Source organism: Phycodurus eques, chromosome 3, assembly GCF_024500275.1.
Source record: "Phycodurus eques isolate BA_2022a chromosome 3, UOR_Pequ_1.1, whole genome shotgun sequence".
Lineage (NCBI taxonomy): Eukaryota > Metazoa > Chordata > Actinopteri > Syngnathiformes > Syngnathidae > Phycodurus > Phycodurus eques.
The window spans coordinates 2,171,433-2,243,521 of NC_084527.1; the positions used below are offsets into that span (position 1 = coordinate 2,171,433).

At 42.4% G+C, this 72,089-nt stretch overlaps 1 protein-coding gene across 1 annotated transcript; it reads right to left on the reverse strand.

Annotated features, from left to right (window-relative positions):
• Positions 1-1,127: 1,127 nt before the first annotated feature.
• LOC133400500 (multivesicular body subunit 12B-like) lies at positions 1,128-41,174 on the reverse strand. The gene is made up of 9 exons (XM_061673263.1): positions 41,082-41,174; positions 30,259-30,354; positions 27,722-27,812; positions 26,628-26,757; positions 25,628-25,738; positions 19,517-19,575; positions 8,935-8,990; positions 5,340-5,399; positions 1,128-1,825 (listed from the first exon to the last, which is right to left on the reverse strand). Exons 1-9 carry the CDS (start codon positions 41,172-41,174, stop codon positions 1,784-1,786), a joined length of 738 nt encoding a protein of 245 aa, XP_061529247.1. The 3' UTR covers positions 1,128-1,783.
• Positions 41,175-72,089: the final 30,915 nt, after the last annotated feature.

A 72,089-nucleotide genomic window follows, 5' to 3' on the forward strand; every position in this document is an offset into this window, starting at 1 on the left:
TGCTTTTGAAAAGAAAATCCTTTGTTGAGGTCCATCCTGCCTTTCCTCCCTGCTTCCCTCTGCCGGGTTCCTCATCTTTTTTCCACCATCACCACACAACTGACATTGGGGTGCTGGGATTCATTTTAGAAAACGGGCTACAAATGCCTACGCTCGCATTTGCGTCTTCAATGACCCTAACGCGGATGTTTTCGGAAGATCGCGAGTAAACCGAAGCACAGGGAGAACATGCAAGCGCTGCACATATGGGAAGGCCCGAGCCTGGATTCAAAACCCAACCTCAGTACTGTGAGGAAGATGACTATAATATTGTCATACACTGAAAATAATATTTTCAACCATTTTCAACTTTGAATCGTTTAATGATTCAATGTTAGGTTTCCTCAAGCATAGGTGCATATGCTCATAATATACAGTGCCGATGTTTTGGCATCACTGAATATCCAAAAATAAACAAATCTCATTTGTTTGTGAAGCACATTTTTACCTGCTTTTAAAAAGATATTTGACATGACGTTTATATTTGGTAACAGTGTTACTGCTTGTCTCTATTAACAGTTGATCACTTTCTGTGCGAATGGGAAAAGGAATGCCGGGCATCAGCGCTGACGTGAAAATGCACGTGAATGATCTTCTTGAAGCGCTGACTCAGTTAACGTGTCACTGCAGTGGAGTTTGGGGGTCAGGGGTCAAGGCTCGCCGGTTGTGCACGCTGCATGATGAACTGCGTGATGGAAATCCATTTCTGCGAGAAGATGCACATCAGAGACATCTGTCTGTTTGTTGTGGGTTTTGTGGTCCCTCAGTGGAAACCAAGGGATGTCAAATGCCAACGTTCCCGCCAAATTAAAATTGCACGTCTCAATTTGATAATAATTGCATTTATTTTTAGCATTTCACAAGATTCTCATTAAAAAAAACAACAACAACATGGAAGTGTTTTACAAAATCCTCTTGTCCAATATAATTGAATCAGAACATTTTGCATTGCATTGTACAAAGCAGTGACATGCGGTGAGGTTCCCGATTGGTGAGGCACTGACCACGTCACGTGACTGTCAGTCACGTGACAGTCTGGAGCTCTTTGACGCTAAACTCAACACTGTTGTGGCAGCGTACATACCAGACTCCACTGTGCACTTTTAGCGGCTTTTCTGGTCGATGGGAAAGACAAAATGTCACACGCTTTTCGTGAAATATATTAGACAGTGTGTTAAACGTCAGCAAGTGCAGTGCTATAAATGTTTTCTGCCCTTTTGTACAATCTTCCTGTGGGCGAGGTGGGCGACCATATTTCATTCAGTTGGTAATCCTGAACCATCCTAATGTTTCTCTTGGTTTATTATGCATCTTTAGTCTCAATGTTCTCGTTATGTCTTTTCCTGTCACATAATGGGTACATGTCAGCGGAGTTACATTTCAAAATAGTATTTTTAACAGTTGAGGACCGCTGGCTTAACGCTGTGACAATGATGAAATCATTGAAATTATTGGATTGAAAAAGAAAATCAACCTAAAGCACGGACCGTAGAACTAAAATGGAACACTTTCATGTAATCAGAAGGTTTTTTTTATTTTTTTTTACTATTCACATGCAGTGGAAAGGAAAGACCACCAGGGGGCAGTGAGGCTCTCTCTCTCTCTCACTTGCGTACCCGGACCGCACGTCACTGGTACAAAGCCATGCTTTCGCCCCCCAAAACCTCATCAATCCGCTGTTGTTTTCTGCCATGGCTTTTGTCCACCCGTGTGGTCCAGCACATTGAAGGAATTCAGAGGAACGTTATGCAACAATGCTTCGCTCTGTGCTGAAGTTGTAGTGAAACTGCGGCAGGAGGGGGAAAAAAAACACAATTAGTGAACACATATTGCGCAAAGAGAACACGTGCTTGAATGCGCGTCTACACTCAAATCCGAACTCGCCAAACACATCACACAAGACTCTTTACAGCTTTTTAAAAGCAGACAAATATATGTCTTGCCTATTTTAATACCATGAGCATTTATGTCAGATATGTTTCAGGTAAATATAGGTAATAATGTACGAGGACTAACAGGACTTCGGTCTGAAGTGAGAATTGGAGGGAAACCTTTTATACTGCCCTCTCCTGGTGTGCCTACGTCACTCCAGTCTGTGCAGCGTGACTCACGAATCAATTGGCACGTTATACATAAAAAAAAAAAAAAGAAAAAGTCTCTCTGGGCTCCAGCAAACAAAATTGTTATCAAAAGTATATACGGCATACGCAAATAATCATGATCTCAATTTAGTCGCATGCTCATAGGAGTCTTCATCACTGATAATAATCATCAGGAAATAATAATAATTCTGGTGAATGATTGGCAACAGGTGGATACACACGTTTAGTGTACATTCTGGGTACATTTCGCACTTCTGCCCGTCACTGTACGTTGCTGTCATAAATAGACGACAAACGACAAATTATTTGTAGTAAATAAATATGATTTGTTATTTTTTTGGGGACCATTAAATTGAAATTGGATAATTTCCTACGCCACACCAGATGATCTCTCATGCCATGGCACAACGGAGTCGCTAATATAGAAAGAACACAAACCACACGAAATTGTAAATTGTAATCGTATGCCATTGTTTGAACGTTGTGACAATTTCCCAAACAGTTGCATTACTTTAACGAAACACTAGAGGGAGCTGAAACATTACTGGAGTAAATGTTCCAGCTCTCCAACAAAAGCCGGCGTGCAAACTATCTTTGTATTGCATGTTGTCTCCATCAAAACACCTCCAATTGTGATTTGCATCAACTCGACGGAACCCCGAAACCTGTCACGTGTCACAACCCCGTTAGCGGGGACACTCAGGGCCCCACCACACAATAAATTCACTTTCAGCAGCTGGCCACGCAGCAAATGAATCATTCCAGTCCGTATATGTAGGCATATGTATGGATGTATGGATGTATGTAGCCCATGTATTGAAAAGCGGGTGAGTGTGCGTGTGCGGATGATGGATGAGGGGACGGGGCGTTATCGGGGCGAGCATGTATCAATGTCTGCCAGTTTTACACACAGGCTGACAGGACAGTGACACACTCGAACACGGGCGGCAGTCGCCCAGACGAGCCCGGCTTCATTTCCTGTTCCTGCTCCACTGCCAAAAATATGTGACATGTTGTCTTCATTAATTCCACCTCTATTTGGAGCTCTCGCTCTCACACCACGCGCACGCTGTGTACCTCGGTGCCTCTCTGCAACCAAGCGCGCATACGTCGGGAAGAAACGCAAGGGAACACGCACGCTAACTCCCAAAGCAATGCTGACGAGCCATCATGCACGGGTGCTAATGAAAGTGCCCGGCATGTGTGCGCACACGCTTCATCCTCCATCCTCACGCACTCCCTAAACTCAAATCATCAAGCCGGCCGCCGCCAACATCTTTCAGCACGGCAAACCACACAAAGACGTCACTTTAAATCGTGTACTAATTAACACTTAAAAAGACACAAATTAGATATGCGTGGCTAAAAGCAATTATAATATCCGCAAGTTTTGCGAGTCATCTGGGAAATGCAAAGAATGCCTAATTGCTGGAACCAACATCATTGCAGGCGCCGCTTAAGTGATGCCTGTTAGGAAATGGTCTTCTCTCCAATTGCGTCGTCTACATCGAGTCGCGGAGCACGTAACTTGCAAGCGGCCATGTTTTCAGCGGGGTTGGAAACCGGGCAATTCGCTCAAAACGACGTGACGTTTGGTTTTAAGGGCATCCTACGCACTCACTCGCGGGAACTTCTGGACAACAATTCAAAACGGAACATTCCGAAATCAGTCGTAGCAGTGGTTCAATCAAATGCTGTATGGTTTTTTTTTCTGAAAGACTCCAAAGGTCGCCAACTCGCTTTTTTTTCGACACCAGAAAACAAGTACAGAGTTGACCTGAGTGGAAATGAAGCAAATGGACATTACCATTTGATAATTAACACAATTACCTCCACCAAGAGCTTTCCTTGGTGCTGTTTTTCTCAAAGCGGGATTATGCGAAACAATATTAAGCCCATTTTTACCAAACTTGTTGGACAGCTGGAGGGAAATGGGTCAGGGGATATACTGCTAAATGTTGATCCTATTGTTACATTGAGAGCATTTTCCAATATGTTTCTCATTTTTCCCTCCCTCTGAGCAGTGGATGCATGTTAATGAAGAAAATAAAGGAGATTTGAAGAATTGTTTGGCCTGGGTGGAGGTCTGCGCTCGATTCCAGTTTTCTGCTGAAAAGCAGCACTTGTGTTATGTTTGTAAACGTCTCACTAATTATATTTCTCTCCCGCTTGTGTAGATATCATCCTGGGATAATAAGAAGAGGAGAGAGAAGTAAAAATAACACAATTGTGAGGGATGCTTCCACTTGGAAACTAATTATCAAGCTAAGCTGCGACTTCATCCTCATCAGCCCGGCCGCGCCATTAATCTTGTGCTGTCGTCCACTTGACTAAATCCAGCGTGTTACACTATCTCACATTTACTTCATCAGCTCCAGCGCGGCTGTAATTAATGATTTCTCATGCCCTTCCCTTCCCCGGCTCAGCTCACCATGTGGCCGCCTGCTAATCACACCCGCTGAAAAGAAAAAGGAAGAGGCGAGGGAGCGGAGAGGAGAGAGCAGCCGGCATGAGCGACCGGGTCGAGCGCACAAACACGCACGCACGCACGCACGCACGCGACGTTGACAGTGAGCTTCAATCAGGTGACCGTATGACAGCACGGCGACGGCGTGATTGGGATGGTTTGTGACAGAAGACAGAGGCAGAGTGCAGAACAGACACCTGGTTTGATGAGGGAGTGTTTGCGCCGCAACACATCTCAAATCCAACAGCACCTGTTCTTTTCCAGTGCTCTGTCACTTTCTGGCAGTTCAGATACCACGGAACCGTGCTAATGAGAGCGAGGGGAGGGGCGGATTGCCCCTCCGTTTAAAGCACACCCATATAGCGTGCAACACACACACACGCGGGTCTTAATTCCCGCAGGCTACAGTGTAGCGAGGAAATTGAGCATGTTCTCTGCGCGAGCTCATCTTTTCCCGGGTGCCGATTAGAAGACCCAAACCTCGAGAACCTCCGACATTCCGAGAGCTCTGCTGGATTGAACTGTTTTGGAGAAGAATCGGGGAATAAAAGTCAAGGGCTTTGGAACAGGAGACAAAGCTTTTGAAGAGGCAATGGCTGCCCATCCGGGGCATGCTTTTATTCAACCGGGGCTTAGTGGAGCCAACAGGGTCTCGCTGTCTCAGACACTTAATTACAAGCCCGAGATTGTTTGCTTTGCATTCCGGGCCAGCGGCGGCAGCCTCTACTCACTTCCTCCTCGATCTCTGCCAGGGATTTGATCGTAATGCCCATTAAATTGACTTGCTGCATCTGAAATCAAAAGCGTGGAGAGGAGGGAGAAGGGAAGAGGGAAAGGAGAAAAAAAAACACACAAGGAACATGGCGGTTAGGCTCATGGCTAAGTAAGCATGCTTAAAATCTTTAATCCTCTCGCTCTGTGTCAATACGAACCGGCTACGGTGACAACCGCTGCCAGCCAGCCAAATGGATCGCATTGAGCCAGCGCTGCCCGAGTGCATGCATTCATCACTCGGGGTGAGGGAAAGGAAAGGATAGCAGATAAAGGGATGCGAAACGAGAGAAGTGGAGGACAACGGGATGCGGATGAGAAGAATTGAAAGGACAGTGGAGGAATGGGGGAGGGAAGAAGGAAGTCAAGAAGAGAGGAAACTATCGGGGCAAAAAACAAAAGCTTCGGTGAGCAGGAGAAGGCAGGAATGGAAAGGCTGGGAAGTGGAGTGGAGTGGAGCGATAAACGGGGGGAGAGAGGGAAGAAGTTCAGTCAAAAAGATGGAAGAAGTGAAAGAACAGAGCTTCACACTGAGCGGACAAAATGGAATCAGATCCATCGTTTCGGGAGACGTCATAGTCCAGCGTGACCCCCCGTCGCCAGAAGGTGTATGGGCTCTAGTTTGGTAGATTGCGCAACGTGCGCAAATGGTGGCAGATCTTGACTTATTTATTTCTTTATTTAATGAGGACAACGCACATGAATCAACACGTCAGCAAAAAAGCATTCATGGAAATATGCCGGAGTTAGCACAGTGGCTAAATGTCATCCGTTGTCCGAAAGTGGATGTCATAAAACACACAGGCCACAGTAAAAACACAATACACCACGACAAATGGACAGAACGTACAACCCCGGTTCCGATGAAGTTGGGACGTTGTGTTAAACATAAATAGAAACAGAATACAATGATTTGCAAATCATCTTCGACCTATATTTAATTGAATACACAACAAAGACAAGATATTTAATGTTCAAACTGATAAACTTGATTCTTTTGAGCAAATAACCATGAACTTCTAATTTTATGGCTGCAACACGTTCCAAAAAAGCTGGGACAGGTGGCGAAAACGTTGAGGAATGCTCATCAAACACCTGTTTGGAACATCCCACAGGTGAACAGGCTCATTGGGAACAGGTGGGTGCCATGATTGGGTAGAAAAGGAGCTGCCCTGAATTGCTCAGTCACTCACAAGCAAAGATGGGGCGAGGTTCACCTCTTTGTGAACAAGTGTGTGAGAAAATAGTCGAACAGTTTAAGGACAATCTTCCTCAACGTAGAATTGCTAGGAATTTAGGGATTTCATCATCTACGGTCCATAATATCATCAAAAGGTTCAGAGAATCTGGAGAAATCACTGCATGGAAGCGGCAAGGCCGAAAACCAACAATGAATGCCCGTGACCTTCGATCCCTCAGACGGCATTGCATCACAAACCGACATCAATGTGTAAAGGATATCATCACATGGGCTAAGGAACACTTCAGTAAACCAATGTCAGTAAATACAGTTCGGCGCTACGTCCGTAAGTGCAACCTAAAACTCTACTAAGCCGTTTATCAACCCAGAAACGCCGGCGGCTTCTCTGGGCCTGAGCTCATCTAAGATGGACCGATGCAAACTGGAAAAGTGTTCTGTGGTCCGACGAGTCCACATTTCCAATTGTTTTTGGAAATTGTGGATGTCGTGTCTTCCGGGTCAAAGCGGAAAAGAACCATTCGGACTGTTATGGACGCAAAGTTCAAAAGCCAGCATCTGTGATGGTATGGGGCTGCGTTAGTGCCAATGGCATGGGTAACTGACACAACTGTGATGGCACCATTCATGCTGAAAGGTACATACAGGTTTTGGAGACACACATGCTGCCATCCAAGCGATGTCTTTTCACGGACGCCCCTGCTTATTTCAGCAAGACTACGCCAAACCACATTCGGCACGTGTTACAACAGCGTGGCGTCGTAGTAAAAGAGTGTGGGTACTGGACTGGCCTGCCTGCGGTCCAGACCTGTCTCCCATTGAAAATGTGTAGTGCATTATGAAGCGTAAAATACAACAACGGAGACCCCTGACTGTTGAACAGCCGAAGCTGTACATCGAGAAAGAATGGGAAAGAATTCCACCCACAAAGCTTCAACAATTAGTGTCCTCAGTTCCCAAACGTTTATTGAATGTTGTTCAAAGAAAAGGTGATGTAACACAGTGGTAAACATGACCCCGTCCCAGCTTTTTGGGAACGTGTTGCAGCCATCAAATTCTAAGTTAAAGAAAGTTATTTGCTAAAAACCATCAAGTTTTTCAGTTTGAACATTAAATATCTTGTCTTTGTAGTGTATTCAATTAAATATAGGCCGAACATAATTTGAAAATCATTGGATTCAGTTTTCTTTATGTTTAACACAATGTGCCAACTTCATAGGAATTGGGGTAGAAATAATACATAAAAATAGGTTACGCTTCACATAAAAGGTTAAAATTCATGCATAAAACAGAAAAGAAGAATTGTTTAGTTTACCCATGAGAGCAGGTCAGGTTTGCTTTGTTTGAAGGTGGCCTCATTGGACTTCTGTGGAGGCGCAAGGCTCGCTGGCGTGTTTGCAAATTTGGCAGACCGGTCTGCGCCAAGATGCGACGCAGCGAGGGTGTCTCTTTTGGCATCTGCCCCATGCATGTGACAAATTGGTGACTGAATGCCGGTCTAAACGTACGCCTACTCACACCACATCCAACTTTTGGCGCAAGATAGATGGCTGGTTTAACACGATTTTGATGAATTTGATCGAGGTGCAGACAGACAAATACGCGAGCTCCACGGACGTGTGTCAGACTTATTTCATTCATAAATACAGGAGGCACACGGGCACGACTGATCGTCGGTGGGGCACAATGTCCAAGTGCCCACTTCACGACGCAGATCGTGATCTGTGATCTCCCCCCGAAGTCCACTTTACATCATCCGCCCGTGGAAGTCTGCTTGCAGTTCCTTATAAACGTACTTTGCACGCTTCAACGAACGAAAGAAGACGACTTGGAGTCGGCTGTGTTCACGCCCACACGACGCAAACCTCGTTTCAATTACGTCACCTTGGCGCCCGCCTACGAAATTACCACCACCTGGTCTAACCGCCTTCTTGCAATTGTACGCCAAGCGCAGGGCTGGATTTGCGCTAGTCATGAAAATAGAGCCCGATATCTGTATTGTGTTTGTATGGAATGGACACAGTTGCATGATCGCAAATGAACGCCTGAGTTCAGCCAAGAGCGTCGTGACCGCGACTAAACTAGCAGCTCGCTCTTAGTGACCTCTCGTGACCCGGTGGTTCAATGTTTACAGAAAATGGTTAAATGGATTTCAAGATAGATAATGTTGTTTTCAAACTTTATTTCAGCTGTAATATCCAAATTCCAAATCAGTGCAAAAAAATACAAAGCTGTACAACATTCAGCGTTATCACGACATACGCCTCCGGACCGCTGACGTTGCCTTGGCTACGGCTGTGGATATGATATCCTTAACATACACTGGAATGATTTTGAAGCTTTCGGTGTGATTTTACCTCTTTGGGTGAATCATAAAATCGCTGAGTGATCTCAAAGGGTACATCATCCATGGCTGTAAAAAAAAAAAAAAGAAAAAAGAAGATTTTTGAAATGTGACTTTTTCTACCAAAAATCACAATTTTGTCTTGACTTTGAGAGTTTGAACAAAACTACATGTGGCATAAAGAAGCAACAAAGCTATCGACATCCCCACGCTCCCGACAGCTCCCCTCCCAGCCATCTCCGGAGACAAGATGAAAGCCTTTTCTTATTCTTTGCTTCTCTCCTCCAACTCAGCCCTTCCCAACACTCTTCCACTTTAATTACTCTTGATTATTCCTGATTTTGTCTTGTCAGAAATATGTTCACCTCACAAACAAAGCCACACTTACACCCGGCACAGAAAAATTGAAAGATGAAAGACAAAACGTTCGCCGGATATCAAATTTGCATGAAAATAAGCCACAGGGTTCAGCCCACAAAAAAGGTAGATTGAAATGAGGACTTGCCAAAAGCATGGCAGTATAATTAGCATTTGACCAAACAAACGAGCTTCAACAGAGCTATAATTAAGCAGGCCTGTAATTAAGTGTATGCCCTTTATCATAATGATCGTGGTTAAAATGGTGCGATGGCTGCCAGTCGATTATTAATGGTGCATCGTGCACTGGAATCAAGGTGTCACCGGTGTCAGGCTAGAGTGCAGCTCTTTATTTTAAAAAACAACAACATTAGGGCATAAATTAACACGAGGTGACAAGAGATACAAAGCCTCTCGTTTCCAGGCTGAAGGGAAAACTGCAGCTGCTTGGCCTCGTTAAAAAAAAAGAAAACTCTGGAGCTCCGACACTTGCTGCAATGCGCTTCGACGCAGGCCCGAATATCAGCGGGCCGAGTTCCCTCCCAACTGGTGTTCTTCAGGCGGCTGCCGCTGGGAAAGAAATTTACAAGTATAAACTGAAGCAGATTTACGGTTTTGGAGCTTGCCGTCGTTTTTAGGAAATTCGAAAATCTGCCTCCCTTTGTCACTCACTTGAATGGCTTTCTTTGCTTCCTTGGTCATGGAACAATACGATCCTTGTAATCCAAGAATGATCCGAGACTGCGCGGCCGCGGGTAAGCTTGTTTCTAATTTTGGCTCCACCGCAGGACTAAAATAACAATCGAGAATAGCCAGTAGAGAGCAGATCTGGTAATGATAATATTCCAAGTACAGTGTGGAAAATGGCAGAGCTCTTTGTGAACTTCTTCTTCTACTACTACAGTAATAAAATACAATAAAATCAAAATTCCATAGTTAACTGAAACAGTCATAAGTATATTGTCGAGTTGCACATTTATGGATCGGCAACAAATTGTGTAGGTTGTCTTCCACAACATTCACACAATCAAAGGGGGAAGAAAATGTAAAAATAACATTAGATGTTTTCACTAACGAAATGCACGAGGAAGAACATTACTTCCTTGGTGGAGGTAAAAACGACAAAGCGTAAACAAGTCCACTGTGGTTTCCAACTGCTTTCTACAATCACAGACTGTTCAAGGCCTGCTTTGATGGCCACGTTGTTTCAAAAGTGAGGTTATCTGGAGGAGGGTGATTGGGACGGCCATCATGGATTTCCTTTCCATCGGGGGTGGATCACTTTGAACTGTTTTTGATAGCTTATTTCAACGACTCGGCGCCGACACGGCCCCCCCGTACATGGCGGTGTTTCGCGCCGGTCCGTGTTTACACCCCTCGACACGGTGACGGCAAGGATCCAAGTGTTGGACGAAACATTTTTACATAGCGGTAACATAAGCAATTTGTTCAAAGACCTGAAGAGAAGATCCCACATCCCGAGAGTCCAGTGAGCTCGAAAGAAGACAAGCTGCACTGCCGTCTCCTTCACCAGCAAAATGTTTGCAAAAAGGCGACGTGTGGACAAGGTATCTATACAGACAGAACTGTTACCTTCGTCCTTAATCCTTAAAGATTGTGAACAAAATGAAATTTTAACACAACACACTTCAGATGAAGTAGATATTTGCTGTATATCACGTTGTCCGCTGTTTAAAACAGACATTGGTTTTCGTAATGTTAATTGAATATTTCTTTAAAGTAGTTGTGCAAAACTAAAATCCTTATTTTATTTGGTCTGTGTGGATATGTAACAGGCAACATTTTTACGGAGCGAATTTACTGTAAGTCATGCAGATTTCAACACCATGAGGATGGATTTACTTAAGTTGAACATTTCTGGCTCAGACAATTAAAGAAGAAAAGGAAACAAGAGTTTCATTCATATTTGCTATTTCTTTTATTTTTGCTTGCATTACAGATCGCATTACAATATATACCGCATTTGGTATAAATAGCCAGTATTTGTCACATGATTTGTGCGCAAGTGTAATAGGATTTTGACGAAAACCATTTCCATGAAGAAATAACCAGTGTCGATGCAATTGCATTACATTGCATACGAAAATGTATCGGTATTGTATCGGATCCAAAAAGTGCGGTCTGGCCTATCGCTAGGTATGATGGCTTGTTTAAGTTATTGAAAAACAACATCAAAGCAGGCGAATGCGCACGCACCACTACTGTCACTGGGAGCAGAGAGAGCGAGCGAACGCATTTGAATCAATAGGCAGCCGCGGAGTGGCGAGATTGCGGGGGCTGATGGATCTGTGCGGCGCGGACAGACGTCTGCGCGGCACCGAAGGCCAGCGGCTTTCCTTATTGCATTTAAACCAAGTCTCACTTTGTATTCCACCAACGTCCGTACTGGCGAGGCTATCTTCCATCCAGATGAATGGAAAGGTGCTGAAGATGACTCGGTGTTAAGAAATGGATACCCGCGCCACGGTCGAATCGAACGCAAAGGGCAAAAGTAATGTAAATACAATCTTCTAGCCAGGAAGTCCATTATCAAGCATGTTGGGAGCTGCTCAAATGGCCGGGCTACGGTTCATTACCTCATGTGTATCGCAGTATAGTTTACTTGGCACGTGGAGTATGTGCGAGCAGTCAACAGGAAACCGTCACCTCAGATTTCTGGCGCGGTGACCGCAGTGATGGCGATGATCACAGCGGTGAGCGCGGAGGTGGCGTTAAGTAAGGAGGAACCCGTGGCTTGAGGGATTGTAGTGTAAAGAACGGAGTCAGCGCAGGCCCCGTGTGGATCATCGCCTTATTAATGGCTCCGTCAGGTGCCGTGAGCAATGGCTGCATTGTCATCTCCAGTCCCCGGGCACAGATGGATGGCTGTTTCAGGGCGGGAAGGGCTTCCTCGCAGGCCAGCCGCAGCACTAATCCCTCACCCTTCCCTTGTTGGATGCACTTGATGGAGCGTGACCCAAATGACCTGAACCACACCTTACGGGTAAAGCTTTCGGAATGTTGATGAGCTTTTATTTTACACTTCACTAATCCAGCGCAACGACATTGATCTCCGTTGAGTCGCATTTCCAGAGTGATTCTGAGTTGCTCCGGAATTAGATGAAAAAGTAAAGGATCTGGTTTTTGTTTGCTTTTCGTTTTCGTGAGCCCATACCAGAATTCGGTGGTGTCGCAATCTCAAATCATCTTGCCATGAAATGCCAGCAAAACAAACAAAGAAAGGAGAAAAAAGCACTCTATAATATTTTATGAAAAAAGAAATAAAGTAATGACGAATGATGAAATAGAATCAAATAGAATGAAACAGGTTTCGTCACACTTTCTCCTTCACTGTACACATTGCACTGCCAGTTCTGGTGTAAAGGGGGCAGTATAAGACACATATATGGCTATACTGTAACTCCTCTCTTTGCTTCTCAGTACGGCAGTAATATTAGTCGTTCTTTACAGAGGATAAACAATATATGCCCGTGAGTATTGTATATACCAACATTTCAAGGTAAGAACACCGCCACAAAGATGCTAATTGTTAGCCTGTGTCCCTATGGTGTTTCCCATTGTATATTAGCATTAAGATAGGAGAGGCTATGTAGTTGTTTAAAATACACAACGTGTCATTTTCTCTGCTTTATGTTTAGTTTGACAGCAACATAAAAGTTTGGGGGAAAGTAAAAACAAAAAAAAGTTTCCAAATAATATAGTGAATGTCCTCTAAAGTGTTGACATCACATGCATGTTACATGAGAAGAATCTACAAGTAAAGCTCCTCTAAAAATATCTTTTTTTTTTTTTTTTTTCCCCTTCAAACAACGTGACGCAGCCTGCTCTCCATCTGTAGCATGGCCAGACAATGCTCGAGCTCCCATGTCACTGCGACTCTCAATTTGAGGGGGAGCCCATGGAAATGCTATTCTCGTTGCGGCACCGGCTCTCTGTCACCTGTGCGGATAATGGTGAGTAGACAGACGCAAAGAACGCTGGAAGAGGACCCCCCCCTATGCCCACTCACAGCCCTTAGCCGCACTCTCTGACATGAGAAATAGTGTCCAGGCCTGACAGCATCTCGGAGACATATTGTAGTTTATTTTGTCGCCCGGGCGTGCCATCTGTGCCATTCCGATGGAGGGTGTGTGCTCAGGCTGCTGAGAGAGGGAGCGGGTGCCAGGCTGCGGGTCCCTCAGTCGCGCCGCAGCCACGGCAGCTCATTAGTCAAATTGCCTAATGAGAGAGAATACAAATGGCCGCCTATCCCGACAGGAGGAATTTTGGAGATGTCAGAGCTCCTGACCCATGCTCCCAGAACAGATGATAGCTATATGCTATTTTCAGATTCTTTTAATGACTATGACTCTATGAAAGCCATTTTTTTTAATTTTATCGTTCCACTGTTTTACAGTCTAGACTAGAATAGAGGGACATTCAAATGAATGAAAAGTCTCCTTCAAAAGTGCATGGAAGCGTATCTTAATATGTTATTAATTTTGTTTATTATTAGTTAATTGTTTCTCGGCACATCAGATAGCAATTGAAAATGCATATTGTCGCTCTCCAATTAATTGCATTTTTTTCTTTCAAAAAACTGAAAATTGTTTTTTTTTTTTTATACATATTTTTTTCTGGGGAGGATATGATTTTGCCTCTATACGATGGCTGCACACGCTTCTACACTAAGGTTTGATGGCGGGAAAACCTTTTGGGCAGAAATGATATTGCATAACATGACATGACACATCTATTCCCATAATATTCATTATTTCGATGTAATTAATTGTACGATGGCAATGTGTTATGTGCAAAAAAAACCTAGCTACATCTATATGACTATTTTATTGACACTCAGCACTTTATTTACAAATTGAAAACCCCAAATTAAAATTCAACTTGCTACCAGAGGGAGGCAAAGAGAAATCTAATGCAGAACGACCCACTTGCCTCGCCATCTGAGACACACATTTCTAAAAATCAGGATGTAAGAAGGGTGCCAGGAGGCAGTCCCAGTCGGACTCTGGTCCATCAATCTTGCAGAAAGTGGGCAGAGCCAGCAACGCCATTGCTGAGTTTAATGCGCAATGCTCCGAGGATATGGTAAGTTGGGAAACTCAAAAAGTGCAGCACTAATTATGTTTGAATGAAAAAAATGAGGGAAAGTACGTTCATTTCAAACGAAGACAAAAGAGAACAAAACCCTTCCCACCATTTTTCTGCTGGGTGATCCCTTGTCCCTGGCCCGCTGTTGAGAAATTAAACGGACTATCATCTGACTTTAATCAGCAATCAGCAACACTGTGTCTTTTCCGACAGTGCCGTGGCACTGCACCGATCTCCAGCTGCGACTGCTGGTAAATGTGCAGCTGAATGTCTGTAGAAATGGCCAGCGCCTCTCTGGACAAGTGTAAAATCTGGCAGAGGGCTGACAGTAAATCGCATGCGCCGGATGGGACACAGCAGAAGGCACAATTACAAAAATCCCCTCTTAATTAGCAGCTCGCTAACCCGTAATGATGCAAGGAACGTGGCGAGGCACAGAACGCCTAACAAGAAAGGCCTACCAATGCGGAACACTTGGTCACGTGCTTGTGGTTCCCCCGAATGAGTGACCGACGCGCGAGTCTTTGGTCTCCACAACCCTGAGCGCCCAGTCAGCAACTTGCCCTCCGTACTGCGGAACAGCGGGACCCGCGTGCTTGCGGTTGGCGTTATTAAGTTCTCCCTTGCTCACAGTACCGGGCAATGTAAAGTGGCACCTCACGCGGTGAGTAATGAACAGTGCCAGAGTGGAAGCAGGAGGGATGACAGCCGAAGAGGCCTCCTTGGCAGCCGCTAACCTGGGCATGCACCAGTTTAGCATCCCTTAGAAGCCATCCACCAATGCGGTGCTGCAATTTGTCATTAATTATGCTAATCAGAACATGAATTTTCACCAGAATATACAGGCAACACTTATGAGTACTATGGTACACAATTAGTTTTTCTTAACACACCGTCCATTGAAAATGCTAACATCAAGAGCCGAATATTATGGTGGTACACGATGGCAGGCATTGCTACGCCCGAATGAATACAATTCTGCTCGCTTAACAGCAGAACCTTTCAATATCCAGTAACGTCTGAGAATCTCCGTTGCAGCTTTTCCAGAGCGACTTCATCCCTGCGCTTCCAAAATCGCACCACAGTATGTATTAGAAAATCATTCATTACAAACTTAACAAGTCAGCAAAGCCATTAAAAGATCTTTACGGCGTATTTGATCATAAATCTCCTTAAACTATATTTAATGGGTGGAATTTGCGAAATATTTTGATCAAGTTCTAATTAGATGTGTGATAACAACGCCTGCTGTACAGCAGGCAAATGAGGGAGCCGTGACAGGCCCATCCATTCAGGCTGTCCACGTCTGGACGCCGGAAGTGATGGAGCTCTGCTTCTATCTCAGCAATGTGGGATGAGGCGCTGGAGTCCAGTAAGCTCTGCAAAAGTCTCTGATTTGACTGTTTAAATGGGTCCAAAATGCTTGAGGCTCTGGGCCATTACTTACAAAAAACAAAACAAAAAGTCACACATGATTGGGTGACTAATTCTTAATGGCACCTGATTGGCTAAAACCTAGTTAAGTTCAAACCTATTGAGACATCTGTTGAAGAGTTTTCAAGATTAAACGCTCAACAGGGGGTTAGGGTGATTGAATGAATGAATGAATGAAACGCACAGAACGGCAGGGTGTGACTGCGGACTGAATGAATAACGTTGCAACATAAGTGTCATGCATTATTCTTATTTGTACCATTATTATTATTATTATTATTATTATTATTAAACACGGGCATAAAGTACAGAATTATCATTTTGCGTTTCAAAATAGACTTTGCTAACCACTGGGGAAATATTAGGCCGCGCGGTGTCCGAGTGGCCAGCACGTTTGCATGGCAGTTCGGAGAATCTCAATAAAAGAGAAGCTATTCTCCTTATCACGGAGTTTTGAAACAACATTTGAATAACATTTTATCTTTGTAACGTATAAAGATTCAAATGATATTCCCGAGTGTTATTGTCCTCCCGAATGACTCTTTGCTTTGTCTTTCGCTGAAATTACGAGGCAAAACTTGAATTTCAAGAGCGTTCTTTCATGTCTTGATGCAAGCGCTGGCATTACTTCAGACATCAAGAGCGGTTTCATAGAAATCCCATTCCATCTAAACGAAAAGCGCGGCAGTAAATCTGCTCATACCTCCCCCATAACACTTCCATAAATGATTCATTCGGTTCAGTTTAACTGATGCAAAACAGAATGTCAGTGAGCTGTGGCTGCCTGACTCCAGTTGCAAGTGGACTACAATTCCGGGAGAAAGAGAAAGACAATTTCACCCATAATACGTTTTGTGTCACTAGCCAGAGGTTGTGTTTTTAATCCCTTCGACTAAATAGGTGTGGTATTCTCAAGTGTATTGGCCCGGCAGTGCAGAAACAGTTGCGATCCATCACGGAGTGCGATAAGGACTCAAATGACACCCCCCGCCCCCCACCTCGAAGCCCCACCCCGGCACAGCCTGAAAAAAAAAATAAGATGGAACTTTTGTTTGAAACCTGATGAGAAACCTCTTAGCGAAAGTGCTACGCCAAAATAATCTTTTTTCTCCAAGTTAGTCAATCAAGCAATGGTGTAGTTTGGGGGGGGGAAAGAAGAGAAAGGAAGTCATTTTGCTTAATCAGCGAGCACCATCTGGAACAATTAACCAAATTCCACAGAACCCAGAGGATCAGTCATATGGACTTATTCAAGATCCAGAATTATACAAGTTATAAATCCTTGGAAAAACCAAGCGTACGGCTGCCTGTCATGACTATTTTAACTTCAAATACAGCGGAATACTTGATAAGGCTGAAAAGAGGAGATTAATATATGCAAATTATGTTGAGCATTTAAAAGCCCCCCAACAACTGTCTTGCGTTTTTCCTGTCTCTTATTACAGGGCTTTATGTTTTATTCATACACCAACTTACCTGTCATTTCATAAGCTATATTATTACGAGGGTATTATTAAACAGCATAAAGTGGAGCTTTAATTGGAAAGCACCATTGCATCTTCCAATTATTTGCTGCAAATTAAATGAAGATGCACACAGTTTAATAAGATTGTGAATATTGTTTCCTGAGAGTCAAAAATCACTGTCATCCTGTCAAGATATTTTGTTCATTTGCAGCTTTCTATTTTTTCCCCACCTCTTTCTCTGAAGGATGAATTGTCTCACGTCTTTTAATTGAACTTCCTCTAATGGATCGGGAAATAATTGCACTCCATATTCCTCTAGATGAGGGCCAATGTCAGGATTTATTTTGGATTAATGGGACAGATATGCAAATGTAGGACTTTTTATTAGATTAACAGGTGGATGTTTGCTGAACACTGTGTGCAGGGGACTTGCTTTCTCTGTTATCCCAGTTTTATACATTTGATTTCTTTTGAATGTATTATTCTTTGACACCTTTCAAGAATGCAGGTTGGATTCTTTCATGATATATCATTTTCCATCACAACAGACCTAATTGGGAAGGCATGGATCAAAGTGATGCTAGCATAGAAAAAGCGTACGATTGCTATGAAAACTTGATAACTCCTCAAATGAACTTGAACTGTCAAGTGAAAGGGGGATTCAAAAAATGAATGTGAATAGGTTTTAATAGTGTGGTAATAAATGTCAGAGCGCCTGCACATCACATCTGTACATAATGTGACTGCTGATGACACGTTTCCCAGACATGTTACCTCTCCTCCCCTCGCCGCGCTTCTCTTTCGTGTGCTGGGCTTTTTGTTTAGTTGGGAAGTGACGGAGGGTTTAATCAAGGAAGCAGGCAATTCATCAATCCTAAAGAAGGCGCCTGTACGAGCCTGACAGAGCGCACATGCTTTTAGAGCAACTCCAACCTGGCCAGCTGTCAGCCCGCACACACAGACTCCCACGCACGCACGCACGCGCGCGCGCGCACACACTAACCGTTCACAATTAAATAGCTTGTTGTCTCCAAGGTCACATCGGGTCAGCAGGCAATCACATTGTTAATGAAGCAAAGGTTGGTTTTTTTCTGTCCAATTCTGATGCTGCGAAACAAACAAAAGATGTGCTGCTTCTTTTTGTCCAACGATAAATGAGGACCGTCGCAAGCGTATTTGCAGTTTGTGCTAGTTCGTCACTGTCACTCACATCCCTTTGCAGCCAGCAATATTTCTTCTTATTCTGGGGCCGCATATTATAGTCTTAAACCCGCATACATATCGTGACTTATTACAATAATTTGTCATTTTATGATCAATTAAACCATATTTTGGCTTTGTGTCCAGAATGTTTGCCAGCTGTGATGAGCTCCGAGCCTCCCTGTGAACCATGAACATAATGATATGTGTCGAAAAAAAAAAGAAAAAAAAAAAAGATAAACGTGTGGTATTAAATTCCTGAAACAAATATTTCTTATGCCTGATTATTATTTCTGAAACTATTTGGATGAGGTTTGGTAAAATGACCTCAAGCTCGTGTGTGTGCTGAGCAGCAGGAGGATTATCCTCACCACATGGTGTCTCTCTCCAGCTAGAGAAAAAGCCGCCTGCTTCATGTCGTCACACAAACAGATTCCGTTTGGAGCTTCCTGTTCCTGCTTAAATTCTGCCTCGAAAATGGAAAAGCCTCTCACCTCGGTTTACGTCATAATGTCTCGTTGCCGGATAATGCCATGCGGGGTAAATAATAGGAAAGTTTCTCGGCTGCAGATCAAGTAGAGAAGAAGTGTGAATGCAGGGCTGTTTGTTGCCGTTGACGTTCAATCAAGAAAGGGTTTCTGGTGTAGGCTATCTTAATAAATCCTGCATAACACAGCAACAAACAAAGTCAAAAATGGTTTCATTCTTAAAAGTCGTAACCTCCACGAGCCCACGCTGCCAATTATCACTATTACTACTTAAATCTATGCTTTGGTCAAAATGTTTTTTATCGGGTGACTTTTGATGGTACATCCGACCTGGCACGTGAACACATATGGAATATAGACATTGTCACGTTCCTCTTTTCTTCTTTTCTTTTCACTTTCACCGGTAAATACTCTTATTCCCACAATGCCACAAAAAAGTACATTTTGCTGCTCGTCAGAGTTTTCATCAAAATGTCATGGTTGACGACAGTGACAGTAAAATATTTGCGTGTTTAAGTCTCAAGCGTGAGAGAGGCTCTACCTGTCAACGTGTAGCTGCCGCTGCTGTGGTCCTCACACTCCGGCCTGGCGCTGATCGTCCTACGACAGACGGAAAGAAATAATACAGTGTCAGCCTATCAATACCACACTTCAATGTGTAGTATGTATTGTATTCTTATAGCATTTATTGACACGCGTTTACATGTAGCAGAGGCACGGAAAGTCTCCGGAAATATGAAAGTCGCTCAGTCGAAAAGACAGACCGGAGCTGCGAAATCAAAGTTTGAGTCTAAACGGGGAAAATAAGGCAATCGTTAAACCCGCGTCAGTCGCCTGCGGGCTCGCACAGACCTTCGACGGGGCTTTAGGACAGGATCTTGTTAAGTCTGGAGGAGCCACGGGGATTCCACGATTCAAGGGAAGTCTGCTTTTACCGTTTCATGGTCTTGTATTACAGCAAACAGCACTGAATGCACTTTGTGGGCAGCTGAAGTTAACAAACCATACAAGATTGAAACCCTCATCAATCAAGCTATCACAAATTACAGCCCCTGCTTCACCCCTACGGATCGATAAATCCACAGCTAGTGAGGAGGGGAAAAAACTGCTTCAAGAGAGCTGCAAAACATGACGTGCCTTGGAGGAAGCTCAAGAATACGGCGGCTATAAACCAAACGATCTCATAACAATGACGCAAAGCAGTCAGTAATATCATTAAATGGGAATTGCTATGATTAGAACGCACAGGCATTCGATGTTATACAAGACCACGCAGCTTCAAAAGATTCTGGAGAAGTCACCGTTGTGCTATAAAAACAAACAAACAAGCAGATTGTGGAGGCAAGAACCCTCCGAATGATGAGCGCTTTGTTTGTTTATACACGTACTATATATGTTCGCGGCGTATACTACATGCTGCATGTTCTATGTGTGGATAGCAGCCTATGCTAGTTGGGAGAGAGATCAAATTGAAATTCTCCAGCTAAAAGGAAGAGGCGGTACATAAATTGCACCTTTCTTTGGACGACGTAGCTCGTCTAAGGAGAAAAATAAATACAATCATTCCTATCAAGTGCAATAAAAGAAGACTGTTGACTGGCTGTGTCATTCATCAGCTGATTTCCTTGCAATGAAAGTCTCAACTTTTTTCCCCCCCTCATTTACATTAGCATTTGGCCATGTTGAATGCGGACCGATGGTGAATTTTTAAAAGGTTGGCATCAATCTTGTGGGGACGATTGCCATATTCGTTGCAGACTTCTTTTACCTTGCAAAGGTTGATCCCGCAGCTGAAAGGAAAACTGCACATCTGTCAAATCGCACAGACATCCAGCACACTGATCAAGTGCTGGTGAAAGGTTTCAAAGTCTTTTTTTAGGAGCCGGTATTTGTTTTTGTCAATCAATACCCAGAAACACCATCAGAAACTAAAAGAGGAGTGTGAAAAGTACGTAGTGGACTCGATATTTGTACACGAAGCTCCCTAAACACTCACCGTGGAAACATTCCTGTGTTCATATGAAGCTTTTCGAAAGTAAATCTCAAGGGTCGCTTTTGCCATCTGCTCGCATTCCAAGGCCGCCTCTCTCTCCAAATTGGGATTTCCAAATACAATTTCAGGCGCTTTGGAGAGGCCGACATATGGCAAATCAATTAGACAACTAATGCCCAAAACAAAAACATGGCAAGTACATTTGCTAATCAACAGCAGTGTCGGGACTTGCATTATGGTAGCCACTGGAGTTTTGACAACCATTAATCCTCATTTCAGTCAAGGAGAGCCATACTGACATATTTTTGAGTAATTGGAATATTCAATTAGAGCGTGTAGTTCCTCAGCGCATTATAGTAAAACCGGGAACACAGCCGTCCAGGATTTACACAATTACAACACAGATCAAGATATTTATGTTCCCAGGAAATATGTCCGTGTCAAAAATCATATTCGTTCCACAAAGCGTACCACGGCTGTTAAGGTCACGTCACACGCAGTGTTTTTGCAATTGACGTTCAAATCTTGGACACAATGGTCTTCATTTTGCTGTATTGTCAATGTCAGATAGAAGAAGAAGGAGAAAAGAAACAGAAGTGGCAGTCAGCAAGATGACGAGGAAAGTGAAACGCCAGAGTTAGAATACGGGAAGCAGAAAGTTCTTCTTTTGACACACGTCTCGCCTCCCCTGTGACAACACGTGCTGACGGCGCTGCTTCATAGGCGCCGTCATTCTCCTCGTCCTTTAAGCTCAGTGTCAGAGGCACTTCGGAATTTGGTGGCAAACCGCCGAAAGGATTGAGCCCGTCAGATTTCGGCCAATCATTCAATCATCTCTGGCATTGTTCAGAAACCACTGATCTGAGCCAATTGTTGCCACCTTTCAGAATGTAACAAAGTAACGTGTAAGCATAGGTAAGAACGGATTTCAACACCTTAGATAGATTGTCTGTCAGGAAACAGACACACAGTCAGGGTGGAGTAGGAAGTCTTGCCTAACCAGCCTGCAACACAGGCTGGTCCAATCTCCTGCAGAGGTGCGTGAGTGGCGCAGCCAGAAGGCAGCCTGAGCCGCAACGTATTGACATGCCAATTCGCACATGGATAACTCTTTAGGAGTCACGTAGGCCACAGTCAGCTTTGCAATGGAAACAAAGGACTTTTATTTGTATCACTCTCCAGTTTAATTTGAATGCTACTCTGTGTACATTGGGCTAAAATTGTAATAGAAATGTCAAAAACTGCAGTCCAATTGAAGCAGATTCAGTGGTAATATTAGGACAAGGCTAATTTATGCTACCAGTCACTTCCCAGCTTTAGCAGTGACAGTTGTATCAGAGGAACAAGCGGAGATGTGGCCATAGGAATGCAGAGTGAAAGAGGATGAAGAAAGAGACTCTTTCCGAGTTTGCTCGCATCTTGTGGTTGGGGTTGTGACTTCCACCTCAGCCGCAACATTTGCGGGGGAATATGAGAATGTACAGTATTTACAGAATTGAATAGAATTGTAATATTTAAGAGAATAGCACAGTCAATGATTATTTCTTGATTAGGATCTCAAACTGTACTTACACACTCTGATTCCTGAGAAGAAAAATTATGTTTTACTGGTTGAATGTTATGCTTTATTAATTGTAACGATCCAGTTCTTCTTCTTTTCCTTTGGGCTTGTCTTGTGCTAGGCTTACATCTCCATGTAAGCCTACCTCCTGCATCCTCCTCTCCAACACCAACTGCCCTCATGTCTTCCCTCACGACATCCATCAACCTTCTCTTTGATCCTCCTCTCGCTCTCTTGCCTGGCAGCGCCATCCTCATCATCCTTCTACCAATATACTCACTATTTCTCCTCTGGAAATGTCCAAACCATCGAAGTCTGCTCTCTCTAACTAGCTCTCTCTCCAAAACATCGAAGCTTGGCCGTCCCTCCATTTCTAATTTTATCCAACCCGGCCACTCCGAGAGCGAACCTCAACATCTTCATTTCCGCCACCTCCAGCTCTGCTCCCTGTCGTCTCTTCAGTGCCGATGTCTCTAATCCGTCCGTCAAGGCTGGCCTCACCACTGTTTTATAAACGTTGCCCTTCATCCTAGCAGAGACTCTTCTGTCACATAACGCACCTGACCCCTTCCTCCACCCGTTCCAACCTGCTTGGACCCGTTTCTTCACTTCCTGACCACACTCACCATTGAGTGATTTCAACAAAAAAAAAAAGAAATATTAAAAGTACTCAAGGCTTCGATCTAAATCTCCCTTCTACCTTGTGTGTGCAATGTTTTTTTTCTGCAGAAATGTCCAATTGAGAATTACATAAATCATAAGATTGGAGCGATTGCCTCAAAACGTTGGGCAACCAAATATATTAAGGTGACCAGATTTGTTCTCCAGGCCAATAATAAAGCAATGCCTGAGTTCCATTTGTTAAAGAAGCAAGGAACCATCATAAAATAATGAATTTCTGTTCCCAAATGATTATTATTTGTTCAAAACAAAACTTTTGTCAAGTTATTTAAGTGACCATTGTGCTTGAACAGAAAGGTACCAGCTATTTTGTGTCTCGCCAACTAGTTCAGAAGTGTAATGGGTTCGGAGAAATAAGTAGATAACTTGCTTAATGTATTATTGATGCCAATTTAACTTCGCAAATATGCAATGTATCGAGATTCTAAGTACTAGTGCTGTTTATGAAAAAAATATGGGGGGAAAAAACTATTGTTAGCAATTTTAAGACACTTGTGAATGCTCGCAATAAACCAATTGCTTGCATTTGTTCAGCAGTAAGCAACAGCTTTGCATCTAAACATTTTAGTGGCTCAATATGGTGTAACAGCCTGAGCCAATAAGAACTAACTATTGCAGTTTATCCTTCATTTTACTTGGACTACCGCTGCTAATTGGTGAGATATAAAATATCACTTAAAAATGGAACTAGCCGGCATTCGAAGGTCTGGCAAAGCTTGGCACGATTAAAACATCATTGATATTTTGCATCCATTCAAAAATAGACCGCAGCCCGAGGCGACAAAACATTTAAAAGGAGTAATCGCAGCTTTTAAAATGATCCCGAAAATTACAAAAGGATGATCGTCGACTGCATTGAAAACATTTTGCGCCTATCGTTGAGAGCACTCACTGAAGCTGCGACTGAATATCGCCAAAGTACAGTATAGTATACGATAGTATATGGGACAATGCTATGAAGAGTCACCTTGTACTTCAGCAATCATGGAGTCATAAATCATTGTCTTTACTTTTAAATGACTGCAGACGCAGGCACGTGCGCAGATAGAACTCTAGTGGTGCTCCAGCACCAGCCCCTTTGCCCTGGAGGAAAAGAGGGCTCTCTCCACTGCAGCCCATTTTGTCTTTAATAATCAATTAAAACAAATTTAAAAATAAATGACGCTCTCATTTCTCCCCTCAAAGTGTTTTCATATCAGATGAGCATTTAGTTGAGTCCTCTCGGGAATTGTGCCCCTCACTGATCTGCGGTGCACATATGCAGCCCATTGCCTCTTCTGTTCATAGTTCTATCCTTGACTGTGTTGATTGTGTTAACACAAATACATAAGTTAAATATACATTTGTGTTTTGTTCATCTTCCAACTGATTTTGACAAAGGGTGCAGTTTTTTTGGGCTCGAGCACCCGCCTCCGAAAGTGCCTGCGCACGCAGACGTGTTTGCGGCTGCTTGTTAGGATGTCTGCTCTACACAGTTTTGCACCGATGCCCGATTAACAATTTAAAGGGGCTTGGCTGCATACCCACAGTCCTGTTCTCGCGTGTCAGTGAATTATGGATGGAATTACTCTCAAAAAGAAGACTCGGAGTGCAGAATGAATTTGAATTTGAATACAAAAGTGGCATCGGAGGGGGTGCGAGTTGCTTGGAGGTCCAATTCATCCCAAACTCTGATCCTCACCGACTCGAAAGTGGGCTTCAAAAGAACAGGGAATGACAAGTAAGCGTTGCAAAGGCCTGCTCGCCGCCTCTGAATTTGTGGCCTTTTATTCCAGCTATTTATTTATTCTCCTCAGACATTGTGAAGCTTTTATGTGGCTTTTACTCAGCTCAGCAAACGATGGCCAAGCAAAAAGCCTCACGCTCTGGCAAACATGCCAGGATCCTCTGCCAAGCCCACTGTGACAGCGTTTCAGCTGTTTATTTACGATTTGCAGTGGAAATCCCCAGGTCTTCATTGGCATAAATAATTGATCTTATCTGCCTTGGAGCTCGAGGCGGAGGATGCAGCAGCAGCATGAGCGGAGAGCCGACATGCACGCGCACTTCAGCGTGCCAAAGACCCCGGAGCTCTCCTCCCTTCCTCTGCAGCTGTTGCTCCATCTCCGGGCGACTCGGCCTCTCAGTTTGTGTGCGCAGCATTGCTGCGGCTCAAGTCAGAACGGAAGTGGCCCGTCTTCGCCTTCTGGGAACTCGGCAGATAGTCGACGCTTAGCCCGCATTGAACCCGTGCTCCCCTTCATTGAGCTGACCCTCACTCCAATTGCCTTCAGCCACGTTTCCATGGACGAGCGCAGGTGAGATTACCTGATTGTGCATGGCGCCGTAAAATGTATAGCAAAGTGACGATAACCACAATGAACAGGAAATAACAATCAAAGAAGAAGGCAAACACACTGATTTGACAAAAATATTACCTTTCAATGTCAGAGGGGACATCATTTTTAACTCTGCCGAATCTCTCCTGAGATGACTGCAGATGAGGAACCTCTCCCATTCGATACCATATCCCCAGTTTATTGATCTCGCTGCGCAATAAAGAGAATTATATGCTGAGAAAGTGATCAAACCCCAACGTTTGTAGTCTTCTAAAATTAACGCAGGCCACAGAACACGCATCCATTCGTGGCTCGGACGTATCAACTTCCCTGCTGTAACCGCAGCGTCGTTGCATTGTCACTTTGTGCCCACGTTGTCATGGTGACCGCTGAGCCCAAATTTAGAACTTACCGCATTGGAAAAAAATAAAATAAGAAAGTGCTTTCACACTCGTGACTGGGTGAATGCTGTCGACGTGGGATGGCAGTTTCATAGCGCGAGCTGGAGGAGAGCCAGATCTTTGGGGGGGTTCTTACGCTTTTGCCTGCAGCACAACTCCAATCAAGTCCCACAAAGAGATGTTTCACCTCTGTTTGTCCTCCATCTCTATTGTGTTTCGCTCTGAAGATAAGGTTAGGGTGTTAAGGTTCGGTTAGGATTAGTGTTAGGACGAGGGTCAACCCTAAGCCCAGGGTTCGCTTCATTTCATTGTGTCTTCCTTTTGCGATTGGAAAGGCAGCAAGAGGCAGACACACTGTGCGATTACATCCGACGCTGCTAGACATCTGTTGCGATTTTACCTTCTGCACACGAGGCACGCGGAAACATTGGTAGCCACAGTGGCGACGCAAACTAACAAGTGAAAGTACATTGATTTCAAGCTGGCTGTCGCCCAAAAAGGAGACAGAGCTTCATAAATATATGAACTCTGCAGGACATTTCAGCAATTGTATAACAAAACTAACAATGTGAATCTTTTCAGCCCTTGTGGAAAAGTGACCGTTCATTTTCACGCTGCATTCAGGACATGCGATGACATGCGATGATGCTTTTCAGCTACATGTTAACTCCTATTACTTGCGGTAGTCAGCAACGTACCCCATGCAGGTGTAGTGAAGAAGATGAAACTTGGATCCGGCAACGATCTGGATGTCAAATACGGCCGTCTGCGCAGCTGCACGTGGGCTGATTTTCACACAAAGCCGCCTCTTCCTCATGGCGGGCTCCTCTGATCGAGCAGACATGAACGTGTCAGGCGGCAAATGGCACCGTGTATCCTGTTTTTTTTTTTTTTCAAGCCAAAAACAACCCGAGATGTGTTCACTTGTACTAAATAGCTGTCTTGCTTTTGGCTAATAGTCGTTGAGAGGCAATGGCTTGATAATACCTCATTAAGAATTGCACATTGCTCGCCCTGTACATCAGTAAAGTATCAGTTTGCGTGTAAAAGCAAAACACGACATAACAAAAAGCTACAAATCCACACGTGCTGTCATCATTTGCACGAGTTCAGATGAAAGAAGCAACGGAATCCTCCTTCAACATTAGCGCATGACAGGGAATTAAACCGGTTCCGGAATAGAAACTCATACATGATGCCGCACGTACAGTACATTAAACATAGAGCCGCATAAAGTAATTACATATTAAATTACACAATAGACAAACAGAACATAATGTCTTTTCTTCTTTCTCACAAAAAAAAATGCAATCCTTTTGTATATTGCTTCCGTGCTTTTCTCATTTATTTCCCCAGCAACATTGTGAGTGCAGCATAAATGGAATGGTAATAAAAATAATAAATACGCTGTCCTTGCTCCGCACACCAAAATATTATTATATTTCCAAGGCATGGATAGTGAAGGGGAAATACATAGCACTCAAAAAGCACTAAAGCATTGGGGAATGCATTTCATTAATATTAGATAACCCCGATCCACTCTGCCTCTTCCCAAATAAATACATAAATAAATAAGGCCCTCATAAAGAAAAGCACAGCTCCAGCTTAGATAAACAATGACTCATGATTCTCTTCTTTTATACCTCTGGGGCAAAATGTTTCTTTTATTCCCGCAGTCGACCATAAACTAAGCTAACCTGAACCCGTAAAACATTCCCAAGCTTAAGCAAAGCTGCTGGTCAGAGAGCGCGAAGGTGAGCCAGGCTGTGGTCGCCGTTGTCTCTTTTCTTACTTGTGTCCATTGTTTCGTGCACTGCAACAAAGCCCTCTGGCAATGCTTCCTTAATGTCAGTCAACTTCACATCCACGACAACATCAGGGCCCTAACAGACAGAATCAGAGGCCGTTGATGCAAAGAAATATTATTTTGGAGCGAAAATGGCACATAGAGTCAATTGTTAAGTCTCTTAACACGGGTGGACAAAGTAGCTGAAATATTTACCAGACATGTCAAAATCAATTGCTACAATTCAATTAGTGTACTTTTTCATGGTTCTGATTCGATTCAAGAATGATATTTGGCCCATTGACAATGATACGATTCAATTTGAGGATAATAAATCCACGCAGTATGCTTTTCTTTCTTATTTTTGTTGTTGTTGCAACAAACGGAACCCAATCTCCATCTGAGGCTCGATGGAGTATCAAAGGTTACGTTCACGCTGCAGGGCACGGTGCTCAATTTGGACTTGTAGTTCAACCCTATCTTTTCATTTCGTCGCTCACGTGACAAAAACAAAAGCAACTTCTATTGTGAACGGGAATGCGTCCGTGAAGTGATACGAATGTGCATGCGCATGACACAGAAGTAAATATAACCCTCGGTCCTGATGCATTGTGGCCATTTCAAGGCTTTGAAATGTGCAACCGGAGTCAACTTTTTCTTATATTTATCAGTTGTAAAGCATCTTCTTTTCGCCACTGGTTGTTTTCTGCTCCTTCGCCCGCCGTTGCTTTCGTCTACGCGTCTGTTTTGTCCAACAATTGTGACGTTTGTCTCCTTTTCATAACGTATAAGTCGGATGAGCGCGACCTGAGGGTCCAGATTTCACTTGCGTCGGATACATATCCAAATTATATTCGTATATGAAAGAGGCCTGTGTCGGATATGAAAAAAATAGAATGGTACTGTTCACATTGACATGAAAAAAAATCAGATACATGTCACACTGGGCAAAATACAAATTCATGCCTCGATTAATAGTTTTTTAATTGTCTTTCCATCCTTGGTAATTACACTTTTCTAAAAAAAAAAAATAATCTATTTTGGTCATTAGCTGGAGAATATAATCGAGATGAGGAAGTGTTATCTCGGAAAAGATGCTGTTTTAAAAAGATTCAGGGACTGCGTCATCTGACGTTTTCAAACATGACTCTTCCATGACTCCTTTACATTTTCATTTTTGGCCATAATAAATTGCAATAATACACAGCCGGAGAAGAAAGTGCGCTGAACCAGGCGTGACTTGATGCGCGGATTCTTCTACTGCAGTTGCCTGACAGTCATTGCCATTAGAGAGATTTTTTATTCATAGTTTTTACATGGACTTAAGGAGGAATATGGATGAATGTTATTACTATGCATGGGAGCTTTTTTCATATTTGCCTCTTTTACTGGGGATTCCCCCCCCCCCCCATCAGAACGTGACAAAGGGGGTTCATCTAGTTCAGGCGGAGTATGATAAATCACAAACTATTTACTTCCCACCCATATAATTCAAGGGATAATTTTACAGAATCTGTTTTTGTCGTAGACAATTACACTGCGAGTTCCTTTGACTGGCAGACAAAATAGCCTTTCTTGATAGCTCTGTCGTGTTTTATTTGTGTCAAAGTCTTTAAAACAATGCAGACACACATTTTAAGAGAATAAACAGGAACAGGGGCCGGGCTATTTGTATGCTATCCACTAGCCGGCAGTCCAGATTGAACTTGGGCATGAGGCAGCTGCTGCCGCGTTGTCTGGACGTTAGAGGACATTTTGTAAATGTAATCTTGTAATCTTGTCAAAACAGGAAGTGTGCAGATTTTGTTGAAAGTGCTTCATACTTTGCATGTTCAGCGGACACTTCTTTAGGTAAACCTGTACCATAGAATCCAATCCCAGTCACCTTCTCAAAGTTACCAAATATATATCTTTTTTTTTTTGGACTGCTAACATCAAAAACATAAATACGAACCTGTGTCAGCTCGGTCATAAAAGATGGGTTTCTAATCATTATGACCCAACTGTAGAACACCAACTGACATAACAGAATTGAATAAAATGAAATACAGAATTAGACAATTGTTAGCATTTTAATGACACAAAAGCTGCTGGTGAAATTAAACAGCCTAAAATCAACCGTAAATAATGTGGTGTCATTTGCTTGAATAAAAGGAAGATTTTCATGTTCCGTCATCATAATCATCATTTTCGTTGCAGATACACTTGGATTAAATAATGATAACGTGTTAGAATACAGCTCATTGATGTGTCATCAATAAACAAATAACCTCAGGCGGACCAATGGCAAGAAAAATATTTCAATGAGGGTCTACACACTTTGAATATGCATGGTAATCCATTATCTGTAAAAAAAAACAAAAACAAAAAAAAAAACCATCAAAACTGCACTGCCAGCGCTGCCCTTTTAAAAATAGGATTAATCAGAGTGCGAAGCATGCTAAAACATTCTGGCTGAAAGCAACAGGCAGACGGACAAAAATGTGCCACAGATTTATTGCAGAATGCTCAAAGAAAGTGATACTTTACATTCCATCACTTACAGGTTTTCTGCTGAAACAGAGGTAGCGAGTGACCTTGGATTTGAATAAGCCGTCCTTCCACAGGTCAGCGTCAGAGCCATCTGTTGTTTGTGCTACCTACATCAGAAAAAAGAAAAAAAAAACAAGGAGGGAGGAAAGAAAATTCAGGAGGTGGGATAAAGTTAATGTATGTATGCCATGAGCGTGTTGCCATTGTCTCTTCCTTGCATACTCGCCTTAATTAATGCTTGCCTACACTCGGGCTCCATCTCATTAGAGCTCTGCTTGCGTAAAGGAGTCTTAGCTTCCAAAAAGCTGGCTAAAAATATCATCCCTTGGGAGAAGGCTGATTAAAGATGCCCTGACAACAATCCGCTCTAATAAGGAAACCATACGTCTGTGTGCTTCCGCGGCTAAATAATATATACTTTCAAAATATGGAGTATCCCCGTAGCAAAGTACAGGTAAGACAAGAATACTGCACCTTGAAGTTCGACTGCTGTGCACGCTTCGTGGAGCCAGCCTAGTATTTAATGAGACAAATATTCAAACAGTAAACTGCTGAGTATAGAATGCAATTTAACGAGTGTGCAGAAATGAGGCTACACCCCAATAAAGGAGCATCTCGTCCTTGTATAATAAGCTCATTCATAGTTATAAAAGATTGACGCATGCAGTAAGAATAATAGATTGCATCATATTGACAGCATTCGGGTGCCACGAGTCGAGCTCAAGGTCCTAAACAACATTGCGGCGTGTTGTGCGGAATAAAATATAACCTGCAGACTCCTCAATCGCTGAAGCAAATATGCTCGGTTGCGGCGTCATGTCCCATTGGCTCCAATGTGAGAATCACCTAAATAACTGCCAGGGTTATTTTCTAAAGGGATCCTTTACAAAGAAGAGTCAATCTAATGAGGTTCATTCAAATGAAGAAGTCATAGATCTCCGCACCCACCCGCACGCGTTACCCCCCCTTGACAATAATGATGAATGACCCCGGTGACTGGATGGGGGCGAAACATGGCACAGGGAGATTCATGCAAAACCACAACAGACAAGATGGAATGGGGGCGGGGGGGTCGACTTGATGCAGGGAGCAGAGATTGTGAGGTGAAAAAGACGGAGTGAGCGTTAGATGAGAGGCGAGCGCTTCTCTGGCTGGGAGTCACCAACAGCACTTCACCTAAAAGTCCCACAAGGAGCCGATACATCACAGGGCCCCGGTCTTCTTCGCGAGACAAGCCGTCTCGGCCGCTTTTTCCGGGTCAGTAGTCACAGCGTTCTGTCAGCATAAGCAAAGGTCCACTTGTGTGAAACCCAAAGTCAAGTTGAAGAGTAATGAGGGCACGGTCCTCTTAGGAGGAACCGCAGGCATCATCCTGCCACAGGCGGGGGCGGCTCCACGACGACGCAGCTTGAATGTCAAAGGCCGACTGCTTCGCCGTGGCAGAAGCAATCTGTAGTGGTTCTTCCGGCTGCTCTTCGTACTTCCTACAAAGGGCTCCTTCAACGGATGTGCGAGCGCCAACAGATGTCACAGCTCTGCATGCCGCTGATTTAAAAAAAAAAAATTCAACTGCTACATCCCAAAAATCTCAGCAACACGGATGAGACATGGAAACAGGTGCTGAATTTTCGATAGAAAGTGCTCAGGAGACCGACGAAGAGGAGCACAGCTGTACAGAAAACGGCTCTCTGGAGACGTAGAGGACAAACAGACGGAATGGGAAAACGATTGATTGCTTCAGTAGAGAGCAGAAGACTCAAAAGTGTCCCTGGCAAATTGCACATTGTACAATACTGTATGTGTCTGAATTCTGATGTGAAAATGGATGCGTACATGTGGTGCTTAGCACGTCCAACGCAAGTATTAGACCCGCCATTCCCAAACGCTGTGCCCTGGCACATTAGTGTGCAATTTCACTGAATTCCATCCATCCATTTTCCGAGCCGCTTCTCCTCGCAAGGGTGGCGGGAGTGCTGGAGCCTATGCCAGCTATCCTCGGGCAGGACCAGCCGATCGGGTACACCCTGAACTGGTTGCCAGCCACTCGCAGGCCACATAAAAACAAACAACCATTCGCACTCACATTCACACCTACGGGCAATTTAGATTCTTCAATCAACCTACCGTGCATGTTTTTGGGATGTGGCAGGAGCCGCTCGTGCCTTGTCCAGGTGTGCCTCGTTGTCTCGTCAATGTGTTTGTATTTAGCTCCCTGGCTTTGTGCGGTTTGTGTCGGCTCATTGTCGCTGCAAGTCACGTGTCTAGTTTTGTTTCATATTGTGTTGAGTGTTTTATTTCTTTGTTACTTTGAATCTTGGCGTTTTTGACTTTGTTATTTTAGTATTTTGAGTTTTCCACATGGCTTTGTTGTCTTTTTTGTTTTTAATAAATCATTTGCCTCCCTGCTTGCCTTTGCTGGGGTCCTCCACCTTTACCACTGACATCATTGGGAACACTGCAGTAGACCACCCACTACTTTTATGCCGGAGATGCCCGAAATGAACAGCATTGATAACTACCACAATCTTTTTTTTAATGTTTTTATAATAGTTAATACACCAGAGACGCACAAATAAATTGGTTGGGGATATTTTTTTGGTCTCTTATTACCTGCTCTGTGAAGCATTTTTTGTTGCTTCTGCAAGTATGAAACATGTTAGGAAAATAAAATATCGATTGAATGATCGGTCTGTAAAGGTTGCCGTCATGCTCAGTGTGGTTGTCCGTTCCGTGGCAGCACGCGTTCGATTCATCGTCGGTTACTCGCCGACCATCACCACAGAGCGAGCTGCATTTGGAAAATGTTTAGAACAGAACCTGAGACCTTAACATGCCCCAGAAAAGCTACAGTGTAACTTGTGTATTTAAATTCCCGTAAATTGGAATTCCCCCCCCCCAAAAAAAAATTGCACAACACTCTGGACTTCAAACCGCCAAAGAAAAACCAAACAAGTCTTGGAAATGAAAAAAGTTGAAACACGAAAGATGATTACCATTATTGAGTTCTTCCAGAAGAAGTTTGAGAAAGAAATTGTCGCACCTTTTCCCAAACTACAATTAAAGGTGAAATATTTGTCGTTTTTTTTAGGGGGGGTAGTAAAAATGCTGAACCTGACTGGAATACCTTTTTCAGTCCAATTACAATAAATAGATGTCAGCCAACATTTCATATTAGTGATAATACTGTACTTGAATTAAGAAGGAGGACAACACATTTTGCAGAAGATTTACCGAGTGGTAACAGTATACTGTTGTCAAGCTCTGGAGAAGAGATGAAATAGGATCTTCTGAATACCAAAAAAATTGCGTTTAAGTCATATTCTTCCTTAAAAACTGACTAGCAGTTTGGGATTATTCTCCCTGAAGTCCCAGCAAATGCAAAAGCAATGTTATGCCTCTTGAACGAAATGCAAATTTTTGTAATGAGTTTATGAGACTAACAAGTCAAATGCTTGTGAATTTGAAAGGCACCCCGATCCCCTTTTTCAACCGTTGCACAGATTCAAAGTACGCCTGAGCGTGTGCGTTTGATGTTGGGTGGCTGCTCGTGCTTGAGCAAAGCTGCAGATCCCGGTGGAACCGCGTTTGATCTGGGCTCGCGCTCTCTCGTGTTGGAACGTTCTGCTCAAGTTCAGAGATGAGAACACACGGCACGGCACAGCATCACAGAGCAAAAGACTTAATCAGCCCTTTGATTTGCTCTATAAAGAAAACGGTAACAGTGGTAAGCAGTAAAAGGAGTGTCGCGCCGAAGGCCAAAAAATCAATACAATGTAATATTGTCAGCACATTCATTCCTGATTTGTTTGCATTCCAAATTTTAAGATGGAAAAAAAAAAAAAAAAACGTCTTCAAATGATGTTCCTGAAGATGCGAATATTCTCTCGCACACCATTAAAGTGATTTCTCATGCGAGCCTCATTGCAAATGAATCCATTTTAATGAGTTATGAATAAAACATAAATGATATCTCCAAATAAAGCGCCATTCATTTCTTTTGGAGACCTCAAGGGTTTAGTATGATGACACTTGTCATATCCAAATACTGACACAAACCTCCAAGGTCGAACACAATGGAGCAGAGGTGCGACCAAGTCTTTGCTTTGCGAGTCACAGTCAAGTCCCGAGTCAAGTCGCAAGTCCTACACTTTTGACTTTCGAGTCCTTTCAAGTCATTTTGCAAAAACAACATTAAAAAAGATATAGTTTCATAAATATAATATTGATAGTTAATTCATTTGTATATATTATATACCGCATTTATATATTTAATATATAATAAAATCTATATTTATTTATCAAAACTAATTTGATAAACAACTGCATTGAACCTTTTTACGAAAACTAATCAAAATCTTTGCACGTTCAAAGCCAATTGTCAAAGGGGGGGGGCTTAATTTATTGCCCTTTCAAAAGCGATTGATAATACGTTTTGATATCCTATGACTTACTTTTTCTCACTTCATTTCTGAAGTGACATTAAACTGAACTGTCACAGTAGATGTCAATTTGCATCCAGTAGTGCTGCAATTAGTAATTGGGTATTCTACTGACAGTTCTTTTGGAATAATCAAGTACAAGGATAAAAAATTGTTTTGCTTGGTTAAAGAGCAGTTATGAATACACAATAGAAAATGAGACATTTCAATTAATAATCAATGACCAATTGATTTCCTCTTTTAGATAATCAACAGGGTTATGATCAGGGTTAGGCTAACCCAAACACTACTTTTCAGGAAACTGCATTTTCTTGTATACAAACGTTGCTAGTGAGGCAATTTCAAACACAAATACAAATACAGTTCAGTTTAAACTTGGGAGAGAGAGGGGCGGAGCTGTCAACTGATCACCACCTGGTGGTGAGTTGGCTCCGATGGTGGGGGAAGATGCCGGTCCGACGTGGCAGGCCCAAACGTATTGTGAGGGTCTGCTGGGAACGTCTGGCAGAATCCCCTGTCAGAAGGAGTTTCAACTCCCACCTCCGACAGAACTTTGCTCATGTTCCGGGGGAGGCTGGGGACATCGAGTCCGAGTGGACCATGTTCCACGCCTCCATTGCTGAGGCGGCCGACCGGAGCTGTGGCCGTAAGGTGGTCGGTGCCTGTCGTGGCGGCAATCCCCGAACCCGTTGGTGGACACCAACGGTGAGGGATGCCGTCAAGCTGAAGAAGGAGTCCTATTGTGCCTTTTTGGCCTGTGGGACTCCTGAGGCAGCTGATGGGTACCGGGTGACCAAGCGGAATGCAGCTCTGGTGGTCGCTGAAGCAAAAACTCGGGTATGGGAGGAGTTCGGCGAGGCCATGGAGAAAGACTTGCGGACGGCTTCGAGGACATTTTGGTCCACCATCCGGCGTCTCAGGAGAGGAAAGCAGTGCACCACCAACACTGTGTATAGTGGGGATGGGGCGCTGCTGACCTCGACTCGGGACGTTGTGAGTCGGTGGGGAGAATACTTCGAAGACCTCTTCAATTCCACCGACACGCCTTCCCATGAGGAAGCAGAGTGTGGGTTCTCTGAGGCGGGCTCTCCTATCTCTGGGTTTGAGGTCACCGAGGTAGTTAAAAAGCTCAGGGCCCCGGGGGTGGATGAGATTCGCCCGGAGTTTCTAAAGGCTCTGGATGTTGTGGGGCTGTCCTGGTTGACACGCCTCTGCAACATCGCGTGGACATCGGGCACAGTGCCTCTAGATTGGCAGACTGGGGTGGTGGTCCCCCTTTTTAAGAAGGGGGACCGGAGGGTGTGTTCCAACTACAGTGCTCACACTGCTCAGCCTCCCTGGTAAGGTCTATTCAGGGCTGCTGGAGAGGAGGGTCCGTCGGGAAGTCGAATCTCAGATTCAGGAGGAGCAGTGTGGTTTTCGTCCTGGCCGTGGAACAGTGGACCAGCTCTACACCCTCGAGGGTGCATGGGAGTTCGCCCAACCGGTCTACATGTGTTTTGTGGACTTGGAGAAGGCGTTCGACCGTGTCCCTCGGGGAGTCCTGTGGAGGGTGCTTCAGGAGTATGGGGTACCGAACCCCCTGATACGGGCTGTTCGGCCCCTGTACGACCGGAGTCAGAGTTTGGTCCGCATATCCGGCAGTAAGTCGGACTCGTTCCCGGTGAAGGTTGGACTCCGCCAAGGCTGCCCTTTGTCGCCGATTCTGTTCATAACCTTTATGGACAGAATTTCTAGGCGCAGCCAAGGCGAAGAGGGGGTCTGGTTTGGTGGCCTCAGTATTGCATCTCTGCTTTTTGCTGATGATGTGGTTCTGTTGGCTTCATCAAGCCGTGAGCTCCAACTCTCACTGGAGCAGTTCGCAGCCGAATGTGAAGCGGCTGGGATGAGAATCAGCACCTCCAAATCTGAGACCATGGTCCTCAGTCGGAAAAGGATGGCATGCCCTCTCCGGGTCGGGGATGAGATCCTGCCCCAAGTGGAGGAGTTCCAGTATCTTGGGGTCTTGTTCACGAGTGAGGGAAGAATGGAACGGGAGATCGACAGACGGATCGGTGCAGCGTCTGCAGTGATGCGGACTTTGTATCGGTCCGTTGTGGTAAAGAAGGAGCTAAGCCGAAAAGCGAAGCTCTCAATTTACCGTTCGATCTTCGTTCCTACCATCACCTATGGTCATGAGCTGTGGGTCGTGACCGAAAGAACGAGATCCCGGATACAAGCGGCCGAAATGAGTTTCCTCCGTAGGGTGTCCGGGCTCTCCCTTAGAGATAGGGTGAGAAGCTCGGTCATCCGGGAGGATCTCAGAGTAGAGCCGCTGCTCCTCCGCATTGAGAGGAGCCAGATGAGGTGGCTGGGGCATCTGATTCGGATGCCTCCCGGACGCCTCCCTGGTGAAGTGTTCCGGGCACGTCCCACCGGGAGGAGACGACCCAGGACACGCTGGAGGGACTACGTCCTTCGGCTGGCCTGGGAACGCCTCGGGATCCCTCCGGAAGAGCTGGATGAAGTGGCTAGGGAGAGGGAAGTCTGGGCGTCCCTGCTAAAGCTACTGCCCCCGCGACCCGACCCGGATAAGCGGTAGAAAATGGATGGATGGATGGATTAAACTTGGCATTTCTCCTTTCAAAACCATAGGGCATTAATAAAAAAAAAAAAAGAGGAACACAAGTTTGTCATTTTTTTTTATAGAGGAACAATCTTATCCAACTGTGGTATCACAACACTAGGGGGCACTATGTAGAAAATAAAAAGTCAAAAAGAGGTGAGGAAAAGGACATGAAGAAGAATGTTGTTTCATGTCGAATAGATGCTAGCTGTTTGCTTATCGACTGGTAAATAAATTGAATAAAAAAGAAATACAGTACAAGATTGATTCTTGAAAACACTATACTGATTAAACCGGAATGTACTGAACAGGAAGCCCAGACAGCGAACGGCCAGCCCGCCGTGTAACTATTTGCGTGATCGCTCACTAAGCTAGCTGTTAATGCTAACGAAAACAAGCATACGTGATGTCAAGCCCTGCGATTCCCACAAGTCAATGTTTTTATTTTTTATTCTTTGCAATAGTTAACATCCTTAATGTTACGTTAAATGGCGTTGTCATTTTTGTGTATGCTAACAGTGGTTCTTGGAATGTATATGTTCCTTGTGTGTTTTGGACATACTTGGCAAATAAAGATGATTCTGATTCTGATTCTGATTCTGATTTAGCTGTCATATTTATTGTTGATTTATGTTGTACTGTCAATGGGTTCAAGTTCAATTGAAGTCAAGAGTCATTGCTGTTCAAGTCCAAGTCGAGTTGCAAGCGTTTTAACATTTTGTCAAGTCAAGTTTAAGTCATCAAATTCATGACTCGAGTCATGTGACTCGAGTCCACACCTCTGCAATTGAGACCGATTGAGTTCCAATTGTACACGTCTTCAACTGACTGGTTAGAGCGTCTGCCTCCCAGTTCTGAGGACCGGGGTTCAAATCCCAGCCCCGCAGGTTCTCCCCGGGCCTGCGTGGGTTTTCTCCGGGCACTCCGGTTTCAATCCCCCGGGCAACAATGTCGCTTCAGACATTTCAAATGATATCAAGAATCCTCAGATTTGACAAACGGGAGACCAGAGCGAGATCTGACAAACCTGCGCCCATCAGGGATCTTTGGGAGAGATGGGCGCAGCTCCTTATGCTGATGTTCAACCCACGGCCAGAGGTCACAGTGGATGAAAGTCTTGTCCCTTTCCGAGGAAAATGCCCCTTCTGCCAATAAATACCCAGTAAGCCAGGGAGATATGGCATAAAAATCTGGGCAGCCTATGATGCAAAAAAAAAAAAAACAGCCATGCCTGGAATCTACAGATTTACACAGGCAAAGCTGCGAGTGGCATTCCTGAGAAAAATCAAGGAAAACGTGTGGTCCTCGATATGACCACTGGACTGCAGGGTCACAATACTTTTTTTTTTACCAGCTATGACCTCGGGCAATAACTTCTCAAAAGGAAACTTACCATGGTGGGAACAGTGAAGAAAAATAAACCTGAGTTGCCTGCTGAAATCTTGCAGGTGAAGGGCAGGGCTCCACTTTCCTCAACGTTTACACGTACACAAGTATGTTCTTGCACACAAAAGCTTTTACTCTGATTTACCTTTGTATTAGTTTTGGATAATCGTAGTTGATTTCTGTTTGTTTGATTTGCTTGATTGTGTCATGACCTGTTCTGCTTTTCCTTTACTTTCAGTTGATATTCAAATTCTATTGCTGACAAAAAAAAAAACATTTTGCCTTTGCTTGATTTAAATACATATGGGTCGAAATCAACCTGTAACACCATGGATGTTACTTTAGTTATTAATATTAAAATGAAAAAATAAATAAAACATTTATTTAAGAGATGTGTTACATACCCCTCAGTAATAGTCAGATAAAACAACAACCTTTTATTTATTAATATGATTCTCTTGGGGTTCATGTTACCATTGTTTAAAAAATTGAAATCGAGGGGTATACTGACAAAAAAAAAGGCCCAGAGGCCAACACCAAAAGTATTAAAACCAACATTTTCATGGATAAGGAAGCCTAACAAGGTAACCAAGAGATGAGAAACAAATTGGATGATAGCTTATTGTTTTTAGCGTATTCTATAGCTGATTTAATACATGGGTCAAAACCGACCCCTCAACACAAGAGATGATGACAGAAAGCTAACACAAGAGGAAGGTTAAACACGAATTGTGTTATTCGTTTCTAAACATGATTTATTTTCCGCACAGGTGTGACTTACAGATATAACGTCATCTTTTTAGATTTTTTTAGGGTTTTGATATTTTTGATATATTCATTTGCACAGTTGCCATTATATCAGTATCACCACACTAGTGGTACACCTTCATTGCTCAATGACTCTCCACACTCATGTTTTTTATGTGCTAAATGTATATTTTGACATAGTGACTGTTTGTAGTTATACTGGAGTGGCTCCAGCGACTGGAGACAAATTTCTTGTGTGTCTTGGAACATAACTGGCCAATTAAGATGATTCTGAATCTGATTGAAACAAACAATAAGTACAAATTCACTAATGGTAATCAGGCATTGCTTCATTTTTGTGGTCCAACGGAATCATTTTAAAAAACAAGCTCATGGACAAAAATAATAGGTAATATTCCCTTTAACTTACTTTGTTGCACAACCATTGGCAGTAAAAACTGCAATCAAACAATTTCTTCAACATTTAATGATGAGCAGCAGCTCGCCAGCTGGCACCTGGCGACTATCGGCCACAGCGCTAACAATGAACATAACTGCCGAAGTTTTACTCACTGCTCATTTTTCATCTTTGTCAAACAGCACAAACGGATGGTGCTCAATGAGCACACAGAAGATTCCAATCAAATCTGACCATTACCTTATGAGACTGCTCTGGCAAACAGATCAGTCAGGAAGAGGAATAAAGGAAACAGGAAGTAGAACATTTAGCTTAAGCCAAAATGAAACCACCACCAGCCCAAAAACATACAGTAAGTCACCACGACGCTCTCACAAAAGACAAAACTAATCATTTTAGGTGACTTACAACATTATAGATGGATCTTATATCGTGTACAAATAATAGCAATTATGTGCCGGTAAAAACGGTGATATACTACGAGGGACTAAAGTGTTGGGAGGCAACTCGATTTTTATTCTTCATTAATTGCTTCCAGCCTTGTAAGTTTAAAGAAAAGCACTTAGGTTTGTGCTCCTCAGTTCATAAAGTAAGAAAAGTAAGAAGAAGTAAGAAAAGAAATCGATCGCCGAGATCATTTTGGGGAAGCAAGTGATTGCATAAAAGCCGTGTTCCGTTGGATTGAAATGGTCCTGAATGCGTCTGACAGCACAGCCGTACAAGCGCTCTGGGAGAGGCCAGCGCCAATTGTCGCAGTGCGTTGAAATGACCCAGATGCCAGTTAAAAGGAGTTTTGTCGTAGGTGATACGGCATAACTCCTTCTTGTGATTAGATCATTCGGAAGCTGCTTCCCTGAATAAATGATATGTTGCAGTCATTTTTGTCTCTGGAATTCCAAGAAAGTATACACAGGCAGAACATTTCGCCCCACGTCTTAGAATGCGCAAGATGAACTGAACGACAATATTGCCCGTTTGGAACAGGAAATGTTAGTAGATCAGCTTCCACATCTGTTTGCACGAGCAATCAAATTTGCACCCGTTTTTGCATTGCGAACCTTCAAAAAAATCACCCCTTATCAGAATCAGAATCATCTTTATTTGCCAAGTATGTCCAAAACACACAAGGAATTTGTCTCCGGTAGTTGGTATATGTCTCAACCTCCATCAGTCCATTTTCCCTACAGACAAATACGTGCTTATGGATTATACCACCTGAGATAGAAAACAATGACTTACAACATAGTAGTCATCTGGAGCCTCGCTGTGTGAAGAAAGGACCCCGACTGCAGAGAGCGGCTCTGTCGACATCTTCTCGCTCACCGCAGACATGTTCTGACAAAAATGGCAAAATGAAACACTGGCAATGTTTTCTCTCCAAATATGTAAGTGGAATTTGATAAAAGATCTGCTTGATATATGTACAATATGGTACCAAAAAAGAAAACTTGAGCACAAAACGACAGCCCGTTGCACCAATGGAGGTTTGCGTCATTAAGCTTCATTACACAGTGAATGGACAACGCTCTTCCTGGCTGAAAGGTCCACAATGCCGCGGTATTGACTTCTCATTGAGGCTTATTGGGATGTAAACGAAAAAGCGTCCTTCTAACTGAGGATCAAATGACAACTCAGACCAAAAGAGCATTTGGAGACCACCCAATTACTTCAACAAGTCACAAATTAGACAGTGCAATCACATATTTTCAAGGAAGTCCCCATCAATTGCTATCTGTCCCTGTCTCAGGGAATTTTGGCCTAATGGGGATGCAAGCCTTTTACAGGCTAAGTGGCTTTGCAAAGGTTTCTGATGCAACTTTATTCAATTAGCTTTAAAGCATTGTTGTACTAACTGACAAACTTAGTGCATTCAATCTTGATGTTTACAGAATCTATCCCAATTACGTTGATCAAATTAAATGATTCACTCCAGAAACAGCTGTCACCTAACAAATGTTAGATTGCTGCAGTTATTTAAATGAAACGGGATGGCGAACTGACTAATTGAAAGGCAGATCTCTCTATAACTTGAAGTTGAGACTGAGACTGAAAACCTTGACCCTTTCGTAGATGTTTCTGAAGCGCGAAACGAGCGTCCTAGAACAGGCAGATATTGGTAATAGCGTGAAATGTATTTAAAATAAACTTGTAAGTCATGATTAATTGTGTTTGAAGAAGCTGAGGCAAAATGTAGTGCATTAAATGCCTTTCCGAAGCTCTGTTAAACCAGACCACTTGGAACAATTCATGCTGAACTGAACATTTCCTAAAAAGAAGACAATGTAATGATGTTGTTGTTGTAAAGATTTAAGATTTATTTTCCTTATATTGTACATGTTATTTTATTTGGGAAGCTTTTGTTTATTTGAGAATTTACTACTAGCACTGCAGTTTTTGTGTGTGTTTCACATCACGTCATGACATCTGTTCCTCTTTACACAAAAGATAAGCAGTTTTACTTTTCTGCTTTTTGTTCCCTTACTTTACTGAAAGTAAACCGAACTGTCACCTTTAAACCTAAAGGCGACCTAAAATGAATGGGTCGCGTCCATGCAGACTTTTACTCATCCATACATTTTCTGTTGTGGGGAGCTGCAGTTATCTGGATGGAACCAATCTCAGTTGATTTTGGGCAAAAGATGGACAAGACGCAATCACAGGGCGTACATAATGACAAGCATTCCTACTCACATTTACAGGCATTGTCAGCGACTAGAAAATGAACTGAAGACACTCTGCCAGCAAGGAAGGCAGGCGAGCGTACTGCTACATGTCTTCCACACAGACTTTTTAAAACTCTCAGGCCACCATTATGAACTGTCGGATATCACAGACGGGAGTTAAAATATGCTGTCTAGAGTTGGGTATTTGTTTACCTGACTGAAGCTTCTTTGTCCCCTCAGCAGACTTTGCACCTCCAACCTGCAGGAAGTCAGAACCGACAGGGTCTAAGTAATCATTAACTATTACCAGGCCGGTTATGTTTTTATTCAGTCGTCCCATGGTTCTTGAGTGCTAAAAGAATCTGGCAGAGATATTAGAAAAAAGTCATGAAACACAAATCAAAACAGAATACAATGATTTGCAAATCATCTTCGACCTATATTTAATTGAATACACTACAAAGACAAGATATGATATAATGTTCAAACTGATAAACTTGATTGTTTTTAGCAAATAATCATTAACTTAGAATTTTACGACTGCAACACGTTCCAAAAAAGCTGGGACAGGTGGCAAAAAAGAGTGAGAAAGTTGAGGAATGCTCAAGTTGAGGAATGTTTGGAACATCCCACAGGTGAACAGGCTAATTGCGAACAGGCAGGTGCCATGATTGGGTAGAAAAGGAGCTTCCCTGAATTGCTCAGTCATTCGCAAGCAAAGATGGGGCGAGGTTCACCTCTTTGTGAACAAGTGCGTGAGAAAATAGTCCAACGGTTTAAGGACAATGTGCCTCAACGTACAATTGCAAGGAATTGAGAGATTTCATCATCTACGGTCCATAATATCATCAAAAGGTTCAGAGATCCCCCTTCGATCCCTCAGGCGGCACTGCATAAAAAACCTGACATCAATGTGTAAAGGATATAACCACATGGGCTCAGGAACACTTCAGAAAACCAATGTCAGTAAATACAGTTTGGCGCTACATCCGTAAGTGTAAAAGCAAAAGCCATTTATCAACAACACCCAGAAACTCTGCTGGCTTCTCTGGGCCCAAGCTCATCTAAGATGGACCGATGCAAAGTGGAAAAGTGTTCTGTGGTCCGACGAGTCCACATTTCAAATTGTTTTTGGAAATTGTGGACCGTCGTGTCCTCCGGGCCAAAGAGGAAAAGAACCATCCGGACTGTTATGGACACAAAGTTCAGAAGCCAGCATCTGTGATGGTATGGGTTTGTGTTAGTGCCAATGGCATGGGTAACTTACACATCTGTAAAGGCACCATTAATGCTGAAAGGTACATACAGGTTTTGGAGAAACATATGCTGCCATCCAAGCGACGTCTTTTTCACGGACCCCCCTGCTTATTTCAGCAAGACAATGCCAAACCACATTCTGCACGTGTTACAACAACATGGCTTTGTAGGAAAAGAGTGCGTGTACTGGACTGGCCTGCCTGCAGTCCACACCTGTCTCCCATTGAAAATGTGTGCAGCATTATGAAGCGTCAAATACGACAACGGAGACCCCGGACCGTTGAACAGCTGAAGCTGTACATCAAGCGAGAATGGGAAAGACCACCTACAACCTAAAAGGAAAGACCACCTACAAAGCTTCAACAATTAGTGTCCTCAGTTCCCAAATGTTTATTGAATGTTGTTCAAAGAAAAGGTGATGTAACACAGTGGTAAACATGACCCTGTCCCAGCATTTTTGGAACGTGTTGCAGCCATCAAATTCTAAGTTAATGATTATTTGCTAAAAACAATCAAGTTGATCGGTTTGAACATTAAATATCTTGTCTCTGTAGTGTATTCAATTAAATGTAGGTTGACCATGCAAATCATTGTATTCGGTTTTTATTTCTGTTCAACACAATTTCCCAACTTCATTGGAATTGGGTGGTATATATGGTCACCCATCTTGTGATGGTTGCATGGCTGCACCAAAAATCTGGAAAAAATCCTCAAAGGTTACACAAAACACAAAAGAAGAGATTACGAATGTACACAAAATTACAGTAGATGAAGTAAGGGAACTCACCTTGAAAGCAATAACACTTCAGAATCTCCATATGTGTCATCTATTTCCCATCCATCCATCCATTCATCCATTCATCCATTCACCCGCCCACTCAGTGGCCCCAGATTTGGGGGTGATGATTCTAATTGCAACCTATTTTTCGATTACTAAGTTAAATACTGAGCGATTTATTGTATACACACTGTATACACTGCATGCACTTGTTAAGGATGTTAACAGGTTCATTAAAAATGTAAAGCTTGTCCAAGTTTTGTAATTGCAACAGCCTGGAAGAGATGAATTTTATTCTCATCACGTGGCATTTTTTATTTTTTTTTCTAATTTCGAGTTCGACCAGTGTCACGGAACGGATCGTGATCGACCGACGTTAGAGCTGCTGATGTTATATCCTATGGTTATCATCCCAATATTATTATGTTGTAAGCTATAATAAAATTACATTGGGTAGTACAGTATAACATAATACAAAAATCGAAAGCCTCTATATAACACCGGGAGACAATTTGCCAATTGAAGATTTATCATATATAACCCAATCATACTAAATCAATTATTTCATTTTGTAATTATGAACCTAATTCATTCAAATTTGACACCACTGTTTTCTGGTGCTTTGCCTCCGGCAAAGCATTGGCTTGTTGGGTTGCACTTGATGTGATCACTTTTCCCGTATTGTTCATTACAAGAAATTATTCTATAAATGGAGGGAAATGCTCAGCGGCAAACGGCCAGCTCAAATGATCAGATTTTTCACTGTCTGCCGGTGTGAGTTCACAAGATGCTTTTCACATTCTACACGCAAGACACTTGAGAGAGTTTACAAAACAAACTTCTTCTCATCCAAACAAAATGGAAGCTCAGATATTATTTCTGTCTGAATCCAAGGGTATGGCTGTATTTTAGATGAAGTGTGTGTATTTGTGAGCTCATAATTGTCCTCAAAACACAATTAGTTCATTTTTTGTATTCTATAGAACTATGTACCATTGTCACTGTCACATTTTCTTGAGCATGTCCAAGTGAAATAAGCCCAATTTATGTGTGTGTAGCTTTGGTCATATAGTTATTATTCCTTATTCTGTAGTCCGAATGACCCCCGCCGTAAGTTATTATTATTATTATTATTATTATGAGTTATAGGTAGAATTTTTTTTATTCTGTCCGCTCAATAAAGAAAAAAAATAAACATTTAAATAGTAAGATGGACACAATGTTAATAATGAAGTTCTTCGCAGGATGTACTCTTTTTGTAGTGCCCACCCTTATCATCATCATCATCATCATCATCATCATGCCTCTTCAAACACTCACCAAGTTCACAGCACATTGTTTCCCATCAAGGTGTTGCCCTCCTTCTAAAATCTCTTGTGGCAGGGCTCAAGTTGCCATCATGAAATGTCAGCTGTCGAGACACGCTGTGGGCCGAAGGCACACCTGGCAGCTTGTTCGTTTAATTATAGAAAAGGTATCTTGAGATACCGACGAGGTAAAAAAAAAAAAATAGTATTGTTGCCATCAACTCTAAATGAAGACAGCGTTAGGCTTCTGTGAGGAGCATCTGTTAGAGGGTCCACAGCATTGCCGCTGCTAATTAAAATAGTGAGATCCTGGTTCACATTTTATTTATAAATTATTTTCAAACAGTGATGGTTTCCTTTTCATGTTTAAAGGTCATCGGCTGTGTTTGGTAATTTGCTGACGCTCGCTGAAGATGGAGATTTTTGCGTTGTCACGTGGAGAGTAATAATGTCCTTATATCAACTTGGGAAATCTTCTGAGCCCCCAACGTCCCCGTCACCTGTATGAACCCATTATGGACCGTGTCGAAATGTGCAGGACTCATTTCAGATATGACCCACACCGCCTCCTCCTCTGTTTTCTGTCTCCGCATATAAACCCTTGTGTCTCCTGAACAGCTCATAATAGCATGTTTTAAGAAGCCCTCTCTTAGTTCCCCCATAGGATAGAACCTTGCAAGGCTTTATAATATCATGCTTTTCTTTACTGTATAGGCCAGTTCTGTCTCATACACCAGTTTTTAACTGGAACACAAAATTCAGTCAACCATAAAACGACAGACAAATTAGGTCTACAGGACCTATGCACAGAATTGTACAGGGGAATCGTCCATTTTGGTTTCAAAGTAACCTTTTTGGTTACTACTACTAAGTTCTAGAGCTGGAAGTTCTACTCAAGCCCCCATCAAAACCATGCATCTTAGACACAAAACCCGAAGGTGGGCGGAGCATGGTGTCAAAGTTTGGGAATCATTTCAAAAGAGGTTTTATTATCATTTATTTAAGTTTATTTTTGCAACCTGATGCGTTTCCGAACAAACCTTCTTATGGTACACCTGCATCATATAGTATTAACTTCAAGCTACAGTATGTAACCTATGGTGCCCCCCTATGCTCGAATTCTGCATTACAGCAAAAGAACAGCGCTGTCACTTCAATATGACGTAGCCAATGCATGTTATGCCCCTTATCGTAAAAATGTTGTTATTCTACAACATTTTTACGATTTTGAAGGACACGCGTCGTTTCCGTGTGCCACCAACTGGGCCAGCGCGGGAAATGAATAGGGCATTCAATAAATATAAAAAATAAGATACTGAAAAAGAAAAAAAAAAAAGTTGTGGATTATTGCTTTGAGCGTGACTGGTGCACTTGATGCTCCTCTTGAATCGTCATCCTTTCTCTGGTTATGTCTTTTTATTCAGCTCTGAACCTAATGTTGTGGCCAAAATGGTAACAGTTTGGAGCATTTATATGCAATTAGAGAGTATGCTTCGAATGTTGTGTTTTTTCCCTTCTTTTTTCTCCTCGTACAAGCTTCTTATATCTCATCCGATCATCCCACATTACACCCACACATGCACGCACAGCGCAGCACAGCATCTTTTTTTAGACGCATGCATACTTCCTTCCGTCTGGTGGGGAGTCTGGACTGCTCCGACTCACTGCGCCTCACTGCCCTTGTGCAGCGGTGTGCCAGTTGTGCCTTCCCCCATTGCTGTGAATGCCACCATCTGGTGTGCCACGTGGACATCATAATCTCCCCTTAATTACATTAGCAGTGCAATCAGTTACTGCATTACAAGGCCGGGCAAAGAGCTTTTAAATCTTGGAGGAAATCATAAATAATTGCACTAAGTACCCAGCGCCAGATGTGCGTGCCAACTTGGCTTCCAAGAGATCAATAGTAACCTCACCAACGGTGTTCCAAATGGACAAAAACGAAAATATTTTGTCCACGTCGGTCCATACCGCTCACTGCCGCTGTTGTGCCGGTCACCGACCTGTTGCTGCGGCTTTGACTGATGACATCCAGGAAACTCTGTGTACGCGATGTTTCTTACCGTTGTGTCCATTGCTGCACCTCTCCATCATATTGCTGTCATGTAATTAGACGTCAAAAATTGAAATCCAACTATTCTTCCCCGTAGTTGGATGAAAGTGTGCGAGTGCACGTGCGTAACAAGGCATTACACATTACTGCCTCTCCTCGGAGGGGATGTCGTCTTGTATCGCTTGCTGCTTTTCACTCATCTTCCTGTCATGTTCTCCGCTCCCAGGGCCGCTCGCACTGACACGCTTCTCAGTCAGCTGGTTGCCAGCTCGGAGCACTTCCTCGCCCCAGCTCTTTAATATCATATTGATACAATAACGTGTTTGAAGTTTTCCTCGTTCGACTAGACTGGGAGGGATTTGAGTTTCCATTACAGGGGATGCCGGCCTTTGCCTGTCCTGAGCCACTATGATAAGTTTTGATAACACAAAGCTTTCCGTGCTTAATACACAACAATATTTCTCTGCTGGGAATTCTTATCAAGAAAAAAAAATAGTAGAAGAGCACAAATAATGATGGCGGTTTGTGTGTTTAAACTTATGATAGATATTTCTGTTGTTGTTGTTGGTCTACGTGTCAAATGTTAGCTATACATTAGCATAGCACATCAATACAAGTCTGTGATTCTGCATTTGGATCCTTAACTACCTCTACATGTTGTATATTGTTACAGTACGAACATTATCTAGTCATTCAATTCTCTGAGCATCAGAAAATACATTCTATGGACAAAACGTGATATTAGAGATTTCAAATATGAACTTTTCTCTGCCAGTCAACGCTTCTTTGCGTACAGATCGAAGTGGTATAAGCATGCACAAAAACAATTTTACCAATAGCTCAAGTCGTGCAGCATTGTCATTGAAAGTCACATTCAAAGAAACGTTTCCCTGAGTGGCATCCACATATTTTTCTCACACCGTGGGAATAAGCTCTGAATTCACGAAACAAGACTGACAATTTATCTCAGAGAGGGAGATATTGATATTAACATGTGCAATGCCCATTTCAACTTGATCCCAATGTGGCCTTGCAAGTGCTATTTAAATGAGTGGGTGTCATTCCAGCAACACTTTGTGAGGTAACAAACAGCAAAGTGATGAAAGAGAACTGCAATATTGACTAAATATGTCTTATCGTTTATCATAATTTATCCATCCACTTTGTCACAGCTTCAACATTTAAGGAAGATAAACGATACAAGATGTTGTCCTCTCTTTCATACTTCCGTGCTCTGGGAAGTGTGTCCAATATGGACTCACTTTATTCTCTGCAACGTTGGCGTGCGTTTGGGTACTAATGCATTTTTTTTGTTTTTTGTTTTTGTCTTCCCCCATGATATTATGAACATATAACCTGTGTGATAAAATACGTATTTAATGAGAAGTAATGTACCTTATAAATATCATGTTCCTTGTAAATAACAAATCTGGAGGACAGAATGTCCAAATAACAAATGCAAATTCGAGTTATTTGTTAGTTGTTTTTCAGGTGTATCAATTTCATGAGGGGACTTTGAAAAGTGTGGCATTTGCTTTTTCCGTGTCATCGTTGTGCATGATGCTGAGATGGGGCCATTCATATCTAAGAAGGAATAGGATCCATTGCAAGGTGACCGTTTGGAAGAGCACAGACACCTACAAAGACTAAAGTTAAAAAAAAAAAGGGCTGACTTCCTCATGAGCCGCACCCGTCGCCGCCGTCTGCTCCCCTGCCCGCTGATGCAAAATAACAAGACCGAAGAAATCTTCTGGAGGCATGTGACTCCTGTCCACTTTTTACATCCGAAATGAATCCGATCACACCTACGCGTCAGAAATGTGCTAATGTGCTAACGAAACAAGGAATTGCAAAAGAGTGACTAGTTTAATAACATCCAGTGATCGGCCTAACCTATAGCAATGTCTCTTTATTTGATTTTTTTCTTTCCTTCACATCTATGACTCACACAGGACTTTGTCACTCAAGTCTCTCATGTGCACTATGTGAATGTGCAGTTTGTCTGCTGTGGCGATTTGATCAATGCAAGCCAAGCAAACTCGCTCTACCAGGGAGACGGGCATTTTATAAGGGTATAAATAATCAATGACGCTGCATCCGTAATGGCCTGTAATGCAGTTTGGTAACCTCACCCCGCCCCCACCTGCTGTAGTGTATTTGGTGGTTAGACAATGGAAAAAGATTTCTGTGGCTAATTGATAGGACAGGCTCATATATATATATATATATATATATATATATATATATATGTGTTGCATTGTCCGCTGCATTGTCATCGATAAGGGACAATGTCGGCGATCTTCCGGGGGGGGGCCCCTAGGGCTTGCCTTCCCTGTCGCGCGCCTCTGCAAACAGGGCACATTATTTTTAAGTTTTACTCCTCCCTCATTCTCACCCACCAGTCTGTATTTCCATTATGACTAACATCTGCCCGTGTAATTTTCAGCTCTGTCATAATATGTCGGCCTAAACTACAAGAGACAATCTCTTATTGATTACTTTCCCAGCAGCCCTGGCGCACGCCCCAGCTGATCACGCCTCTAGTGCACGGACATCTCATGCATTTCAGATAATAAGCCTCTGCTCTGGAGTTGAAACAAATTGGATGTGCAGTCAGTCACTGTCCAAGTGAATCATGTTGCAGTCTGTCAGTGGACTTGACTTGGATTATCATTTTATCCAAGCGAAGGCCGACTAAAGTGAAGGGAAAATGCCACGGAACAGGTTAAGAGATTTGGTTTCATAATTTTCATTCAATGATTAATCATTTAGAATATTGACACAAATAATATACATTCCACATTTGGAGACATCATTTCAAAAACACAAACTTACTGGTACTACCTTGTGTAGCGAGACATTCTTCATCGTGGAGGCAAACTTTGCTGGCATTACACTTCATTTCAAATCTATACGGTAAAACCACAGAACTGACAGTTCTTGTTTATGCAGAATATTTTCGGACCTATCGGCATCTCTCTCTGTAGAATGTCACGCGGCGCTTGTGGACTGACTGTACAATGTGTACATTGACAAGGCAGACACAGATCCCGTAACTACTGAATGTCCAACAACGAACATTACAGCCATTGTTGTTTGCCCACTTGGGTTTGTGGAGCAGGAAGAAAAATAAAGCATCCTCTCATTCTGGACTAGGCTCCGTTTCAAACTGTACGCCTTCTCGCAAATCTAAAATGGACATTTTTTGGGAGGAGTTGTATGGGAGGACATGATAAATAATACATCAGGATTATCGAGCACAGACTGTGCTGCAGCGACTTTAATGAGTCCACGGAGGGAAAACAAACCCAGACAGAAAACAAAAGCACACGCATCCTTAAAAACATCTGCATTTAAACCCGAATAAATCTGTCCCCACCTGCCCACCAGCTTCAAGTATTAAGTTAGTGGTTTATGCATGGCCAAGGCACAGCAATATCCTATTTGATAATCTAATATTGAAGCAAGTTGTATGAGATATGTCATTGTTCTCTTTGGAAAGTACACCTGAAGTGGTTTGCGGCAAATTCTGAGAAGTACAATAATTGGCACCCTAGTGTCAGCCTCCCCCTGTTTGGTGCCAGCTGTTTAAAATATGGATGCTATTGTTTTCATTGTTTGGCTTTTATTAAGTTTCACTTGGGTCTGCGGTATAATCCTCAGACTCTTGACCTTTTCTGCCGTGTGGAATAAGAACATAAACAAGGCACTGATGTATTCCCTTGTTTACTAGTTCAGATGAGCGGCAGGTTTGGATTTGAACTCTGCAAAGGGGTCTGGATGCTTAAGCAGGGCGCACGGAGAGATCTCTTGTGGCGTTAGGCGGCGGAAAACCAACTTGCCAACTTGATTGGTGTGCACAGTGGATTTACTTGCTTTTGGCTTCGTTAAGATCATTCAAGTTTTCTTTTTTTTTTTTTTTTTTTATTAAACTGAGACACATTCCAACAAAACACACATAAGAGCTCTAACATAAATATGTGCGTTTCTAAGATAAAATACAATATATCCGACTGATCTGAGCACAAATTATTACTACTATTATTATTAGTGTTATTATTGTCATGATGTAGTACCAACAATTTCAAAAAATGGCAAGAAAAAGAATCACATTCCAAAATGGCAAGTCCTTTTTTTTTTTTTTTTAAAGGGAATTAAAGTGCCACGTCTTTCAATGGTTGTGTAATGTAGATGTAAACACATTTTTCCCCCCACCCATTAAGTCTTGCTTAAATACACAAATAAGAAAATGATTAAATTTGAGTTAAGTCTTTCTCAGTGTTGAATGTCATCTTAAATCATGCAGAAATGTGATAATTACCCACACAAGGCCAAAAGGGCCCATCACTGCCACTTTAAATCCAATAAACGCCCCGACCTGATCACTATAATTGATCATCTATCAGGGTCATTGAGGAGTCCAGTGCAGCTAACCGCCGCTTATAATTCCTCTTGATCATTGCTAATTACAGAAAGTGGGAGAAAGCAATATCGCAGATACGCAGCGACAGCTGCTGCCTGCGTGTTCACCGAGGTAGGATAGCATCTTTTAATAATGATGAGCTGTGAGGCTACATACAAACTCTAAGTGATATTCTCATATTGAGATCACCTGTGCACGTGTCTAACGTGGCTGATTTAAATGTATGGACCTGCATCATCGTGTATCAGATTGATTGTTTTTTTTTTTTTTCTTTTTAGAAAAAATAGGAACATATAAGAGTGGAAATGTACAATTCCAAGTGGTTACGACATTAATCGGATGAAATTCATACTGTGAACAAGCATGCTAGCTTCAAGATGTTTATTTGTTACTCCCACTTAAAGTTTACTGTAAAACGGGCATATAAAACAAAAGAAATATCAATATTTTATATTGATATAATCACCAAAATGTTCAGACAAACCATATGATTTCATCCTAGGTCTGATACATGCATAAGTGTGTTTATTTGATTTCGGGCACTTTTGATTTTCGTTTTTCTCAAAACTAATATGTGACAAAAACTACATACCTTACCTTAATTGTGATCTTTCCGTGACTCAGAATCTGTTCGTGTCCATATATATTGATTTAAGATTTATTTTTTTTGTTTTAAATTTGGTCTTTTTGTCAGATACCCTCGAGAAATGTCATTACCGCCACAATGGCATATTGATTAAAAATGGGTTAATCTAATGATGGTAATGACATTTCAAAGTTGTTAACTAACTGTGCTATGCTGGTGAAGTTATCTGAATTTTTTCTTTTAGCTAGCTAGTCCTGTACGACATTTTATATGATTATCAAGTTCATTCATTCATTTTCTGAGCCGCTTCTCCTCACTAGGGTCGCGGCAAGTTTTTACAGGAAAATCTTTAAACATATTAACACTACAACGTGCTTGAGTGACAAGACAAAATGACACAGGGAATTAAAGAATCAGATTTTGAATAAACTGGATTGATCTGAAAATGGTCAATGTGGCGGTAATGACCGTTAGTCAAAAGAAAAGACAGAATTTGACATGTTTTGTATATATGATGAGAAATCATGAATTCTATTATATTTTAAGGAATGTATGGTAAAAGTTACACCAATTTTGCATTTTTTGGAGCACCAGCCGGGAAACAGAAGACACACCATGGAAGAGGAAACACGAGAGGAGGGAACAATGCTGGTCTTGGGACTTTTTGTTTTTTACGGACTTTGTCGTCTACTGAGCGAGCCAGAGGTTAAGTTGATAACATGTTCAGTTAATAGCTGGCGTTATGGTCCTTGTAACGCGGGTAGGACGTGTTTGTTTTTATTTACGCCTGCTCATTGGTACTTTATACTATAGGGGCATGAGTCAGCTTGCTGCTTGATTGGCTAGCTTCCGTTTCACTCAACGATTCACGGAATCATGACTCGGGAGTTGTCGGCTTTCTTTTGGTTATAATGATTGAATATTGTTATTATTAATATTGAACATGTTTAAAACCTAAAATAACAACCCTGCCAAATTTGAATGATTAAAAAAGTAGTAAAGTATAAGAAAAAAATCAATAAAAAATGAGGATTCCAAATCATGAAAACTCGGGCCATTCTCTCAGCTCTGGAACACCGAGTACCGAAATGGCGGCCCGTTCTATGTTCAGGTGTCAGCCGCTAAAATCTGATCCTTACACATCCCGTTTATGTTTCCACTTAACGCCTCTGGTGGCTGGAATATATCCCACCGAGCTGTCACGGGGCTTTCCACGCCCAGACAAGAGGCGCTAGCCACGAGCTAGCCAGCAAGCTAACAGGCTACCGGAGGCTCCTCGGAGCTGACGTCGCAGACAGGCGGCGGGCTTTTCCTGTTCTGAAAATACCTCACCAGTGATGGGACATCATGATTTCCTAGGAATGTTGGTATTTGTGGCGCGGAAAACGCAGAGATCTATAGAAATAAAGTGTTACATATTGATATGCAGGCGGCACGGTGGTGGTATGCTTAACACATCTGCCTCACAGTTCTGAGGACCGGGGTTCAAATCCCGGCCTCGCCTGTGTGGAGTTTGCATGTTCTCCCCCGTGCCTGTGTGGGTTTGCTCCGGGTACTGCGGTTTCCTCCCACATCCCCCCAAAAAACATGCGTGGTAGGTTGACGGAAGACTCTATATTGCCCGTAGGTGTGAATGTGAGTGCGAATGCTTGTTTGTTTCTATGTGCCCTGCGATGGGCTGGCGACCAGTTCAGGGTGTACCCCGCCGCTCGTCCGAAGAAAGCTGGGATAGGCTCCAGCACGCCCGCGACCCGCGCAGAGGATAAGCGGTAAAGAAAATGGATGGCTGGATATCAATATGCATCATTATCTGTTTCTTACCTTGCTATATCATTTTTGATCATTATAGTGAGAAATCATTAACATGATCAGTGTCTTTCCACAGATGAATATCATTCATTATTAATAGCACATAATTAAAGGTCATTTGAGCAATTTTTTTGGTAGACCTTCACATTAATCAATACCCAAGAAGTATCTCTCAGTTTCCAAAAGATTGGTGACCTTTACTTTTGGGGAAGCTAAAAAGTGCAAAACAAGTACAAGCAGAATTGCTCAAATGATGATGATTACTTTTGCAATAATAGGCACTTAGTCTCGTCACGTTTGCTCATTGAGAAAATGTGTAGTTTATTGAACTTTTATCGTAAGACGTCAACCCGTTTTCACCGCTCCGCAATTTCATAAAAGTCGTCCAGGCCTTGAGTAACACTTTTTATAGTAATTCATTTACGACTCTGGTCGCAGAGGGGCTGCATCTGCTGCCACAAGCACTTCGACATGTGTGGAAGCCATGAGGACGCAATCCGCTTTCTCCGAGACCTCCTCTTTTCCTTCAGAAGCACATCGTAAAATATTCCACCCGACTTTTACAATCAACTTCTTTGACTGCAGTGTTGCACATTTATACTTTCCCAAAATGAGACTGACATAACCTTGGATCATTGGGGGGATTTCAAAATGATTCTGCATTACAAACAAAAAAACATATCATTCGGGTGTCTTGTTTTAGTGAGGGGATGGGCAGGAAAGGAGAAAGCGGCATGAAAATGATGCTCCAGATGCAAGAGAAATAAAAAGACAATGAGACAAAGAGATTGAGTGACTGGTCAAGAGTCTCTCTTGAGACGAGTGGGAAATCGCAACCGGATTCCGAAGCTAAGCTCATAAACCCTTGGAGGCCCTTGGAATGTAAAAACCTACTTTTCCTGTCTTTCGAGTACAAAACTAGCGTAGCAGTTTCCCCACCCTGAGCATTGCTCACATGGCCGTTCCCTGAAGCTTGAAAGCAAAACATTACTCAGCTGGCTACTCCCACTAGGGACGAGAGCGCCGAAGATGGAAATGCAAAGATAGTTTTCTTGTGGGGCTGCAGACAAATAAATCTTAATATGTATTGTGTCATGTTTGTGTGCCAACTGCAACCCGGGGGAGCTGAAGTGTTTGTGATGTCATCTGTAAGATTGTGCGACACGTGATGAGATCCCACGTTAACCAACCGTATTTTCTTGACCGAAAGTCAGAGAAGAAGAAAAAAAGAAATCCAATCCCCAAATGTACATTGTTTTGAACGTATCCTTACATGGCGCTCGGACTTGGACTCGAGTCCCGGTTACGCTCAGGGCTTGCGGCGATGCGCAAACCGACTTGTCCAGAGGTTGCGGCGGTGGCGGGGCGACGGTCACCCGGCATGAAATGGTTTAGGCTCACTGATGTGCGCGAAAGCGAGTCGATGGCAGGTGTCGATACGAGGGCATAAAGTCTGGGATTGACCTGCTCCGAGCTGGGGGCTTGTGCGGGACGTCAACACTGCGCAGCCCCTGAATGTGAATTATGGCTAACAACTGCTCACGTGACCACACACACGCTTCTCTGTCACTGTGTGCGCTTTTATTTATTTGATTTGATATTCATAGATATTCTGTAGTTTACATGCTGACCTGTTGTCACATCAGATTAGATTCAAAGACTTCTTAACCTTTGTATAATTGTTCTTTATCGTTCTGTTATATAGTGTTATGTCGTTATATTATCATGTTTGAATATTTTGTTGAATTGCTCTCTCAATGGATGGGCTGGGCTCCCATTTTGAAGCCTTAAATTACCAAACGTGCTTTCCCATAAAGAGTTCCACCCCCAATATGATGATCATGATCACCAATCTGCAAGCTACCTAAATAATTACGACAAATGAAATACTAATATCAAACAAATCATGACTACATGAGGGGAGGGGACAAGAAAAACAACAACTAAGCAACATTGCAACGTGTCTTTGGAGGCAAAACAAATGAAAGGTGGCAGCTCATGGCAAACTGCACTTCAGAGAATCCAACTTTTTTTTTTTGCTGCCACATGTGTCAAGTGAGCCATGCATCTTTGCAGAATAATACATGTGCTTGTCTTATTATTTCTTTTCAAGTCCATACAATGAAAAGACTTCAGGCGCTCGTCTTGCCAGGGACGGGACAGCAAGGGGAGTGCCCTGCAAAATATTCTCTCTCAAGCCTCTGACGCGCATTTCTGTCTGCATGTCAGCATTGCAACTTTGGAGACACATTTGCTTTTAATGAAAGCTATCCGGGAACGACACAAGCGATGGGTATTGTGATGACACATTTCACTTCCACGACGTACAAATCAGCTCTCAAACCTTGATTTCCATTCAAAATGTATTTTTTTTTTGGGTAATTATTCTATCCTTAACAACTGAAATTGTGGTGACAGCATTTGTTAACATGCCCTTCAGGAAAACAACAAAGTGGGTTATTCCACACAGAAGTACCTGTGCAGATAATAATAATAATAATAATAACAATTTATCCATGCTTCCATTTTTTTGTCATGTTTGTATTAAATGCGAGCCAAATTCTGATCTATATATTTTGTGCATTTGATCAATTGTCTTTGGCGTTCTGAGTCGCCCTAATAATCCTTTTTGGATTGCAATTCTTCTGCTGCACTGCGGTCACAAGGGGGTAGCATTGATACAGTTGTTTGAGGTCTATTGCTGGCAGCTCAGCAACAGGACAAAGTGCCTTTGATGTAATTGAGGTCTTGGACCTCTTGGAAATAGCACAATATTGCTTTGTATGTGGAAATGCTCAAGGAACAATGGATTTCCATAAGTGGATGTAAAATCGTATTTGGAGCATCTCTGGCATGTTAACCGCTTTCTAAACATCAGGGAAAGGGCCTTTTCAAGATGGGACAGGTAATTTGAGGCACTTGGCTCGAAATAATGGAATGCAGCAGTAGGATTAAATGTGTGACTATAACATTCAAACTCGACTAGTTTATGGCAGTGCAATTTGAGGTATTTCCAGTTCAGTGCAGGAAAGCAAAACACGTCCTCATGCAGGTCAGCAAGCACCGTTAAAAACACATCAATGTCAACTTTTTTTGAAAATCATCATTAAGAATTACAAATAGAATTACATGATGTATGTACCTGGGGAAAAAAACGCTGTCAGAAAAAAAAGATCATTATGACCTTAGCCAGCATATATTGTGCTGCTAATTATCAATCATGCCAGTGCCACCCAAGTATTCCCCTAACTAACATTTTTTATCGATCCATCTTATCATGGAAAGAAATGCTTAAGAGTAAGATTCTGGCAGGGACCCATAAATAAAGGTTAGCCATTTACATATTCAGTTTATCATGAATATTGCATACTCTGTAGATAAAAATTCAAATGCAGCATTTTATGAAATATGATCATGCTGCAAATGTGAAAAGACAGAGCGCAACCCATTCATGCAGCGGCGGGATTTAGAGCATCCCTGGGTGATTAATAATCAAAAAAATAGGAATATTAGACGAACGGAGAGTCACTCTTACTTTTTGTTTTCCTGTCAGCTCCAGGAAATTAACCTCAACATTTGCCTCCCTTTTGAAAAAGATTTAAAACTCAAAACTCATAAAACAAGTATGCTTCATTTACTTGCCCCGAGTGGTCAGTCATTCTTTGGTTGATCTACGATTAGGTGTCAAACTCTTTTTTTTTTTGTCACGGGACACATCATAGTTAAGGTTTCCTTTGGAGGGCGTTTATGACTGTGAAGATTTATAAATGTATGCTCACCTCCTACTATTACATATAGATAAGAAATTGATGAAGAGTACTTTTGAAATTAGAAGCCAGTAAAAACGTTCTTGCTTGGAAACATAAAAATGCTTGCAAGATCTGTAAGTTGTTAAGGACGAGGACAATTTGTCATTTTGGTATTTGAGCGAGAAACAAAGTCGACACACGTGACTTGCTTTTGCGTGCCCCCTAAAATGATGCGGCGGGCCGAATCTGGCCCCCAGACCTTGGCTTTGACACCCTAGTATGACCACATCCAAAAGCAAATCACATTCTGCTTCTTTGTGTTTTACATTCAGGCAGTCAACGTATGCAGGTGCGACAACAACACCAAGTGACTCCTGCGACATCTTTGCAGACCCCTGCGTTGTTTTGTGTTTTTGCTTTTTTTTTTTTTTTTTTGCTGCGTATTCCAAGTAGCTGAGAGCAATAACGCCATAAAAGGAGCAAATGCTTCATCTCCTCTCGTGAACTAGTTAACCTGAAAGAATAGCGTCGACAAATGTGCTTCAGCAAAAGCAAATTACCTGGGTTTTGTGGAGGGGAACTAATCTCTCCAAGCATGACAGTGGACAGGAAAGGCCTCTTACTGTTATTATGATGTGTCGGCTCGCGTTAGATAGAGGGCCTTGATGGCCGCATCACGAAGGAGCATCGGAGCCCTTCCACCGTGACAGCGCGCTGATGGATCTATGGGTGGCGGACGCAGCTTGGAAGACTGGAGATGAAGAGGAAGAGGATGATGATGATGTCAGGTGCGGTGGGGGTTAAATGCAATTGTAAATACTGTACATACACAATATGCTCGCATTGGTAGCGGAAGTGTTGGCAAGATGACTTTGGAAATGGACTCGGTTACCCAGGTGAAAGTGTAACAGTAGCGGAACTATTTCAATTACTTGAAAAGTAACATAACGCATACATTTGATCACATTTGGATTACGTTTCATAATTTGGAATGCAACAACACTACCGTTGGAAGTTGAAAATTAGCCACACATTTGTTCTCGACACAAATGATGAACTGTAAACATGATGAAATGTAAATACATATTAAGTGTTTGTTGCATGACACTGTTTGTACGCACTTGGGAGGAATGGCACACGACCCGAGAGAGCCAATCACGAGTGTCAGTTTAAGAAGGAGGAAGTGAAAAAATTGTAATCATGGAAATTTGCATCAAATTGGATTACCCATGAAAGTATTTCACCTCCGATTTTAACAATACAATTGCAGATTCTTCATTACAAATAAAAAAACCAACCAAAAAAAAAAAACAATGCTAATTTGTACTGTGTGATCGTGGACCGCACTGTGGAAACGCACAGGCACTTGTTGATGTGTCATGATTCTTTCCGCCATCTGAGAATTGACATAGCTGAGGAATCTTACACGGTCTCCATACTAAAATATTAATAGCCAGTTTTTTCCTCCCTGTCAACAGATTGTAATTTGGTTTCCGGTGAAGAAATGCCGCTTTAGATGGCAGAATTTCCTGTCAACACCAAGCGAGAACATTGCTCCTCATCTTGCTCCTTAGTCCCAGGAGACAATCAGTTGGGGGAAGTGTTATGGAGAGAGATGGTGCTCCTCCTTGGCCTGGTAAAGATTGGGCGGGGGCAGGGGGGCTGACGCACATATTGTAGTAGGACAGGTGTTGTGCGCTTAACACAGGGGAGTCTCACCAGGCTGCGGCGGCTGGCCTACATCCATCTCTGTACCAGGGGAGATAAGTAGACAAATGTGACCCGACCAGTAGAACATCCTGACGAGGGCACCGATGTGTTCCGACAGTGGCGGGGTGAGGAGGGCTCCCGTATCGTTACGAAAAACGAGGCCCACTGCAATTAATTCCCACTCGATATTAATGTCCGCTGCATGCACAATAGCTTTCCGTGGCCACAGGAATACATTAATAGTGCAGAATACAGAAAATAATGGAATTCACTCCATGTGGACTTCAATGTGGGCTCATTTCCACATCAACATTTTTGAATTCATTTTGCAAGCCTGAATTTTCCACCCTTTATTGTCTGAACTGGTGTGATCTTTCCACTGCCCTTTGTCTTGGGAGAAAAATTAATTCTCATTTGCATTACCACGTCTTAAATGTCAGCCACCGATATTTTGTTAGACATTAGTAAAGCTGGCAGCCAGAGTCACCGGATAATTGCACTCAGCCTAGCAGAGGGATTTACATAATTTCAGATAGCAATTAAAGAATCCTTGGGAATTTCCTTCCCAACTGCTCTCTCTCTCTCTTTCTCTCTCTCTCTCTCTGCAGCTCACGTCAACAAAAGAAGCATTCGTTTACATTAAGCTCCATGCCCCTAGCTGTTCATTTGCATGAAATTAAAGGTTTTCATGATCTTGAACAGTGGGGTAACATTTAAAATGCTGTTTTAAAGCCCCCACCTTGGAATAATGAATACTTCTTTTCTTCGAGGAGAGTGGGAGTGTTTTGACAGCCAGTCCACAGCAAAAGTTTATTTTTCCTCTCTTTCTGTCAAAGAACTTAAGGAGTTGAATTGCCTAGAATTCATTAAAAAAAATCTAACTTTTGCATCAATTATCCGCATTGTCTGATCGCAGACTATATAGTGAACATTGGTCAGACAACTGAATACGGTACAGGAAATAAAAAAATGAATCTGCACCGCAAAGCTTTGCAGTCTCTTTTTCCAGGATAAACCATTGACGAGATATTTGCCAGCGCTGTGAAGATAAATCTCCCATGTACAGTATCTTTAATTAGGTCCCTGTGGGTCCCAGTGTTATCTGCCATGCTGATTAGAATAAACATGAACTTGCCAGGGCCCTGACTGCGATGATATGCATTGGTGTGTGGTAAAAGACAACATACAGTTTTGAAAAAAAAAAAAAAAAAGTGGGATTCTCAGTTATCAGGAATATTATTTTCAAAGTCGAAAGCAAATCCATCTTGGTTGAAATCCTTTGTGCCTGCGGTGTGGTCTGTCTGACGCGTTTGATATGAGTCCGGATCATCGGGATTACCGTAGTTAAAGCAAACCTTCCCATGGGAGGTCTGCAGAGCTCGGCGGTCCAACGTGCATAATACGTCGACTGTACTTTGGAGTTCACGTCTCGCTCTCTCGTATCACGTTCGTTCCCTCTTTTGTATTTAATCGGTCTACTATGCGCTCCTCAATCAGACAGAAATGCCAGCACAATTATCGGGAAAGAATCGTGATTAATCGCACGGCTTTGTGATAAGACAATAAAGCTGAGAAACAACTCAAAAAATAGCCTCGGCAGAGCTGTACCCTTCACACTTCTTCCTCGATTCCCTCTCCTTTCTTAACGGCATCACGGAACATTTTCACACTAGTCGTCCCGCCGCTGTAAAATAAATTGTGACAGTAACTCAATATGAAGTGAAATAGCTGAGAAAGCCTTGAGTTCCCTTGCGCTGACAGTGCTGTTTAATTCCATCTTGTGCCAGCCTGACATTTCTGCTGCCACTAAATTTTAAACATGTGTACCCGTTTCATTTGCATCTGGTAATGAGGTGGGAGACAGCGCCCGCACTGGTCAAGCCTCTCCCTCCGTCTCTCCCTCTTTGCTTCTTTGCTGCATCCAACGGTCCCGCAGATGAGTGTAATGTAAACCACACATGTCGAGAGAGGAAGTGTGCTTCCAGACAACATGGAGGTACAAAGGTGGAAGGACGAGGCGGCTTCAATTCCGCCTGGGCTGACTTTCCTTCCAAGAATTCATTAGGATGAAGTCGTCTTGTATGCAGTCAATGTTGGGAGAATTCACAAAAGCCGACTGAAAAGATCAAAAGGTCATTTCCCGCGGAATCCTTTAAGATGCATTCTTTGCTGCAAAATGCATTAGTGGAAAGAGCACAAACAAAAAGCACAAGCAGGGAGGGCTAGATATGATTGCTCTAAATGTCATCACATCTTCATAATGCAATATATATTCATGATGAAGCAGTCACCGCAGTTGTTTTGTCTGTAATTCAAAGGTTTTATCCCTATTTTGATGTCACATGCACTCCGAGATAAACGTTTCCGAACGTGACTTTGGAAATGTGGTTGGTTACAATGACAAGTCACCTTGATGAAAATGGAATCGTAGTCGAACTACTTCAATGACATTCTCCAAGTAATGCAGCTAATTGCATTTCATTACCTTCCTTTTCTTACTTTGGACTGACAGCATCCACAGGCGTGAACGCGTAGATCATTATTTTGGAATTAACCTCATATTTGTCCTTTACACAAATAATAAACTGATAACCGAAGATGATGAAATAATTAATTCAGTCTGTCACATGACCAGGGAGAGCCAATCACAGGCGGCGGCTTGAGAAGGCAGATGTTCATATGAAAAAAATAAATAAATAATGAATCGAAAATAAAAACGGAGCTTTTGCGGTGATTTTTCAAACGTAAATAAAATCGACATTATTTTACATTTTATTTTATGAACAGCTTTTGAACGAGTAAGTTTACGTCAATTACGTTCTCTCTCTTAAAAGCTGGAAATAATGTTCCTACAATGGCGGAATATTATGTGTGTGAATCAAATGCTCATCTCATTAAAAAAAATAAATAAATAAATAATTCATAAATGTCTGGCTGCTATTTTGTTGGAAAATACGCTAATCTGTTTGGCTCCTAAATTTGTAAATCTGAATCTAATATGAATGCGCCACCAGCCATGAACCTCACCGCACATCACTAGAATAACGTATTATTATTATTCTCCAATCAGGAAACCCTGCTGTCCATGAAGTCAGAGACCACAGCCGACTAAAAAGAACGATAGGGTATACCTGTACAGGTCAAAGAAATGATGACAGGTTCCTTAATATAGTATCATACACAGTACGCTACACACATTCATATTACTGCTGCCAGTGAGAAGACGTACAATGTGCTGTATATCAGCATACAGACTTGTAAACATCCTACATACTCCGACATTGTGCTGTTTTTTCTCTCCTTTTCTTTGCACCAGGTAAAGCCGAGCCACAAGTCTGGAACTCTAACGGGACATCTTTTTCTCTTTTTATGGGTTACCACCAGAAATCAAAGCCCGGTTGAGACTGACTGTTGGTCGAAATACCAACACAAAACAAAACAGTGGGTGGACTGAAGCTTGATGCTATGTGGTGCTGCTGCTTTTTCATTGTATTCAGGATAGCTGTTAAGCACATTCTTCAGTCATTAACAATTGTATCCACTCCCGTGTGTCCGGTGAGACCGTGCGTCTTGAGCTTTACTCTTACTCGCCTGTCATGTCCACGTCAGCAGCACTTATCGCCTTCTGTCTGAGAGCTGAGGCATTTCCCAGGCATTTAGCTGCCTGTTTGTCTTCTCTTCATTTCCCCTCCAAATCTGTCACATATAGTCTTCACCTGACACCTCACAGACTGTTCCTTTCTCAAACACTGTCAAAACACCAAGATCCAAGAGCAAAAGATAGCAGCAGGGAAGCGCAGATTGCCACATGTTATAGATTCACCACAAGCCCCAGCCCCAGCGCAGACAAAGCGGTATGAGAGTGTTGGCGACTTTCATCCACAGGCTGACTGCTATCCAAATGAGAGAAAATGAACAGTTTGTGTTCGCAGATTTTGGTTTTGCAGTTTATTTGGACTCAGGTGCCGCTTTGTGTCGCTCGCGTGGTACCAGCGTTTTCACATCACTCAGACGTTCATTGCAACGCTTTTTTTTGCAACGCTGGCGTGAAAACAATGCGCTTCTCACAAGATGTCTGGCACAGAATCACACACTTTTGTCTTTGCATTTTTCTTTCTTTGCCTTTCTTCCAGCATGCAAGCCCTTCCATTATTTCAATCAGCTCTTGAGTTTAATACATTATTGATCTGAAGGTTGAACTACAGGCCGCTACATTACAAGGATGCTAAAGCCCATCATGGCATGACACTTACGTACACGTGAAAAATTATACCAATTATGAAGTCAACCAACAGCAACCCCAAAAAGCAATCAATTGTCACATTGGAAAGCATTTGGTTTGGCGGTTACACCCAAGGGTGGGCGTTGCGTGTTAAATGACCTGCAAAGGCTGATTTCTATTTCTGTTTTTTTTCAAATGCTTGTCACCATTCCCTCAAAGATGGCTTTGCATAAAACTCAACCTTCAAATATTCTTGACGAGGTGATTCTATTGTAAGTGATGCATGCTGCCAATAATGTTTTCTTCGACGAAAGATCACCAACCTAAACCAGCCATCTTATCTTTTATATAATGATCGAAAATGCTTATTAGTTTTAGTCGACGAAAACTCCAAAGGTTTTTAGTCCGGCCAGTGAGTGTGATACGTATTTTGACAAACATACAAAGAGTTTGAAGCATGCATTGTGATAAATGGCGATGCGATGGGAACATTGTCCAACTCTTGCCCAAAGTCACATGGCAGTCTCCAGCTCACCCATAACCCTAATAAGAGAAACAAAATTGCACTTGGAGCATCGTGAGCCATGTTTTGTCAGACACATACATTTTTAAATTGAATCACCCCTTTGTAATATCTGCAGTCAAAAAAACACTAGAAGGGTTCAAAGCCGCAGAGGTGGTACACTTTAGAGTACAGTACAACATACATTTGATGAAAAATAGGCCTCAAACTTTAAAGAGCAACTTCATTATCAACATTGTAATGCACATAGAACAGGCATCAAAACATTGACACTTTACTACGATGAAGTTCCTCATTTATTCTTCATCTTGATCTTTTGACAGGTGCAATTATTCTGTCCAGTTGGTACCATTTTGCTTGTGTGTTTGGAATATAAGCGTAGTAAGAAAACCTGGTAAACCGGTAACATTTTGAGGATTTAGCCAGCTGCAGCTTTCTGCAAAGAATGTCTCACGAAAAAGTACAATTAAGGTCACCTTTATTGTTTCCAATCTAAATCAACCGAGTGACGTATAAATGACATTTTAATGAAAATTCTTGACAGGTTATTTTGAATAGTTTCGTACAAGATGCAGGAGGTTGAGCAGTGGTGAATTGCAAGTGTCTTTTGGGGACAGGTGGCACGTGATGGGCGTATGGAATCCAAGCCAAATAAATGAAGTGGAGATGGCAATACAGTGCGTTCCAGCGAAGAGTGACAAGTCTGTTCCTCCCATGAAGCAGCTGAGCTGGCATTAAACAGACAAGACATCCAGTTCAGTCAGTTATCAGCCCGGGAATAATGAAGGAAGAGGCCGGCAGACCAGGACCACTCACCCTAGCCAGCCAAGTGGAGAATTTAATTTCGTGCAGGTATCTCTGTAGCCAAGCATTTCCCCATTGGAAGTCCACTGGTGCTTGGGTGAGCATGGACAACTCAGTGCACCCGAATCGGAGTCTTTCCGGCGCTGACATAGATGTGCTGTGATGGATTTGCAGAGTGTATGGGAGAGCGAGTGGGTTTCAGTTCGGTGGCGAGCTTGAAGAACAAAGGGAGCGATGACAACCTAACTTCAGAGAACAGTAAGAATGCTATCACCGGGTTCCGAAAATTTTCAGGTCTTAAGTGTATATTTAATAATTAAATCCAACGCAGTGAACTGATGACTGAGTCTCACAAAGGGGAGGAAATGCTATTTTTCAAGTTTAATCTTACCTCTCCAATATCCTTTTGTTGCACATTTTAATGAAATACATTGTTTTACATTATGACAAATTATAATCCCCAAACATGCCAATCTGTGGGTGAAACTAAAATGTCAAATTATGTGCCTTGCATTGAACATATTCAGTTTCTCACAAATCATTGTTGTCTGAGTTTTGACAGTCAAATATAGTGCGAGTAGCTAACATACATAGCATCATCTTAACTTAAACAGCACAACCAGATGCGACTGAATTGCAGGAATGCAAATACATAATATCAAGTCTCTTTTTCATAAAAAAAAAAAAACAACAAAAAAAAAGCTAGACAATGCATGTGCTGCCCAAAAGAGAGACCGATCAAGCTAATGGGAATGTTGCCAAAACAGGAAGTGGAAACCCACCAAAATAAAGTCAGCAAAAATACTAAACATGCTTCATCGGACCAAAACCTCTGCTCAGTCATCCACAAGGCGTCTGGTGATCCACTCTGCCTGTGACGCTGAAACACCCCGAGATGATGGAAACGTGGACTAGGTCCTACTTTCATTCACCGTAACATAAAGAATGTATTCTTCTTCGTCTCGCCTCCCATTCGTCGTCTTCCCGTGTCATTGTTAATTCCTTTTTCTGTTTTACAACCTAGTCCCAAGCAATATGTGATGCGTCAGGAAATTCCACTTATAAATTGGTCCGACTCCAAATTTCACGACAGTACCAGTGCAATGGAAACTGCTGTCTTGGCCAGGCTGCCCTTGAAAATGAGATCCTTGCGTCTCAAGCGGACCGACCTGGTTAAACAAAGGCTAAATAATAATAATTGAATATATATTCTCAACAGGGTTTGCCCCCAATACACCAGACATTTCTGTCTGTGGATTGGCATTTGTTTATTTGAATTGCATGCTTTAATTTAGGATGGCAAATAAGCAGTCTGTGAAAACATTGCAGTACGTAGTCTTGGCAGCCTGTGAGCAAGCTCAATGACTCATTTACTAACTTATTTATAGTCAAGGGGATCGATTACGCCGATGTTGCAGTTTCACAACCCTGGTCAAAATGCTGGTAAGGAGCCTGCGTATGTTGCTACCTAGGACACATACAGTAACGAGCTAATACTGGAATTGAGATGCCTGAGAGTATGTTAATATTTGCAGATTTACGTGGATTATTTACATTTCAGATGACTAATTAACATCAAGTAAATCCCAACATTTCCATCTTTCACTTGTTGCTCTTGAACAAGAGTCTGAAGCTTTTCTTGGCTTATTTCATAATCATGTGGGCTCCAACAAATGCCCGATAAAATATGATGTCAGACACCTGCAGAATCGCTCAGAAATGATTCTATCTTCTGTGATCGTGCTTGGCTTCAGAAAAGACTGAGGCTATCATCATCACCGTTTCTTCTTAAATGTGCTCATTATTTGATATGTTTGGATAGGGGGATTGCTCTGCAAAAAAACTGATTCTATCAGGCTAAGAACATCCAAGGATTAAGGGAGTTAGTCAAATATGTTCTATTGCAATTTTGGTCTCTTCTGACTGCATATTTTAGTGAAGAGAAAATTCTCTCATTATTCTTTTGCTATTTATTTAGTTTATCTCCAGATTCAAGTCATGGACAAACATTTCATGGACAGTCAGTCAACTGCTTGTGTTAAGTAAATCTTCAGTCAACTTGTGTTAATGAAACTGTTACCATTTTATTGTACAACCCCAATTCCAGTGAAGTTGGGACGTTGTGTTAAAAATCAATAAAAACAGAGCGCGTTGCATGTTCAACCTATACTTAATTGAATACACCACAAAGACACGATATTTAATGTTCAAACTCATAAACTTGATTGTTTTTAGCAAAAAATCATTCATTTAGAATGTTATAGCTACAACACATTCCAAAAAAGATGGGACAGGTGGCAAAAAAGACTGAGAATGTTGAGGAATGCTCATCAAACACCTGTTTGGAACATCCCACAGGTGAACAGGCTCATTGGGAACAGGTGGGTGCCATGATTGGGTAGAAAAGGAGCTTCCCTGAATTGCTCAGTCGTTCGCAAGCAAAGATGGGGCGAGGTTCACCTGTTTGTGAACAAGTGCGTGAGAAAATAGTCCAACAGTTTAAGGACAATGTTCCTCAATGGAATTTAGGGATTTCATCATTGACGGTCCATAATATCATCAAAAGGTTCAGAGAATCTGGAGAAATCACTGCATGTAAGCGGCAAGGCCGCAAACCAACATTGAATGCCCGTGACCTTCGATCCCTCAGGCGGCACTGCATCAAAAACCGACATCAATGTGTAAAGGATATCACCACGTGGGCTCAGGAACACTTCAGTATATACAGTTCGGTGCCACATCCGTAAGTGCAACTTGGAACTCTACTATGCAAAGCAAAAGCCATTTATCAACAACACCCAGAAACGCCGCCGGATGGACCGACGCAAAGTGGAAAAGTGTTATGTGGTCCGACAAGTCCACATTTCAAATTGTTTTTGGAAATTGTGGACGTCGTGTCCTCCGGGCCAGAGGAAAAGAAACATCCGAACTGTTATGGACGCAAAGTTCAAAAGCCAGTATCTGTGATGGTATGGGGCTGTGTTAGTCCCAATGGCATGGGTAACTTAAAGCACCATTGAAGGCACCATTAATGCTGAAATGCATTAATGCAGGTTTTGGAGAAACATATGCTGCCATCCAAGCAACGTCTTTTTCACGGACCCCCCTGCTTATTTCAGCAAGACAATGCCAAACCACATTTTGCACGTTTTACAACAGCGTGGCTTCGTAGTAAAAGAGTGTGGGTACTAGACTGGCCAGCCTGCAGTCCAGACCTGTCTACCATTGAAAATGTGTGGCGCATTATGAAGCGTAAAATACAACAAGGGAGACCCCGGACTGTTGAACAGCTGAAGCTGTACATCAAGCAAGAATGGGAAAGAATTCCACCTACAAAGCTTCAACAATTAGTGTCCTCAGTTCCCAAACGTTTATTGAATGTTGTTCAAAGAAAAGGTGATGTAACACAGTGGTAAACATGACCCTGTCCCAGCTTTTTGGAACGTGTTCCAGCCATCACATTCTAAGTTAATGATTATTTGCTCAAAACAATCAAGTTTATCAGTTTGAACATTAAATATCTTGTCTTTGTCATGTATTCAATTAAATATAGGTTGAACATGATTTGCAAATCATTGTATTCTGTTTTTAGTTATGTTTAACACAACATCCCAGCTTCATTGGAATTGGGGTTGTAATATAATTTAAGAAACAAGATCATACCATGTCTCTGGTCTGACCCTTGTAGACATCAAACTCATGACCGTGACCACTCATTTGGAAGAGATGCAAACGCCTGTGGCTTTAAAGACCTGCCCAGGGTTCAGGTTCTTAAAGCAGAAATAATTGCAGAGGTGCACGCTCCATTAAAGCAACTATTTAATACAATAATCATTCAATTAAAAAAACCCTTGTAGCAGCTGCCATACAGGATTTGGATCAAAGGATTGTGTCATTTTTATTACAATCACATAACGTGTGCGTGTGTGTGTGTGTGTGTGTGTATATGTCTATCACGTTTGAAAAAGATACGATAGATAGATACGATAGATATGTATGAACAAGATACAGTTTTCCATTTCCATTTTCGTCAATAACTAAAACAGTCAGTGCTTTTCCACTGACGTGGAGGCAAAACAACAGTGCTAACAACAATGCAGTGTGCGTGTCAATAAATGTGTGGCTTCATCTGTGCCAAAAACTCAAACAAAGAAACACATTTAGATTGGCTGGATTGACACCACAGGTGCAAGAGCCCAATGCTCACTTGATGCCTATATCCTATTTTGTATTCTTACATCCATTTCAAGTGGCGTGGCAAAATTATTAGCTATTCGAAATGGTTGATGAGATGTCATGATGCCAATAGAGGGGAATTTGTGCCCTCATACGGAGACGTTACAATGGGTCTTCAAGGTTTTTGAACGATGGTGTGAGAGGTTGTCGTCGAAGTCAAGGAAGTATGACACCTTCATTGTGCGAAGAAGAAAGAGCTAAGTTGTTGGTAGGAAGTGACTGTGATGTATCATGGCCGCTTGTGTATGTTCTTGTGAGTGTTTGGGGAGGGGGTTTGCGTCAAAGGGAGGTCTCGCACAGGGCGCCATTCAAGCTAGGTCTATATTAACTGTGTAAAGAGTCGGCTTAGCAAAAACACTCTACGGTATAATACAGGCTAAAGTTGAACGATAATTGTTCATATTTAACCTGAGTGCATTGTTGTGCACGTGAAGTCACACTTTGATTGTATTTGGGCTTACAGGGTAAATTGAGACAAATGATAATAAGTCGTTTTGAACAAGGTGATAATCAAAACTATTACAAAAAAATCAGGACATTGCACTTTACAATTTGAAAGCAAATTGCCTTTCAAATTGAAAATTGAAGTCTATGTCGTTGGTTTTCATGCAAGACCATTCTTCATTACGAGAGATGGCTTTGTATTTTTATCTTGTTGGCTGCTTTTTGAGCCAAGGAGCACATTACGATGAGTCTTTGTTTTATTGTGTTCAGCAAATTAATAAATGGGAATCACAGGGGGGGAAAATAGATATGAAAATGTGTACTTTGCATTATTGAAAAGCCCATCCACTAAAGGTTACCAGCAGCTATTGTAGCACAATCTGTGAAATGTAATTAGAGTCTCTGTGAGAGAGCAGCACAGATAAAGCTGCCTCCGCCATTATGGACTCCCTCAAAACGTTTGGCTTTCCCCCTGAAACTTATTCTCTCTGAGCTAATTTGGCATGACATATTTCATTTCTGCTTCAGCTATCATGAGGCTACCTGTAAACTAAACTGGGTATGCAATACAGCAAATTTCCAGATTACATTTTGGACATGCAGCGATCTCATATTTTAAAATCTATTAATTCATGGCACATAACATGTACAACATGACTGAAGATCCTGTTTGCTGTTGCGCTGTGTAGTACACGTTCTGTATCAATAGAGATACCGTAGGTTTCTAAGTGTCTGCACAGCACTACCAGCACCTCATGCAAAACTGGGACCCCGTGTGCTTAAAATCTGAAAACCTGTTTTGTAACAATCCACTGATGGACTCCTTGTGATCATAGTCCACAGGATTTATGTATGTTTCATTTAATCTTGCGATCGAAAAACGAGTTGTTAGGGAATAGACAACAAAACGAGGAACTATTCACATCGTCTCATCATTTGTCGAACTGTTGCTCACAAGAAATTTGTGGTTGGAACCGAGGTGGGAAAAAAAAAAATCAATATTGTAGCGTCACATTGTCAATCCCGATCATGCGTCATCGATATACCAATTTCAGGTCGATACTGTTGCCATCCGACTTCCAAGGACTTGCAGTTGCGCACTTGACGAGCTTTACTCTTCGACGTGGTGCAAACCTCGGGATTCTCCCGTGTAATCAACAGCTGAATGTTTAATTAGACGATATGATAATGATGAGTTGACTCAAAAGCAAAGACTTAATTATCAACTTCATCACTGTTTTTTTTTTTTTTTTTTTTTAAATGAATAAAGGCAAATGTCCACAACCTTGGATTATGGAAATGTTTGACAATGAAGGAGTAATTTTGTAGAAATGAGGCTGCACACTGGTCCAAACGGTGTGTGAAAATTCACCATCAATCTATCAATTCTAAAGGCAATACTGTCATGGTCTGCGTTTTGGTTTGGGTTGTGGTTAGTTTTGTTTCATGTTTTCCCGTGTTCCACGTTGTTCATGTCGTATGCTCATTTAGTTGCGTCCACCTGTTCTCGTCAACCTTCGACCTTGTGTTGACCAATCAGCTCCCTCCAGGTGTTCCTCGTTGTCTCGTCAATCTGTTTGTATTTAGTTCCCTGGTTTCTTTCGGTTCTTGTCAGTTCATTGTCATTGTAGTATGTTGTTGTCAGGTGTCATTGTTTCAGTCTGTGCCACATCTTAGTTACCT

Coding starts and splice junctions, on each gene's coding strand:
- LOC133400500 (XM_061673263.1), bottom strand. CDS start 41,174: ATGTCTGCGGTGAGCGAGAAGATGTCGACAGAGCCGCTCTCTGCAGTC. Junction 5,400..8,934: donor TTTATGATTCACCCAAAGAG/GTAAAATCACAC, acceptor TTTTGATTTCAG/ATGCAGCAAGTCAATTTAAT. Junction 1,826..5,339: donor TGGCAGAGATCGAGGAGGAA/GTGAGTAGAGGC, acceptor CTCCTGCCGCAG/TTTCACTACAACTTCAGCAC.